The sequence below is a fragment of the Aegilops tauschii genome, chromosome 1 (assembly GCF_002575655.3).
Source record: "Aegilops tauschii subsp. strangulata cultivar AL8/78 chromosome 1, Aet v6.0, whole genome shotgun sequence".
Taxonomy (NCBI): domain Eukaryota; kingdom Viridiplantae; phylum Streptophyta; class Magnoliopsida; order Poales; family Poaceae; genus Aegilops; species Aegilops tauschii.
Genome location: NC_053035.3, coordinates 445,291,091 through 445,362,736, shown reverse-complemented (window position 1 = coordinate 445,362,736; position 71,646 = coordinate 445,291,091). Strand labels below are relative to the sequence as shown.

The 71,646-nt window shown below is 44.4% G+C and overlaps 3 protein-coding genes and 2 non-coding genes across 8 annotated transcripts; 2 read left to right on the top strand and 3 right to left on the bottom strand.

The window, feature by feature from the left end:
• Window positions 1–4,569: 4,569 nt before the first annotated feature.
• On the bottom strand, window positions 4,570–5,391 carry LOC141038102 (uncharacterized). Its single transcript, XM_073506405.1, has one exon. It carries the CDS (start codon window positions 5,389–5,391, stop codon window positions 4,570–4,572), a length of 822 nt encoding a protein of 273 aa, XP_073362506.1.
• Window positions 5,392–25,481: 20,090 nt separating this feature from the next.
• On the top strand, window positions 25,482–33,208 carry LOC109779309 (kinesin-like protein KIN-14K). Its single transcript, XM_020337912.4, has 21 exons — window positions 25,482–25,746; window positions 26,411–26,565; window positions 26,656–26,769; window positions 26,944–27,181; window positions 27,573–27,670; window positions 27,755–27,838; window positions 27,919–27,996; window positions 28,080–28,172; window positions 28,263–28,292; window positions 28,550–29,188; window positions 29,264–29,345; window positions 29,431–29,526; window positions 29,611–29,790; window positions 29,876–29,982; window positions 30,103–30,278; window positions 30,407–30,571; window positions 30,658–30,911; window positions 30,999–31,162; window positions 31,961–32,337; window positions 32,504–32,604; window positions 32,801–33,208. Exons 1-21 carry the CDS (start codon window positions 25,707–25,709, stop codon window positions 32,872–32,874), a joined length of 3,345 nt encoding a protein of 1,114 aa, XP_020193501.1. The 5' UTR covers window positions 25,482–25,706; the 3' UTR covers window positions 32,875–33,208.
• Window positions 33,209–33,546: 338 nt separating this feature from the next.
• TRNAF-GAA (transfer RNA phenylalanine (anticodon GAA)) lies at window positions 33,547–33,619 on the bottom strand. The gene has a single exon. It is a non-coding gene; the product is annotated as a tRNA-Phe (tRNA).
• Window positions 33,620–35,480: 1,861 nt separating this feature from the next.
• On the bottom strand, window positions 35,481–37,919 carry LOC109779308 (E3 ubiquitin-protein ligase APD2). 4 transcript variants are annotated; one of them, XM_020337908.4, is made up of 9 exons: window positions 37,663–37,919; window positions 37,329–37,579; window positions 37,097–37,199; window positions 36,967–37,017; window positions 36,798–36,880; window positions 36,542–36,691; window positions 36,395–36,452; window positions 36,006–36,309; window positions 35,481–35,922 (listed from the first exon to the last, which is right to left on the bottom strand). In XM_020337908.4, exons 1-9 carry the CDS (start codon window positions 37,715–37,717, stop codon window positions 35,844–35,846), a joined length of 1,134 nt encoding a protein of 377 aa, XP_020193497.1. In that variant the 5' UTR covers window positions 37,718–37,919; the 3' UTR covers window positions 35,481–35,843. The 4 variants fall into 4 exon arrangements, with proteins under 4 accessions (XP_020193497.1, XP_020193500.1, XP_020193498.1 ...); XM_020337911.4 differs by having other exon boundaries at window positions 36,395–36,443; XM_020337909.4 differs by having other exon boundaries at window positions 36,967–37,014.
• Window positions 35,654–35,726, top strand: TRNAK-CUU (transfer RNA lysine (anticodon CUU)). The gene has a single exon. It is a non-coding gene; the product is annotated as a tRNA-Lys (tRNA).
• Window positions 37,920–71,646: the final 33,727 nt, after the last annotated feature.

Here is a 71,646-nt window from a genome sequence, read left to right as displayed (position 1 = left end):
TGAATAAGGGGACACGATCTCTGCTTCGACAAGACATGCCTATAGCAACCGCGTCTCGAAACGTGGGATGGCAGAAGAAAAACGGTTCGAAATTATGACCGGACAGATGAGATGTCATGTTGGAAAGAAGCTATCAACGGATTAGATTCGTGCAAATATAATATTCTCTCTGCGGTTGTGTATGGTGTATAACAGGTCCGGATACAATCATCATGTCCGAAGACTATCTTGGAGTTCGGAGAAAGGGAACCCGCCTTGCAATGCCGAAGACAATCTGCGCGCCGGGCTCCTCGTCATTGAAGCCAGGTTCAGGGGCTACTGAGGGAGTCCTGGACTAAGGGGTCCTCGGGCGTCCGACCTGTTATTCATTGGGCCGGACTGATGGGCTGTGAAGACATGAAGACCGAAGACCATACTCGTGTCCGAATTGGACTTTCCTTGGCGTGGAAGGCAAACTAGGCGACCAGCTGTGAAGATTCCTTCTCAGGTAACCGACTCCATGTAACCCTAGACCTCTCCGATGTCTATATAAACCGGAGAGCATAGTCCGAATAGGACACATTCATTACCATATATACATAGGCTAGACTTCTAGGGTTTAGCCATTACGATCTTGTGGTAGATCAACTCTTGTAACACTCATATTAATCAAGATCAATCAAGCAGGAAGTAGGGTATTACCTCCATAGAGAGGGCCCGAACCTGGGTAAACATCGTGTCCCCCGTCTCTTGTTATCATCGATCCTAGACGCACAATTCGGGACCCCCTACCCGAGATCCGCCGGTTTTGACACCGACAGGGGCCGCGCCCCAAACCCCTTGTCAAATTCGGACTGGGCTTGGGAGGGGCGCGCGCCACCTCCTGGCTGCTGCCTTTCCTTCCCACTAAGGCCCATTAAGGCCCAATACTTCTTTCGCGTATTCCCGTAACTCCCCAGTACTCCAAAAAATACCCGAATCACTCGGAACCTTTCCGATGTCCGAATATAGTCGTCCAATATATCGATCTTTACGTCTCGACTATTTCGAGACTCCTCGTCATGTCCCCGATCTCATCCGGGACTCCGAAATACCTTCGGTACATCAAATCACATAAACTCATAATACCGATCGTCACCGAACGTTAAGCGTGCGGACCCTACGGGTTCGAGAACTATGTAGACATGACCAAGACACGTTTCCGGTCAATAAACAATAGCGGAACCTGGATGCTCATATTGGCTCCTACATATTCTACGAAGATCTTTATCAGTCAAACCGCATAACAACATACGTTGTTCTCTTCGTCATCGGTATGTTACTTGCCCGAGATTTGATCGTCGGTATCTCAATACCTAGCTCAATCTCGTTACCGGCAAGTCTCTTTACTCGTTCCGTAATGCATCATCCCGCAACTAACTCATTAGTCACAATGCTTGCAAGGCTTATAGTGATGTGCATTACCGAGAGGGCCCAGAGATACCTCTCCGACAATCGGAGTGACAAATCCTAATCTCGAAATACGCCAACCCAACAAGTACCTTCGGAGACACCTGTAGAGCACCTTTATAATCACCCAGTTACGTTGTGACGTTTGGTAGCACACAAAGTGTTCCTCCGGTGAACGGGAGTTGCATAATCTCATAGTCATAGGAACATGTATAAGTCATGAAGAAAGCAATAGCAACATACTAAACGATCAAGTGCTAAGCTAACGGAATGGGTCAAGTCAATCACATCATTCTCCTAATGATGTGTTCCCGTTAATCAAATGACAACTCATGTCTATGGCTAGGAAAACTTAACCATCTTTGATTCAACGAGCTAGTCAAGTAGAGGCATACTAGTGACACTTTGTTTGTCTATGTATTCACACATGTACTAAGTTTCCGGTTAATACAATTCTAGCATGAATAATAAACATTTATCATGATATAAGGAAATATAAATAACAACTTTATTATTGCCTCTAGGGCATATTTCCTTCAGTCTCCCACTTGCACTAGAGTCAATAATCTAGTTCACATCGTCATGTGATTTAACACCAATAGTTCACATCTTTATGTGATTAGTTCACATCTCCATGTGACTAACACCCAAAGGGTTTACTAGAGTCAATAATCTAGTTCACATCGCTATGTGATTAACACCCAAAGAGTGATCATGTTTTGCTTGTGAGAGAAATTTAGTCAACGGGTCTGCCAAATTCAGATCCGTATGTATTTTGCAAATTTCTATGTCTATAATGCTCTGCATGGAGCTACTTTAGCTTATTGCTCCCACTCTCAATATGTATCCAGATTGAGACTTAGAGTCATCTGGATCAGTGTCAAAACTTGCATCGACGTAACCCTTTACGATGAACCTTTTGTCACCTCCATAATCGAGAAACATATCCTTATTCCACTAAGGATAATTTTGACCATTGTTCAGTGATCTACTCCTAGATCACTATTGTACTCCCTTGCCAAACTCAGTGTAGGGTATACAATAGATCTAGTACACAGCATGGCATACTTTATGGGACCTATGACTGAGGCATAGGGAATGACTTTCATTCTCTTTCTATCTTCTGCCGTGGTCGGGCTTTGAGTCTTACTCAATTTCACACCTTGTAACACAGGCAATAACTCTTTCTTTGACTGTTCCATTTTGAACTACTACAAAATATTGTCAAGGTATGTACTCATTGAAAAAACTTATCAAGCGTCTTGATCTATCTCTATAGATCTTGATACTCAATATGTAAGCAGCTTCACCGAGGTCTTTCTTTGAAGAACTCCTTTCAAATACTCTTTTATGCTTTCCAGAAAATTCTACATCATTTCTGATCAACAATATGTCATTTACATATACTTATCAGAAAGGTTGTAGTGCTCCCACTCACTTTCTTGTAAATACAGGCTTCACCGCAAGTCTGTATAAAACTATATTCTTTAATCAACTCATCAAAGCGTATATTCCAACTCCGAGATGCTTGCACCAGTCCACAGATGGATCGCTGGAGCTTGCACATTTTGTTAGCACCTTTAGGATTGACAAAACCTTCTGGTTGCATCATATACAACTCTTCTTTAATTAATTCCATTAAGGATTGCAGTTTTGTTATCCATTTGCCAAATTTCATAAAATGCGGCAATTGCTAACATGATTCGGACAGACTTTAAGCATTGATACGAGTGAGAAAATCTCATCATAGTCAACACCTTGAACTTTGTCAAAACCATTTTCGACAAGTCTAGCTTTGTAGATAGTAACACTACTATCAGCGTCCGTCTTCCTCTTGAAGATCCATTTATTTTCTATGGCTTGCCGATCATCGGGCAAGTCAACCAAAGTCCACACTTTGTTCTCATACATGCATCCCATCTCAGATTTCATGGCCTCAAGCCATTTCGCGGAATCTGGGCTTATCATCGCTTCCTCATAGTTTGTAGGTTCGTCATGGTCAAGTAACATGACCTCCAGAACAGGATTACCGTACCACTCTGGTGCGGATCTCACTCTGGTTGACCTACGAGGTTCAGTAGTAACTTGATCTGAAGTTACATGATCATCATCATTAGCTTCCTCACTAATTGGTGTAGGAGTCACAGGAACAGATTTCTGTGATGAACTACTTTCCAATAAGGGAGCGGGTATAGTTACCTCATCAAGTTCTACTTTCCTCCCATTCACTTCTTTCGAGAGAAACTCCTTCTCTAGAAAGGATCCATTCTTAGCAACGAATGTCTTGCCTTCGGATCTGTGATAGAAGGTGTACCCAACATTTTCTTTTGGGTAACCTATGAAGACGCACTTCCCCGATTTGGGTTCGAGCTTATCAAGTTGAAACTTTTTCACATAAGCATCGTATCCCCAAACTTTAAGAAACGACAGCTTAGGTTTCTTGCTAAACCATAGCTCATACGGTGTCGTCTCAACGGATTAGACGGTGCCCTATTTAATGTGAATGCAGTTGTCTCTAATGCATAACCCCAGAACGATAGTGGTAAATCGGTAAGAGACATCATAGATTGCACTATATCCAATAAAGTACGGTTATGACATTCGGACACACCATTATGTTGTGGTGTTCGAGGTGGCATGAGTTTGTGAAACTATTCCACATTGTTTTAATTGAAGGCCAAACTTGTAACTCAAATATTCGTCTCCGCGATCAAATCGCAGAAAAACTTTTATTTTCTTGTTACAATGATTCTCCACTTCACTCTGAAATTCTTTGAACTTTTCAAATGTTTCAGACTTATGTTTCATCAAGTAGATATACCCATATTTGCTCAAATCATCCGTGAAGGTCAGAAAACAATGATACCCGCCGTGAGCCTCAACACTCATTGGACCGCATACATCGGTATGTATTATTTCCAACAAGTCAGTGGCTCGCTCCATTGTTCCAGAGAACTGAGTCTTAGTCATCTTGCCCATGAGGCATGGTTCGCAAGCATCAAAATGATTCATAATCAAGTGATTCCAAAAGCCCATCAGCATGGAGTTTCTTCATGCGCTTTACACCAATATGACCTAAACGGCAGTGCCACAAATAAGTTGCACTATCTTTTTTTTGCGGGGGTAAAAGGATTGTATTACTCAAGAGCACACGAATTCATCCCTACACAGACTAGGGACATTAGCAGGTCCAGAGCGGAGCCAGACCACAGTACGGTTCTCCGTTCGACCGAAGTTTGCTAACACATGACTAACATTATTTTGCTCTCTAGAGATGTGAGTAACACAACACTCCCTTGTACCCATAAGACTCTTTACTTCTGAGACCACCATCGCATGCTGGGAACGATCCAGTCCTTTTGCCTTGATCATCTGCACGGCCTGCATACTGTCACACTCCAGGATAATCGGCAACTCCGTCCACTGCAAAGCTAGGCCGAGTCCCTCCGTGCACCCAGCCAACTCAGCGTGCAATGGGTCCGGGCATGACCGAAGCGAACGGCATGCAGAGAAAATGATGGCACCGTCGTGCCCGCGCAAGATCATGCCGGCACCGGCGCTTCCATCCTCGTGTGAGAATGACCCATCCACGTTGAGCTTCGCCCAACCTTCCGGAGGCGGGCTCCACTTGCGCTGAGACTTCCAGCTTACGTCCACATGCGATATTGGCTGCTCCGCTCCCTCTAGTTGAGTGACCATCTTTCCTTTGTCCCAGTCCCCGGCCGGGTATTGTTGGATCCCCAACAGTGAGGTGACGTAGCTTTGAAGGAACCGTCGGGACACCTCCATGGGTGGCGGTGCCTTGTCATGTTGGATCTCGTTACGCACGTGCCAGCATCTCCACATAAGCATGAGGACTCTGAGGCGGTCACCCTCGTCACACTCCGCGATGAGATTCAGGAACCACTCCGGTCCTGTATTGCGGATTGATTTAACATCAGGTATCCGCCAAACTTGCGCCATGGCTTGCCACAGATCAACAGCTCTCGGGCACCTGCAAAACACATGAAACGTGTGCTCGCGCTCGAGACCACAGAGAGGGCACACGTCAGTAAGCTCCATCTGGCGTGCAAATTTATTTGCCCAAGTTGCGAGAGCATTCGTAGCCACACGCCAACCAAAGACACACACCTTTGGAGGAGCAGGGCACCTCCATAAAAATGCCCAGACGGCACGTCGCCCATCCGGTGCCCCGCTCGCCGCGACTGAAGAGGGACGCAACTTGTCCTCGAGTGCCAGCCGGTACGCACTACGTACGGTGAATATACCAGTACGTTCAGCCCCCCATGCAATAAAGTCATAGCCTAGCCGTGGAGAGGCCTTTATATTCATGATATGATGGACGTCAACAGGCAAAAAGTACTGCTGCAGTAAGTCTGACCGCCATGCACCCGTTTCATCAAGTAATTCGCTGACCCTTCGCAGTCTATATCTACCTTGTTGCGATATTGGAGGGCGACCAGTGGGGTGAGGGATCCAAGGGTCCCTCCAAATACGAACCGATCTGCCATTACCAATACGCCAAATCAGGCCTTGTTTCAAAAGCTCCAACCCATGGACGATGGACTGCCAAGTTTGTGATGCATTTGTGGAGAAAACCGTGTCCTCTAGCCGTCCATTGGGATAGTAACGTGCTTTCAAGACTCTTGCACAGAGACTCTCAGGGTTGACCAGCAATCTCCAAGCTTGCCTTGCCAACAAGGCTTGATTGAACATCCTAAAATCCTTGAAACCCATCCCACCAGCAGCTTTTGGCCGCAGCAAGTGATCCCAAGCCTTCCAGTGCGTCTTCCTCTTCCCTCTGTATGCGCCCCACCAGTAGCTATGGATCATGCATGCAAGGTCATCGCATGTGCTTCTTGGGAACTTGAAAATGCTCATAAGGAACGTCGGAAGGGCTTGTGCTACGGCCTTTATAAGGACCTCTCTTCCCGCCTGAGACATGAGCTCCCCCCATTGGATTATTCTCTTGGTAAGTTGCTATTGAACGCTCTTCAATTTCCCTTTAGATAACCGGCCATTTGGAGTAGGAAAACCAAGGTACTTCTCTTCAAAGCTCGCATTGACAACCTCCAAAGTGTGCATCACCTCCTGTTTGTTCACCTCCGAACAGCTTGGCCCAAACATAATGGAACACTTGTTCGGGTTTACAATCTGGCCGGTCGCTGCTGCATACCTCTCAAGAACAGCCCTCACATGAGCACCCACTGCATTAGCTCGGAAGAACAAAAAGTGTGCCGTCCGCGAATAAGAGGTGGGAGATGCCCGGGGCTTGAGGGCAAACACGCAGCGGCGAGATACGGGTAGCTTCAATCTCCTGTTTCAGTAAAGCATCCAAACCATCAGCGACAAAAAGGAATAGGAAAGGCGAGATGGGGTCTCCCTGTCGTAACCCACAGGACGGCGCAAATGAATCCGAGAGGGCTCCATTGATTTTCACATTATATCTCACCGAGGTGACACACTCCATTATCCACGACACCCACCGATGAGAGAAACCCAACTGTTGCATCATTCGCTCCAAGAACACCCAGTCCACTCTGTCATATGCCTTCGATAAGTCCAACTTGTACGCACAAAAACTCCGCTCTGGATCCTTTTCCTGTTTTATTGCATGAAAACACTCAAAGGCAATTAACGCGTTGTCGCTGATTAGCCTCCCTGGTATAAAGGCGCTCTGCACCGGGGATACAAGCTCATCCAGCATAGGTCGTAGCCTGTTCACTAGGCACTTGGCAATGACCTTATAAATCACATTACAGAGGCTAATCGGTCTGAAATCTGTGAGCCGAGTTGGGGTGTCAACCTTAGGGATTAGTACAATGGTGGTGGTGTTCACTCCTTCAGGCATCACCCCTGTATCAAAAAACAACTTAACAGCAGCTGTAATCTCAATCTTGAACACCGCCCAATGTCGCTGAAAAAATCTAGCTGGAAAACCATCGGGTCCGGGCGCTTTCAACGGCCCTATTTGGAACATAGCATTGGAAATCTCCTCGTCCTTGAAATCTCTGCATAGTTTGTCATTCATTGCACTGGATACCTTGGGTTGAATGAGCTGTAACACATCTCCAGGATCAAGCAGAGGGTTAGCTGAAAATAAATTCTGGAAATAAGTATTACCGAGCTGTAGCATCATATGTTGTTCGGTGTGTACCACACCCTGCTCATTTGTTATACTTTTTATTCTATTTTTCCTAGCTCTCCACACTGCCTTACGATGAAACATTTGAGTATTCCGGTCGCCCTCCTTTAGCCACTGAATTCTCGATCTCTGAAGCCACAGCATCTCCTCTCTATATAGTAATTCATTCATTTTATCAATTTCTGCTCTTATCTCCCGCCGGTCGGCGTTCATATGAGTGAGCTCCTCCAGTCGTGACCGTGATTTCTCCAGTTCTCTTGTAACATTGCCGAATGTTTTATTACTCCAAACATGCAAGTCATTCATTACTGATGCGAGGGCCTCCCGAACATCACCTAGGTTCCGTTTCGTACCTTTGCTTGTCCAGGAGTTGGCAATTATGGCTTCCAACGCCGGAGATCTTTCCCACATTAGCTCATATCTCCGACTACTTTTTGGTCTCTGCTCCTCATCCAGATCGCACCTGAGAAGGAGAGGACAGTGGTCCGACGCTGGCACGACAAGGTGTGTCACAGATGCGCGGCCGAACATGTCCCTCCACTCATTCGAGGCAACAGCTCTATCAAGTCGGACCTGGACATTTGCACGTCCACTTCTTCTATTATCGTATGTAAAGGGATGACCTGAAAAACCAAGATCAGTAAGCGCACAAGACTCCAAAGTATCACGAAAATTTAACATCTGGCCGGGTGTTCGAGGTGTCTCTGACTGGTGCTCAAAGTCCCACATGGCTTCGTTGAAATCACCAATAAGGATCCACGACAGTGTATTCTGTGCGTGCAAGCTTCTGATTTTGTTCCACATTAGATGCCGATTCTCCACACGTGGTTCGCCGTACACGAAAGTCGCCCTCCAAAGTGGTGCATCAGGCGAGACACGCAGGTACACATCGATCATTCTTTCTTTTGCTTCCTGAACGTCTACGTACATAGACTCATGCCAAAAGAGAGCTAGACCACCACTACGACCATTACAATTGACTGCTTCAAAACTAGAAAGACCTAGCCTATTTCTTAAATGATACATCTTCTCTTTATTTTGCCTAGTTTCACAAAGAAAAAGGAGACTCGAGGAATGCGTCCTAACAAGCGACGCGAGATTGCGAACTGTCGTGGAGTTCCCCGCCCCCTGACAGTTCCAGCTTATCCAATTCATTGCTCCTGACGGGGCGGCACCGCCTGCCCCGTCAGTCTACCGGTGGCCCCAAGACCGGCTGCCTCCATGCCCTCCATGTTGTGCACAAGGTCCCTTCCATCTTCCTCGAGCTGGTTCTGTTCACTGTCTACAAGCTTCCCTTTTTTCTGAATGTTACCCTCACCCTCCTTGCTATGCAGTATGATCGCACCTCCCTGAGCATCAATAGCCCCCCTAGTGCACGTGACCCTGGAGAGCCTCTTCCCCAACACCGAGTCACACTCTTGCATGTGTCGGTCGGAGTCCTCAGATGAGAATCCGGTGTTGTTACTCAAGTTATTCAAGTTGCGTACGGCCGAAATCATCTGTGAGCTGTGAACATTGCTACTGAAACTTGCGGTGGACGCCGGGGCCCGGACAGCATACGGTATAGGTGCCTCGACCTTGCCTCCCAGGAACACAAAGGATGGAGGTTCAGAAGCTGCACGGGTGGCTCTCCTGTTGCTGGTCTCCCTGGTTTGCTGAGGTTGTTTCATATTCATGGCTAGAACTCGTGATGATAGTTCCGCGTCAACTACCGGTGCACCAGTGCGCTCCCAGTCCTCAAAACCATCTCTCGCATCTACCCGAGCTGGAATATCCCGATCCTGCTGCTGTGGTTGATTACGCCTATTCCGCTGACTGTCCCTTGGCTATCCCAGTACCTCTGATGGAGCATTACTTGAGAAGTTGAGTCCACGGCGCGCAGCCGGCTGTGTACCCGGGGCGACAAAAGTTGATCTGTTTTCATATTTCCTATAAGGAGAGCACCTTAAGCCTTCATCATAAGCACGAGAGGGAACACCCAGCCTCTTCTTCTCGCACTGGTTGTCGTCGTGTCCGATGAATCCACACCAGAAACAGTAGTGAGGAACCCTCTCATACCTTAGTGGATACACCAACTGTTTGGTTGGGGCTCGGCCAATGGTAATTCTCGTCTGTAGATGGCGGCTCAAAGGCAGCTCGACCCTTACTCGCAGAAACTCACGAACTCTGCTTGCATCCACCTCCGCATCTACCTCCAGAACCTTGCCAAGCAAGCCTCCCAGGAAGTTCCCATAATCCACTATCTGTTTATCCCAAGGCACATTGTACACACGCACCCAAACTGGAACTTCATTCAACTCAGCTTCAGAGGGCTGATCGCCTCCCTTAAACTGCAACAAGAAGAGCATTCCCTTTGTATATCCATGGACCCCCACGAGCCACAAAATTGTAGTCTCCTTCAGAGAAAAAAGTCACTGCATACCAATTGTTCTTGATCTGAGCAATGTTCAGGCCCGACCTAACCTTCCAAACGTCGCTGAAGTGCTCTGTCATATCATCAACGCTTGGCCGCCCTTGATTGACGTATCGGCCAAGTAACCTCCAACGCGGCGGCACCGCCCTCGGCTCCACGGCAGGCTCCTCCTCGACCACCACGTCATCATCCAAGTCCACATCGCCGTCCACCCTGACCGCCGGTCCGTCCATCCCCGTGCTTTCTCTCTCGTCCCAATTGCTGGAGTGATCAATCTCCTCGGGTACTGCCAAGAGCTGGTTCCTCTGGTCCTGCACAAACACGATCGCGCCGCCGTCGGACGACTTCGGGTGGGTAGGGCCCTCACCGGTCCCCCCTTGATCACCCCCATCGCCAGCAGACGACATCGACAGAAGCTGCGCTTGGTTCTGAGAGGAACCCGTCGGCTCGAAGATCGGATTGACGTAGGACGAAACCTGATCTGACCTCCTTGGACACGAGGATATGTTTTTAAGGCCGGCCCTGCCGCCCCCTTCCTTGCTGGATGCGTTCATCCTTGAGCCCTCCTTCCTTACGGGATCAAACGTAGACAACTTAGACTCCCTCCTGGATCCGGAGGTTGACATATTGATGTAGACTGAAGGTTGAATCTGCTTAGACTAGGCCGAGATCGGGAAATCGCCCATGGCAGCGCAAAACCCTAACCCTAACGGGGAGTCAAAATTAGAGCTGTTAATCTCGGGTGAGACCAAATTATTACGATGTAGATTAACCCATGTAATTTTTCATGTCTCACGTATCTGTCAAAAAAAAGGGTTGCACTATCATTATTAACTTTGCATCTTTTGGCTTCAATATTATGAATATGTGTATCACTACGATCAAGATCCAACGAACCATTTTCATTGGGTGTATTACCATAGAAGGTCTTATTCATGTAAACAGAACAACAATTATTCTCTAACTTAAATGAATAACCGTATTGCAATAAACATGATCAAATCATATTCATGCTCAACACAAACACCAAATAACACTTATTTAGGTTCAACACTAATCCCGAAAGTACAGGGAGTGTGCGATGATGATCATATCAATCTTGGAACTACTTCCAACACACATCGTCACTTCACCCTTAACTAGTCTCTGTTCATTCTGCAACTCCCATTTTGAGTTACTAATCTTAGCAACTGAACTAGTATCAAATACTAAGGGGTTGCTATAAACACTAGTAAAGTACACATCAATAACATGTATATCAAATATAACTTTGTTCACTATGCCATCCTTCTTATCCGCCAAGTATCTAGGGCAGTTCCACTTCTAGTGACCCGTCCCTTTGCAGTAGAAGCACTTAGTCTCAGGCTTAGGTCCAGACTTGGGCTTCTTCACTTGAGCAGCAACTCGCTGATACGTCTCCAACGTATCTATAATTTTTTATTGCTCCATGCTATATTATATACTGTTTTGGACATTATTGGGCTTTATTATCCACTTTATTATTATTTTTGGGACTAACCTATTAACCGGAGGCCCAGCCCAGAATTGCTGTTTTTTTGCCTATTTCAGAGTTTCGCAGAAAAGGATTATCAAACGGAGTCCAAACGGAATGAAACCTTCGGGAACGTGATTTTTAGGAAGATTATGATCCAGGAGACTTGGACCCTACGTCAAGAAACAAAAGAGGAGGCCACGAGGTAGGGAGGCGCGCCCACCCCCCCAGGGCGCACCCTCCGCCCTCGTGGGCCCCCTGTTGCTCCACCGACGTACTCCTTCCTCCTATATATACCTACGTACCCCCAAACGATCAGATACGGAGCCAAAAACCTAATTCCACCGCCGCAACCTTCTGTACCCACGAGATCCCATCTTGGGGCCTGTTCCGGAGCTTCGCCGGAGGTGGCATCCATCACGGAGGGCTTCTACATCAACACCATAGCCTCTCCGATGAAGTGTGAGTAGTTTACCTCAGACCTTCGGGTCCATAGTTAGTATCTAGATGGCTTCTTCTCTCTTTGTGGATCTTAATACAATGTTCTCCCCCTCTCTCGTGGAGATCTACTCGATGTAATCTTCTTTTTGCGTTGTGTTTGTTGAGACCGATGAATTGTAGGTTTATGATCAAGATTATCTATGAACAATATTTGAATCTTCTCTGAATTCTTTTATGTATGATTGGTTATCTTTGCAAGTCTCTTCGAATTATCAGTTTGGTTTGGCCTACTAGATTGATCTTTCTTGCAATGGGAGAAGTGCTTAGCTTTGGGTTCAATCTTGTGGTGTCCTTTCCCAGTGACAGTAGGGGCAGCAAGGCACGTATTGTATTGTTGCCATCGAGGATAACAAGATGGGGTTTTTATCATATTGCATGAATTTATCCCTCTACATCATGTCATCTTGCTTAAGGCGTTACTCTGTTTTCATGAACTTAATACTCTAGATGCATGCTGGATAGCGGTCGATGAGTGGAGTAATAGTAGTAGATGCAGGCAGGAGTCGGTCTACTTGTCTCGGACGTGATGCCTATATACATGATCATACCTAGATATTCTCATAACTATGCTCAATTCTGTCAATTGCTCAACAGTAATTCGTTCACCCACCGTAAAATATTTATGCTCTTGAGAGAAGCCACTAGTGAAACCTATGGCCCCCGGGTCTATCTTCATCATATTAATCTTCCAACACTTAGTTATTTCCTTTGCTTTTTACTTTGCTTTTTTTTACTTTGCATCTTTATCACAAAAATATCAAAAATATTATCCTATCATATCTATCAGATCTCACTCTCGTAAGTGACCATGAAGGGATTGACAACCCCTTATCGCGTTGGTTGCGAGGAGTTATTTGTTTTGTGTAGATACGAGGGACTCGCGCGTAGCCTCCTACTGGATTGATACCTTGATTCTCAAAAACTAAGGGAAATACTTACGCTACTTTGCTGCATCACCCTTTCCTCTTCAAGGAAAAACCAACGCTGTGCTCAAGAGGTAGCACTCGCTTGCCGTTCTTCTTGAAGTTCCCCTTCTTCCCTTTGCCCTTTTCTTGAAACTAGTGGTCTTGTCAACCATCAACACTTGATGTTTTTCTTGATTTCTACCTTCGTCGATTTCAGCATCACGAAGAGCTTGGGAATCGTTTCCGTTATCCCTTGCATATTATAGTTCATCACAAAGTTCTAGTAACTTGGTGATAGTGACTAGAGAACTCTGCCAATCACTATCTTATCTGGAAGATTAACTCCCACTTGATTCAAGTGATTGTAGTACTCAGACATTCTGAGCACATGCTCACTAGCTGAGCAATTCTCCTCCATGTTGTAGGCAAAGTACTGTCAGAGGTCTCATACCTCTCGACACGGGCATGAGTATGAAATACTAATTTCAACTCTTGGAACATCTCATATGCTCCGTGGAGTTTCAAAAAACGTCTTTGAAGCCCCGATTCTAAGCCGTAAAGCATGGTGTACTAAACTATCAAGTAGTCATCATATCGAGCTTGCCAAACGTTCATAACGTCTGCAGTTGCTCCTGCAATCGGTCTGTCACCTAGTGGTGCATCAAGGACATAATTCTTCTGTGTAGCAATGAGGATAATCCTCAGATCACGGATCCAATCCGTATCATTGCTACTAACATCTTTCAACTTAGTTTTCTCTAGGAACATATCAAAAATAAAACAGGGGAGCTAAACGCGAGCAATTGATCTACAACATAGATAAGCAAAGTACTATCAGGTACTAAGTTCATGATAAATTAAAGTTCAATTAATCATATTACTTAAGAACTCCCACTTAGATAGACATCCCTCTAATCATCTAAGTGATCACGTGATCCAAATCAACTAAACCATGTCCGATCACCACGTGAGATGGAGTAGTTTTCAATGGTGAACTATGTTGATCATATCTACTATATGATTCATGCTCGACCTTTCGGTCTCAGTGTTCCGAGGCCATATTTGCATATGCTAGGCTCTTCAAGTTTAACCTGAGTATTCTGCGTGTGCAAAACTGGCTTGCACCCGTTGTAGATGAACGTAGAGCTTATCACACCCGATCATCATGTGGTGTCTCGGCACGACGAACTTTGGCAATGGTGCATACTCAGGAAGAACACTTTTATCTTGAAATTTAGTGAGAGATCATCTTATAATGCTACCGTCAATCAAAGCAAAATAAGATGCATAAAGGATAAACATCACATGCAATCAATATAAGTGATATGATATGACCATCATCATCTTGTGCTTGTGATCTCCATCTCCGAAGCACCGTCATGATCACCATCATCACCGGCGCGACACCTTGATCTCCATCGTAGCATCGTTGTCGTCTCGCCAACTATTGCTTGTACGACTATCGCTACCGCTTAGTGATAAAGTAAAGCATTACAGGGCGATTGCATTGCATACAATAAAGCGACAACCATATGGCTCCTGCCAGTTCCCGATAACTCGGTTACAAAACATGATCATTTCATACAATAAAATATAGCATCATGCCTTGACCATATCACATCACAACATGCCCTGCAAAAACAAGTTAGACGTCCTCTACTTTGTTGTTGCAAGTTTTACGTGGCTGCTACGGGCTGGGCAAGAACCGTTCTTACCTACACATCAAAACCACAACGATAGTTCGTCAAGTTGGTGCTGTTTTAACCTTCTCAAGGACCGGGCGTAGCCACACTCGGTTATCCTACAGTTGGAGAAACTGACACCCAGTAGCACCTAAAGTATTCTTTTCATGATCTACAAGCATAGAAAATTTACTAATCTCTACATAAGCAAAATTCTTCTCATTCGGAATAGTGGGAGTATCATAAGAGACTCGAATACTATAAATTGTTTCCACATTATAAGAGTAATGTTCTGAAAAAGGGTAATCATAATCATGACAAGTTTTATAAATATAATCATCACTACTCTTTATAGCATAGGTGTCATCACAATAATCATCATAAATAGAATCATAATAAATTTGCTCATCAAAACTTGGGAGACTAAAAATATCATCCTCATTAAACATAGCATCCCCAAGCTTGGGCCTTTTCATATCATAAGCATAATCACTCTCATCGTTAATAGTATGGATAGCACCAATAGTATAGCAATTATCATCATCACAATGAGTAATAGGAGCAACATCATTAGGAAGGGATACCTTTTCACCTTTGCTTCTCCGTATTTTCTTTTTCTTCTTCACATCATGTGTGGGTTTAACCCTCTTTTTTGAGCTCCTTATTGATGAGATTGGTTGAATAGAAGGCTCCTCCTCGTTACCTGATTCATCATAAGAAATAATAGGAGGATATTGGTAAGCCTCTTCCCTTTCATTAGTATTCTCTTCATCCTCTATTTCTTTTCTTTTCTTTATTTAATTGGCAATATAAGGATTTTCAATGCAATTCACCGCACAATACATCAAAATTTCTTCTAGATCAATATCGAGGAATTTCTCAAGGTTATATTCTGGAATATGCTTAGTTGTACGTTTCATTTCTTCATAACCCAAAAGCAAACTAAGTTCATTATGATGTGCAAGGGAAATCAAATCATCACAATTTTTGGACACGACACGATCATGAAACAATTTGCATTGGAGATTTAAATGACCATGTTCATTGCAAAGTTCACAAGTATGGTGAAGAAATTTTAAATTTTCAGCACAAACATCTAGCCTCTCTTGCAACCATTTAGTTTCCAAATACTTATGCCTCTTGCAAAATCTATTTTCCCTAATTGGTGTGTACTTGCAAACTCTGTGCACTCCACAAAAGTTGACATGCTTATAAGAGACATTTTCATCATGACTAGTGCAATCATCATTAGTACTATGGATATTCAAGGAGTTCATACTAACAACATTGCAATCATGCTCATCATTCAGAAATTTAGTGCCAAACATTATAATGCATTCTTCCTCTAGCAATTGAGCACAATTTTCCTTTCCATCATTCTCACGAAAGATATTAAAAAGATGAAGCATATGAGGCAAACTCAATTCCATTTTTTTGTAGTTTTCTTTTATAGACTAAACTAGTGATAAAACAAGAAACTAAAAGATTCAATTGCAAGATCTAAATATATACCTTCAAGCACTCACCTCCCGGGCAACGGCGCCAGAAAAGAGCTAGATGTCTACTACGCAACCTTCTTCTTGTAGACGTTGTTGGGCCTCCAAGTGCAGAGGTTTGTAGGACAGTAGCAAATTTCCCTCAAGTGGATGACCTAAGGTTTATCAATTTATGGGAGGCGTAGGTTGAAGATGGTCTCTCTCAAACAACCCTGCAACCAAATAACAACGAGTCTCTTGTGTCCCCAACACACCCAATACAATGGTAAATTGTATAGGTGCACTAGTTCGGCGAAGAGATGGTGATACAAGTGCAATATGGATGGTAGATATGGGTATTTAAAATCTGAAGAATATAAAAACAGCAAGGTAACTAATGATAAAAGTGAGCACAAACGGTATTGCAATGCGTTGAAACAAGGCCTAGGGTTCATACTTTCACTAGTGCAAGTTCTCTCAACAATAATAACATAATTGGATCATATAACTATCCCTCAACATGCAACAAAGAGTCACTCCAAAGTCAGTAATAGCGGAGAACAAACGAAGAGATTATGGTAGGGTACGAAACCACCTCAAAGTTATCCTTTCGGATCGATCTATTCAAGAGTCCGTAGTAAAATAACACGAAGCTATTCTTTCCGTTCGATCTATCATAGAGTTCGTACTAGAATAACACCTTAAGATACAAATCAACCAAAACCCTAATGTCACCTAGATACTCCAATGTCACCTCAAGTATCCGTGGGTATGATTATACGATATGCATCACACAATCTCAGATTCATCTATTCAACCAACACAAAGAACTTCAAAGAGTGCCCCAAAGTTTCTACCGGAGAGTCAAGACGAAAACGTGTGCCAACCCCTATGCATAAGTTCACGAGGTCACGGAACCCGCAAGTTGATCACCAAAACATACATCAAGTGAATCACGTGATATCCCATTGTCACCACAGATAAGCACATGCAAGACATGTGGGGAACGTAGTAATTTCAAAAAAAATCCTACGCACACACAGGATCATGGTGATGCATAGCAACGAGAGGGGAGAGTGTGTCCACGTACCCTCGTATACCGAAAGCGGAAGCGTTAGCACAACGCGGTTGATGTAGTCGTACGTCTTCACGACCCGACCGATCCGAGTACCGAACGTACGGCACCTCCGAGTTCAGGACACGTTCAGCTCGATGACGTCCCTCGAACTCCGATCCAGCCGAGCTTTGAGGGAGAGTTCAGTTAGCCCGACGGCGTGGTGACGGTGATGATGATGCTACGAACGCAGGGCTTCGCCTAAGCACCGCTACGATATTATCGAGGTGGAATATGGTGGAGGGGGGCACTGCACACGGCTAAGAGATCAAGAGATCAATTGTTGTGTCTTGGGGTGCCCCCCTGCCCCCGTATATAAAGGAGCAAGGGAGGAGGAGGCCGGCCCTAGGAGTTGTGCGCCAAGGGAGTAGGATTCCTACTCCTAGTGGGAGTAGGTTTCCTCCTTTCCTAGTCCAACTAGGAGAAGGGGGGAAAGGGGGGAAGGGGGGAAGGGGAGAAGGAAGGGAGAGGGGGCCGCGCCCCAAACCCCTTGTCCAATTCGGACTGGGCTTGGGAGGGGCGCGCGCCACCTCCTCGCTGCTGCCTCTCCTTCCCACTAAGGCCCATTAAGGCCCAATACTTCTTTCCCGTATTCCCGTAACTCCCCGGTACTCCGAAAAATACCCGAATCACTTGGAACCTTTCCGATGTCCGAATGTAGTCGTCCAATATATCAATTTTTACGTCTCTACCATTTCGAGACTCCTCGTCATGTCCCCGATCTCATCCGGGACTCCGAACTACCTTCGGTACATCAAATTACATAAACTCATAATATTGATCGTCATCGAACGTTAAGCGTGCGGACCCTACGGGTTCGAGAACTATGTAGACATGATCGAGACACGTTTCCGGTCAATAATCAATAGCGGAACCTGGATGCTCATATTGGCTCCTACATATTCTACGAAGATCTTTATCGGTCAAACCGCATAACAACATACGTTGTTCCCTTCGTCATCGGTATGTTACTTGCCCGAGATTCGATCGTCGGTATCTCAATACCTAGCTCAATCTCATTACCGGCAAGTCTCTTTACTCGTTCCGTAATGCATCATCCCGCAACTAACTCATTAGTCACAATGCTTGCAAGGCTTATAGTGATGTGCATTACCGAGAGGGCCCAGAGATACCTCTCCGACAATCGGAGTGACAAATCCTAATCTTGAAATACGCCAACCCAACAAGTACCTTCGGAGACACCTATAGAGCACCTTTATAATCACCCAGTTACGTTGTGACGTTTGGTAGCACACAAAGTGTTCCTCCGGTAAACGGGAGTTGCATAATCTCATAGTCATAGGAACATGTATAAGTCATGAAGAAAGCAATAGCAACATACTAAACGATCAAGTGCTAAGCTAACGGAATGTGTCAAGTCAATCACATCATTCTCCTAATGATGTGATCCCGTTAATCAAATGACAACTCATGTCAATGGCTAGGAAACTTAACCATCTTTGATTCAACGAGCTAGTCAAGTAGAGTCACACTAGTGACACTTTGTTTGTCTATGTGTTCACACATGTACTAAGTTTCCGGTTAATACAATTCTAGCATGAATAGTAAACATTTATCATGATACAAGGAAATATAAATAACAACTTTATTATTGCCTCTAGGGCATATTTCCTTCAAGACATACATAAAGTGTTCTCAAATCCTTAAAGACTCAATCCGATAAGATCACTTCAAAGGGAAAACTCAATCCATTACAAGAGAGTAGAGGGGGAGAAATATCATAAGATCCAACTATAATAGCAAAGCTCGCGATACATCAAGAACATATCACCTCAAGAACACGAGGGAGAGATCAAACACATAGCTACTGGTACATACCCTCAGCCCCGAGGGTGAACTACTTCCTCCTCGTCATGGAGAGCGCCGGGATGATGAAGATGGCCACCGGTGAGGGTTCCCCCCTCCGGCAGGGTGCCAGAATAGGGTCCCGGTTGGTTTTTGGTGGCTACAGAGGCTTGCGGCGGCGGAACTCCCGATCTATTCTGCTCCCCGATGTTTTTAGGGTATATGGATATATAGGCGAAAGAAGTCGGTCAGGGGAGCCACGAGGGGCCCACGAGGGTGGGGGCGCGCCCAGGGGGGCAGGCGCGCCTCCCTGCCTCGCGGCCACCTTGAAGCTTCCCTGACGTCTACTCCAAGTCTCCTGGATTACTTCCGTTCCAAAAATAACTCTCCCGAAGGTTTCATTCCGTTTGGACTCCGTTTGATATTCCTTTTCTTCGAAACACTGAAATAGGCAAGAAAACAACATTTTGGGCTGGGCCTCCGGTTAATAGGTTAGTCCCAAAAATAATATAAAAGTGTATAATAAAGCCCATAAATATCCAAAAGAGATAATATAATAGCATGGAACAATCAAAAATTATAGATGCGTTGGAGACGTATCAAGCGCTTGTAGTCATCGATAGGTGGTCTACGAATCTGGATGCAATTTTTATTATTTTTTATGTTTGTTGTACGGACATGATTAAAGATGTATATATTAGAAGTTTTCGCGAAAAGTACTCCCTCCGTTTCATAATATAGTGTGTATAAATTTTCTAAAAAGTCAAACTCTTCGAACTTTGACCAAGTATATAAATATAACTATTTATATCTACAATATCAAATATATAAAATATGAAACCATATGTATGGTGAATCTAGTGATATATGTTTGACAATGAAGATATGAATGTTTTTCTCCACAAACTTGGTCAAAGTTTGTGCAGTTTGACTTTAATATACTACATTATGAAATGGAACGAGTACTTGCTAACCCATAGGACAAAAATAATCTACTCAAACATATTGAAGATGTGAAAAATCATCATATAATTACTAATATCATCCAATACCATGTTCAAGTAAGGGATTATAATGAGTTTCGGGAGAGTGGACCACTGAATAGAGGGGGAGGAAGGTGATGGAGATGCATGTCGGTGAAGACAGCGAAGTTGCTGAAGACGATCACCGTGATGATGGTTACCCGAGAGGCACTTGGGCACCAATGGGAGAGAGGGGGAGAGAGCCCCCTCTTCCTTCTTCCATGGCCTCTCCCAAGATGGGGAGAGGTTTTCCCTATGGTCCTTGGCCTCCATGGCTCCCAGAGGGGCGAGAAACCCTCCGAGATTGGATCTCTTTTCTCTCTGTTTCTCTCTATTTTCGGTACTGTTTCTGAGGCTGATCACCATTTCTTAAATATCCGGAGATCCGTAACTCCGATCAGACTGAAATTTTAACACGACTTTTTCCATAAATTAGCTTTCTTGTGGCAAAAGAAGGGCCTCAACCGGCCTAGGGATCTCACGTGGGTGGCCCACATAGGTGGGGCCCTGGCCGCGCCAGGTGCCGTATGGGGCCCTCGTAACTCCCCCGACTTCCATCATCTGGCTACGGGTGTCTTTATTTCCAAAACAAATCATAAAAAAATTCAGCTCATTCCGGCTCCATGAATTTTTGACCTATACTCTCAAAAACACTAGAAAACGGGAATTGACCTTTGACACTGGATTAATAAATAAAAATGATATAAATTGTTGCCAAAAATATGTAAAAGTGGTATGATAATAGCATAAAACAATCAAAAATTATATATACGTTTGAGCCGTATCACTCCACCATTCCTAACCTCCAGTTTACTCAATACTCTTGATACCTCCATCAAACACTGCAATACTTTGGGATTTGACATAGCAAGACACTATCTACACTTCCACCAAACCGATTCATGCTACCTGCTTGATTTATACATCAACACTTGTTACTCTTGGAGCTTGGGCTCCTAGGTGGTTAGAGGTACCCTCGGAAGCTTCCTTGCGTGTGGTGTGCTCCGGAGAAGTTTGTATTGGCGTGGTGGTCACCTTCAAGACCACCCCCGAGTGATTCGAGTCTCGCCCGTTGGGGGTGACTCAAGGGAGAATATGTTGAGCCACTTGGTGGTGTTCCGGAGCTTTGGCTTCGGCACCGCTCCAACAGAGATTAGCATTCCCCTAAGAGTGTGAGCTTCGAGATAAAATCCACTTCCCCAACTCACTCGTGGTTAATCCTTTCCCGCACTTTTACTTGCCTTGTATGCTTGTTGGCTTGTTAATTAAATTTTTTCCTAGCATAGATTGTTTTGAGCTTTCTTGATATATAGGTTGTGTTCACCTAGTTGCATATCTAGCGAACCTACTTATCTGCAATTCCCTAAAATTGAAGGATAATCTTAAAATTTAGTCTCCTATCCACCCATAGTCAACTGTGTCGATCCTTTCAACAATGATATTTGTTTACTGGTGGTATTGGTCCTTTTATGCAATGATATGATCTGGATTGATTGCACACATAATTAGAATGCCAGGTAATTGGTGTTGTATTCATTACAATGACACAAGTTGGGTTCACGAGTTGGATCTTACGGTTAGTCTATTAGATTCTTCCTCAGAGCTTTTGTGTCGATGAAGTCATACCATGGGGCTATATGTGATCTTAATCAAGGCAGGACGATATCATCTCTAACCAAGCCATCAGAGTCGTGTCTTCCATGTATCACCCAAGGGTCCTAATCTTGATTTGGTCATGGTTATACTACTACGATTCCACACCATTCCCCCCTCTGTTTCCCCATCACTCGTCTGACCTAGCTTTTTGTGTGCGCCCCATGATTACCTCTCCTATTGCCTCTATTGGCTACATAAGCTAGGGGAGAGAGTCTCGATCCCTCCATATTCTCTACAAATTCGTTTGAGTTTACGCTCTGTGCATTTTTTATTTATGCTTCTGTGTTTTTCTGTCCTGAAAAGATAATTGTGCGTGCGTTGCAACAGAGGCATAAAAATTCTAGTAGTTTAGGTCATGATTTACCTGTCCATATTAGTGTGATTGTGTAAAAATATGATTTATTTGGTAAATATTTATAAAAAAATTATATGATAAGCATTCATTGGCTTACTAGAGAGAACATAATCTTATTTGGTAAGTCAATAAGAGGTGGGGCAGTTGATGCAGTTTTCAGGAAAACTGATGGAAAAAACAAACATGGGAGGGGAAAATCAAAACAGAGAGAGGGAGGAGGAACATGCATAAGGTTGAATGATGGCTGAGAGGATGACAAAACCTTACATTCTTTTAAATATCTTCTCTTATAAACCAGATCTAGGTTCATTCACCCTCCTCCCACTCACAATGGTTGGTACGATGAGGATAGAGTGGTATGGAGACTAGATTTGAGGCCTTATGCTGATATATGGTGAACATTGACCCAGAACCAAAAATGAGCTAGATTTTCGTCCTTGTGACCTGCCCATGGTGGAAGTGGGGATTTGGAGAACACCGTTGAAAATGCATCTTTAGATACCCCTGTTCGATTCTAGCGATTAATAAAAAATTATTAATTGTATGAACACCTAGCTCCTCCCTTTCTTGAACCCATATTCCTAAATGCTTACCTTTGTTTTTTCAAATCATATATCCTTTGTGTGACAGTGTGAGAGAGATGGTATGGGTTATTTAGAGTGATTTGATTGAAGAGTTCATGAAGTGACTTTGCTTTGCTTGTTACTCTTGGAGGGTATGCATCTCCTAGATGGGTAGAAGTCGCTTGAGAGCCTTCAACCACCATATTGTGAAGGAATCGAGAGTTTGTACAAAGCTAAGAGATCGCCTTCTTTGTGAAGATCTACAACAAGTGAGGTTTGACCTTTTAGATACATAATCCATTGTGGAATGGGTAGACTTACGTTTGGTAGGTCCTTTGTGGGTAGCACAACCGAGACCTTTGTGGTTCGATGCCTCCATGAACGAGTAGTGGGATAGCGCCAACTATCCAAACCTCAAGATACAACACCGCCCCATTGTTTACATCCTTCTAAACTCAACTCTCCAGTTACTTCCAAGTTTAGTTGCTCTAAGGACAAACTAGCTTGGGATTAAAACTTGCCAAATCCTAAAATTTGGAGTAGAAGTTCTATTCACCTCACTTTAGTCCATTACACATCGATCCTCGCCCCTTTCAACCATTTTACATTTAGTTTTTTGAGATACTAATCTCCTTTTGATTTCCTCATTGTGCCCTTCGACCTCACATGCTTTCTTCTTCTATGGATCGTCTTGTTGGACATAGTTCACCTTTATCCTCTGTCACAACGAGATATAATTTTTTGGGATGGTTACGTTTTTCCTATCCTTTGCATCTTGGTTATATCTCTATCGGGTGATGTTGCTCTTAGGTGACACATCATGTGTTAAGAGTCCTTGGATGGCATCTTTCCATTTTAGGTAGCAACTTGAGGCCATGGAGCTATGCCCACGAGGAACCGATCCAAGGTGACATGGAGTTTTACTACTCGTGCCTCATTGATGGTGGATGTCGGACCTCCTGTCACAAAATTCGATCAGCAAAAGAGATCTAGTGGCTTCCTCAACTTGCTTGAAGCTTATGGATACAACTATTTCCGAAGACTAGCAACACGTGCTCCCATCTTTGACGGTGGTCCATCTATGTGTCCCATGTGGAGTAATTTGTAAATTTAGTTGTTCTTTTTTAGGAACTTGGGATTACATTTGCGGTTGGGAGTTTTCGACCCAAGTTTGCAAATATGTACCACGATTTGGATTAGCGAAAGTAGGGAGCTCATGCGCTGAAAAAGAAGTCTACCACATGCTCTTCGTGTGGTGCTTGCCATCTAGTGGTGCAGTTATTGCAATTTTTTTCTTGTCCGAGGTTGATTGTGCCTTTTCAACCTAGTGCTTCTAATGTCATCTTCGTCGCCACTTTGATAACTTTCACGTCGGTTTTTTGAACTTCATCTTCCAACAATCGTTTGTGCTGCCAAGTATTAAAAAGGGTAAACTTTCTATATTACATATCTGAAAATCTCCATGTGTTTGATCGAATGCCTAATATAGTTTTGAAAAGGCAAGGATGAAAGTCGTTGTTATTATATACATATTTTTGTAGAGTTCCCTTTATTATGTTTAGATTGCATATTAAATCGTTATCCATGCAATACTTAGTGATAATATTTTGTGAAATATAATTTTTAAAATTGAAAATATAAAGATCCCTACTCCTTATATCTTTCATATTGTACTAGCAAAAAGGCCCGTGCGTTGCAACAGGAGGAAAAATAACCACACACTCTTACTTTACAAAAAAAATGTATAATCTGAGAATTTGTAGCTATTTCTTAAATACATGAAGAGTTGTTAAAAAGATACATAATTTTCTAATCATAAAAAAGATTTTTTTGAAAAAGAACAATTTTGTATGGTCTCCTGTTGACGTAGGTGCTTGCGCCCCTATTTCATCACTATTTCTTGCCATACATGTCAGGTATTGGTCCCTGTGTCATCACTATTTATATCTTATCAAACTTGTTTTTTATTTTATTTTTTGTCATGCATGCCTCCTTTTTACTTGTTTTCATGCACGTCCTCTCTTTTTAATTCTAATATATAGGAGAATAGCGCAACATCACATCTTTATCGGATCTCCTTTGTATTTTCTCTTTTATTTATTTTATAGCGGGCATCCCATCTTTATCGGGTCCTTCTTTATTTCTTGTCATGCATGTCCTTATTATTGTGTCTGTCTCTAGCAAATTTATCTTCAATATCATGTCCAATCCTGATTTTGCCGAGGTGTTCATCCCCAATTTGAATCAGTACCGGTATGGAAAAAATACGGATAATGCATTGTTGATTAACATTGCAGCCCAGATAGTATTTTTTCTAAATTGTTAACAAATAATATATCATCATATTCAGATTCTACGTATTTTTCTAATCAAATTCCATATATAACATGTTAAATTTAGAATTATGGTTTAGAAGATATGAGTATTTTAAAAAACGTTTGATATGTACTGCGGGTTTAATATCAGAAATATCAGGAGGTTTTCTACAAAATAGCATGACGGACTAAGAATACCTATTTCTTTTATTAGTAGGTATAGAGTATAGATTTATTGGATATTGTAGTATTGAGTTATTGACATATGCTATTCAATGAGCTTAGTCAAATAGATTTATGATAAAACTTAAACTTATATACGTATTGCCTCTGTGAAGAAATATAACTTATTTTTTTAGGGTAAGAAATATAACTTATTGATCTAAAAATCTAATATTAGTGATCTAAAAGATCTTATGTTATATAGTGATCTAAAAGATTTTATATTTCTTTAGAGAGTACTGTACGTTTTATATTTTGATTTGAAACGGGGTGGGTAAACATAGTACTCCCGTCCCGAGCCTTCCTCACTCACCCACACTAACTGACGGCGTTAACGGAGGAAACGAGCTGGCGACATCAAAGCAAAACAAAACCAAAAACGCCGCGACATTCGCGAGCGAGGAAAGAGCAAACCAACCAACCCGAAACAAAAGCAGGCGCACCGGCCGGCGCACGGGGAGGAGAGGAGACGGCGGCCGGCAAGCAAAACCCCAGCCCCCCTCGTCGTCCCCCCGAAACCCTCGATTGCCGCCGCCCGTTTTGAGGCCGAATCCGCCGCCGGCGGCCTCGATCTGGGCCGGGACCGCCGCGCGCCGGTTCGGGAGGCGGGGAATGGGGAGCGTGGACGGCGACCGCGAGGGGCTCCAGGCAGGTGAGGCGGCTGAACTCCGATTGCTTACCGTGTTGCGAAATTGGAGCCCGCGAGCTCGATTCCTGGCCGGCGAGCGTGCTCTCCAGATTTTCGGGCGGCGAGTTTGTCAGCTATATGGAACCCGACTATTCTTCAGCTCTAATGTGCTTTCGACTTCAAGCTGATTACCTTTTCCCCCCTACTACTTTGTCGATTTTTTATATTCGAGAATAGGAGCTCAAATTTTCATCGCGATTATTCTCGTGATTTGCGGCGAGTTCATCAGCTATATGCAACCCGGCTTAGTACTTTATCGAGTTGTTATATTCGAGAATAGGTGCTCAAATTTTGGTTAGTGAGATTATGGCACCCAGATTTTCCTGAGCTCAATTATATGCTGTGGAGTTGATTTTTTTTCTGCTTCTCGGTGTTCTATAATTCGATTCCTATTTCGCTGAAGATATTTGTTAGCATCTGTATTAAGTATTAACTCGCTGCTGTTAAGATCCAGTTCGCTATGCCGTCAGAGTTCGATTGTTTTGATTATTATTTTTGTCGTGTGTCTCGTTCTGTTTTCTCAAGGGACCCTCTGAAATGTCAGTTTTCAGCTGTTGTTGATCATGTACATGTGGTTTCTGCATGCTTGCTATATGTGGTTTACATGGTGCTGCGAAAACCTGTGTAGATGCTGGACGTGCAGTGGTGATCAAATGGATCAGTGCCTTAATCCCGGAGTACGGCATTCCACCGGATTCATCTGATGAAGAGCTCCGGGAGCTCCTCAGCGACGGCACAGTCCTGTGCCGCATCCTGAACACACCCATCCCTGGTGTCCTTGAGGTGTGCCTGCTGTGCTTCTGAAACGTTTGGGTTTCGTGATCTGTGGAGATTTTGATGTCAGTGTTTTGATTATGGCTGTTCTTTGTTTAGGGGTCAGGTGCTGGTTATACATCTTCAGAGCAGCGGTCGGACAATGTGAAGAAGTTCCTCTCGGTGGTTGCTGACATGGGGCTGCCAGGCTTCAGTGTGAAGGATCTCGAGGAGGTGAGTTCGTTCTTATCATGTCCAGCAGTTGGTATGCATGCTCGAGCTCTTAATTCCTGTAATTGTTGAAACTAATATTGTGTACTAAGATGGTTAGAAACTTAGAATTGTTGGTCATGGTTTGCATTGCTGGCAGGTTCATTATGCTAACTCCCATGGACTTGATGGTTACAGGGATCAATGTCATCAGTGGTGGATTGCCTTTTGGTTCTGAGGGACAATCTGAATCCTGGAGTGGTTGATGATAATTCACAGGATGTTTCAAAGATTCCTTCGAGAAAAAAATGGAGAGTTCCGGAAACTGACGGGTCTCTAGTTGCTGCTGCACCACAAGGGAAAACACCCTCAGGAGAGAACAGGGGAAATGGGGTTCCATACCCCAAGTCTCAGCAGAAAACTCCTGCCTTCAATGGTACGCACGTATTCTTGTTTGCACACTGCTTTGTATATGAGCTGTAAAAGAAGTCTCTAGAGAGTTAGCCTTCCGCTCTGGAATTATCTAACAATGGTTTTGTTGCCACCTGACCATCATGTTGTCGGATTAGCATATAGGATACATCATATATGTATTCATGTTGTACTTTTAACATGTCTTAAACATAATGACAAAGCATGATCCGATCAGATCGAGTGCCTTAGCGGGGCTTTAACATGCTTCCGACTTCCGATGCTTCATATGCACAATATTGTTTAGTATTTATGCTTTGTTGCAATTCTAGTTGCTGACTACAAATACCATGTATATTTTCGAGATTTCTACTTTATACACTTTAGTACGTATCATCTTGTTATTTACCCTGCAGGAAAAAAGCTTCGTGAGATTTTCCAGCTAAAACGCGGGTCCTATGCTGATCTTCCGGCTGCCAAGATTTCAGAGATGATGCATTCAAACAGTTTAGATGTAACTTCTTATTGCCTAAATTCGTTTAATTGCTATATTTTGTGATTTGATAACCCTTTCCTAATGCAAGTTATATTCTCACAGAATGCATCAACTCAATCTCTGCTTACCGTTATTAATGGCATTCTGGACGAAAGCATTGAGAGAAAAAAGGGAGAAATTCCCCACGTATGTCTTTTTTTTAATCCAAACGATTCTCTTATTTTTATTCCTAAATTCTACATCTGACTTGAATCTCATCACACCAGCGTGTAGTTTATCTATTGAGGAAAGTAGTGCAGGAAATCGAGCGTCGTCTCTGTATTCAAGCAGAGCACATAAGAAATGTAAGAGGAAAGTTTCTTGATATTTATGGTTTTCTTTGTTTTTTAAATACAACATTTGAATCAGACGATCCCTTGTTTTTCAGCAAAATACTATCATCAAGACAAGGGAAGAAAAGTACCTTTCAAAAATTAAAGCACTCCAAGTATTAGTAAATGGCACAAATGAAGAAAATCAGGTACACATTATTTACTCGATGGTCAGGAGAAATCATAAAATTATAGACATTTTTTCTCTGTGCTGATATTATGTACTTTTTGTTGACTAGATGACGGTAAATCTGCTCCAAGTAGTGAAGGTATGACTCGTGTGTGAATATTCTATTTTCCTTTTTTATATCTTTTATGTGTTCCCTTAATCTTCAATTAATACATTTTGTTTGCTTCTATAGTGTTCTATATATGTTATTTTAATGAAATGTAAATATCTGTGTAGAAAAAGCAGAAGAATGAAAATGTATGTTAATTTGGTTTATCATTTGTACTATTAGGAGAAATTATGCTAATAGTTAGCCACAGGATAACATTTCGCACTGTTTGTTTTTGGTTTTTACAGGAAGAGAAGTCACAAATTGAAGAGAGACAAAAACTCAGTGAGCAAAATGTTGTCCGGTTAATAAAAGAAAAGGAGAATGCTGAGAACATGATAGCAAGTCTTAAGGAAGAAATGGAAGTGATGGAAAAAAGGAATAGGCTGCATGAGAAAAATGTTGTTCAGTTAATAGAAGAAAAAGAGAGCGATGAGAACATGATATCAAGCCTTAAGGAAAAGATGGAAGAAATGAATAGCCTGCATGAGCAAAATGTTGGCCGGTTAATAAAAGAAAAAGAGGATGGCCAGAACATGATATCAAGACTTAAGGAAGAAATGGAAGAAATGAATAGGTTGCATGATCAAAATGCTCACCAGTTAATAAAAGAAAAAGAGGATGGCCAGAACATGATATCAAGTCTTAAGGAAGAAATGGAAGAAATGAATAGGCTACATAAGCAACAACTTGATCAGTTTGAAATAAAGACAAAGCAAATGGAAGAAAAATTAGCCACCAAAGTTAAAGAATTTGAGCTTCATGTATTACGATCAAACATGAAAATCGAAGAGGTTGAGACTACCTATCAACAGAAATCACAGTTATGGAACAAAAAGGAAAATATTTTTCATAATTACATGAACAGCCAACAGTTATATGTCAAGGTATGTTAATTTATAAATTATAATTTATTATATCTTTTTGTCTTCTCACTCTTCTGTATCGATTTGCAATGATAGGGCTTAAATATATCATCAAGGTCGATCAAAAGTGACATGTATGCTTTTCAAATGAAGTGGAGAGATGAAATGTCTAATTTAGGTATGCTTTGTTGCATTGATTTCTGATGTATAAAATTATGCGGTCACAATTATGTTTGATATTTTTTCTATTTAAATTTGTGCAGGCTCCAATTTAAAATGTTTGGTTGATGCTGCTGACAACTATCACAAAGTTCTCGCTGAAAACCAGAAGTTGTTTAATGAAGTGCAAGAATTGAGAGGTGCTCCATTGCTCAAATATTCTTTCAACTAAAAAATACAATTTCCATGTTAACATTTTTTATCAACATATGCTCTTTTTCTAGGCAATATAAGAGTGTATTGTCGCGTAAGACCATTTCTTCCTGGCCAAGATAAACAATCAACTACTATTGATTACATTGGTGAAAGTGGCGAGCTTCTGATTTCAAACCCATTGAAACAAGGAAAAGATGGACAACGGATGTTCAAGTTTAACAAAGTGTTTAGCTCATTTGCTTCTCAGGGTACAATTTCATTATAATACTATTTTTATTGTTATGTTTTTTGCTTATTAATAATTCTCTAATTGCCTTTTTTTCCAATTCACAGCCGATGTTTTTTCTGATACTCAGCCGTTGATTCGGTCAGTTCTCGATGGATTCAACGTGTGTATTTTTGCATATGGGCAAACTGGTTCTGGAAAAACTTACACAATGGTACTAACTCTAGTCTTGAGAATCATGGTTAATTTTTTGTCGGACCGTGCTGATAGTGTGGTTGACTATATAATTTTCAGTCTCTTATTCTCTCTTTCTATATATATTTTTACTTTTCAGAGTGGACCTAGTACATCAAAGAAAGATTGGGGTGTCAATTACCGGGCTTTAAATGATCTATTTGATATTTCACTAAATAGGAGAAATATTTTCTCGTATGAGGTGGGAGTACAGATGGTTGAGATATACAATGAACAAGTTCGTGATCTTCTGTCAAACAAAGTTGCGCAGAAACGATATCCTTTTGATAATATTGCATGGATTTTTTCGTTACATTTCTTATAATCATGTTTTTATTCATTTTTTTGTATTCATGTTATTAAAATTGTAAACATAATACTGGTATTCCTTAACATAAATAAACACTTGGGATTTGGAGTACTTCTCAGCCTAATGGACTCGTTTTACCGGATGCGAGCTTATATCCAGTTAAATCAACATCAGATGTTTTAGATTTAATGGAAATTGGACTAGCAAATAGAGCAGTTGGTGCAACAGCTCTAAATGAAAGAAGCAGCCGGTCCCACAGGTTGACTGAACTTTGAACCGAATTTATATTATATTATCTTTATTCTCTATATTATGGATTTGTTAAAAATATATTATTACATGTAGCATTCTAACTGTACATGTTCGAGGGGTGGATGTGAAGACTGGATCCATTTCTAGAGGATGCCTACATCTCGTTGATCTTGCTGGCAGTGAAAGAGTAGAGCGGTCTGAAGCAACGGGAGATAGATTAAAAGAGGCTCAGCATATTAACAAATCTCTATCTGCTTTAGGTGATGTGATTTTTGCTCTAGCACAGAAAAATGCCCATGTGCCCTACAGAAACAGCAAGCTCACACAAGTTCTTCAAAGCTCTTTAGGTAATCGATTGTTTACTTGTTGATAAATCATGCATTTGGAGGCTTGATGTGATCTTTATAATTATTTCTTCAAATATTCTATCGCAGGTGGACAAGCAAAGACACTAATGTTTGTCCAAATAAATCCTGATGTTGAGTCGTATTCAGAAACTATAAGCACTTTAAAGTTTGCTGAAAGAGTTTCTGGAGTAGAGTTAGGCGCTGCAAGAAGTAACAAAGACGGAAAGGATATCAAAGAGCTGCTGGAACAGGTTCTTATACTTTAGTCTTTCTCTAACTTGTCTTGAGCTGGAGTTTGTTTTCCTTTTCTGCACTTAAGAACTGTTTTAGTAGGGAAAGAGTGTGTAAAATAAAAGGATAGACTTACATATAAAGGTGATATTAAATTGTGAACATCATCCTAAAAACTCAAGATAGATATTTCCGTTCTATGGTCACTTCTAATCACAGGTTGGAACCCCATATTTTGACTCAAAGTGATTGTTGTATACCTACAAATACAGTTGGTAAGGTGTTAAACCGTAAACACTACAATTCATAGCCTGTATCAAAACACTGCGGAGAATTAGCAGTAAAATAGCAGGAGTTTATTTACTGCTGGGTTATGTTACTTATTTTTCTACATTCTTGATAGTGTTGTGCTAGTATTGAACAAATAATGGATACAAACCTACAGAAAACTGAGACATGAATAGCTTGGGAACTCCTGCTATTTTTTTCTTGGATTAACTAGATAAAGGCCACTCCAATTATGCCGATTCAGAGAAATGCCACTACTATTTCCCTCTTTGGAAAAATGCACTGCAACTTTTGGAAATTATAGAAAGAAAATAAAAATGTGAATTGTCAACTTTCCATAGGACCATAGATAAAACGAGGGCTTACAATGTCACTGTTAGATACGTATGGTTCAAGTTTTTATGTAACTGATGGCGTAAATTACTAATTGAAACCCCACACTGTACGCTTGCAGTTGATGTTAATTTATTTCCCTGATAAAGATTCTCTCATATTATGGATATAATAAGTTGCTGTTTGTGCGTTATTAGGTTTCGTCCTTGAAAGACACTATTTCACGAAAAGACATGGAAATTGAGCAGCTCCAAGTCACGAAAGACAAAGATAAACCCCCAAGTTCAGCTGTTGACAACCATGGTTCAAGCATGCCAAATAATTTTAGTTCCAATGAGACATCGCTGATCACATTAAACCAAAAGAGACAACTATCAGACCCTCTGAGTTATGCTGAGGTGAATGCAGATGCTGGTCAGACTTCACCCACTAACATCGTGGCTATGGGGTTGGATGAAGCAGATTATGAAGACAATGTATCTGAAGATGGTTCATTAGTAAGAGAAACGGAGTATACTATTGGCAGGAGAAATATTATGAACTCTAACTCAGACATGATCGACGATACCAAAATGTACTCTTTCTTTCCTATTTCATTTCCGCCGAAAATCATCAATTGTTTCTTTCATTACTATGACTATGCATCAGGAGTAACTTCTTTTGTCTATACTTATTGTCATGAGAGTTTTTCATCTTTTGAAAATCAGGCTTACTAATTTGGTAGTGCTCGATAATTTCAGGCATAGAGGTCCATCGCGAACAGCCAGATCAACTCTCACAAAAAGCGCGCAGCCAGCAATCTCCAGATCAAAACCAAGGGACGCTGTTTTGAAGACTCCAAGTAAGCATAGGACTTCTTTTTAGCACCTCAAAGATATTGCTACTAGTGCTCAATAAACTTTCAGAACTTGGAAAATTTAATGTTGAGGTCCATATAATATGTTTATCTAGGCCTGGAAGTATCGTAGATTTTCAAACTAGAGCCAATAGTTAATTTTCCTGATACTAATGAGAATGGGATCATATTGACAAACCAGGTCACACAAGGACCCCATCCAACCAGTTGGCGGGAGGCTCTTCGGCCAGGGCAACCAAAAGATGGCAGAAGTAGAGCACGCTCCAGTTGCTCGGATGTATTTTGTACGCAAACTGTAACTCGACGAGGCGTGAAAGGTGGAAATAGTTGGGGGGTAGCTGTAGGATAAATGTACTGTTGTAATTGGAGAAATGTGAAAAACAAATTGCTGACAAGAGAACAAGGCTATTATGTTCCATTTTTCCATTCTGACGAGGACGGTGCAATGTTGAGAGATTCTGGCATGTTCATAGCTTTGATGACAATTGACTGGGTTTTTAATATTTGGTCTGTGGTGACGAGGGTTTGATATTGTGGCCTCTTGGGTCCACCGATTATCGGTCGAAAATAATGAAAGGATATTGGATTATTGCTACCCCCTGTTACAGTTTCGATGTGCATGATCATGGCAGTTAGTCTGCTCTCTCTTTCAGGCATCAGTCTTTATACAAGAAATTACCACTCTGAGAGCTCATAAAAAAGAAAGGAAATCAATAGTCATCAGAATTTAAGAAAAAAGCCTAAAGACGACTGCTCTGAAATTACTTCTAGAGTATTCAGAGATAAGAACAGAAAGAATTACTTCTAGAGTTTACAGAGATGTAAGAACAGAAAGACTTGCAGAGATTTAAGTTTCTTTTCTTTGTAACTAAAAAGAGAGATGTAGTTTCAAAAAAAAGAAAGAGAAATGTAACATGAAAATTGTATTGCGGTGAGCGTGGATCGAACACGCGACCTTCAGATCTTCAGTCTGACGCTCTCCCAACTGAGCTATCCCCGCTTGCGTATTTTAGGTCATTATATTAAGTAGTAATACTCTAGAATATAGGAACATTGCTGATTAATATGGCAGGCTCTGCTTCCAACCGTGTAATGCATGAATCGCCCCTATCCACTGCTCATTTGTATTTACTAGGATAATACACATGCGTTGCCACCGACAATTAATAATGTTTGATGAAACGAACGAACAACGCGATAACAATCCAATTTTTTATTTATATTTTATTATGTAGAATGGGGCAACCTTAAAATCAAATAAGACGTAGTTATCAATCGAATGTTCCTTTCGTAGAGATCTTCAAAAGTATCAAGTGAAGAATGAAGTCCGGATTTGGCGTACATCGGCATGGGTGTCTTGGTTTAGGCTAGTTTTAGGGAGTCTTTGTGTCTTGGTAGGGGCGGCAAGGCGTCGGTGTTGTCCCAGTTTTGGACCAATGTCCTTCCCATCCTATCCCCATTTCGTCAGTGCACTTAGCACCGATAGAGGGCTTGTAGAGGTGTGTCTCCAACAAATTTTTCTGGATCTGTTCGGGTTTGGTCTCCAGTGGATTCGTTCGAATTCCGATGGCGTTTGTGGTCTTTGGAGTATCTACAGACTCTTGTTGGCGTCTTCTTCTCCGGGGCGGCGATTTTCTACACATATCGCAGTCGCACCTTCTGGTCTACGTTGATGACCTCCCCGGCATTGCTTTTCATAAGGTGCCTTTCCGCAAAAAAAAGACTAAGATATGTTGAGAGGGGTAATAGCCAGTGTGAGGAGCTCATGAGTTTCATTGTCTAGGTTTAGAGGAAACACCCTAGGGAAATTTGAAATCTGATTCATGCAAGGGAACAATCACAAATGAAGAGAGCATCCATCATTGCAAAACATAAAAGTGACCAACAACCACCATATGCACCTCCATCACAGAAAAACCCACACCATAAGCACCTAATAAACTCCTATCACCTAATGGGTTTTGAAGACCGAATCCCGACAATAGAGGCATAACAAAGACAACGTCGATCGAACATTGACATGGTCGCATCCAAGTTTTTTTTGTCGTTGTGGCACAGTGTCATCACCCACGAAGAGTATGGACGGCGACATTAATCTAACCATCCTACACATAAAGCAAAACGTATGTGCATCCTCATCCACAACTAGATCTAACATAGCCGTCGGTGATTCTAGCACTTCCAGCATGCCTCTACTGACCAACAGAATATCATTTCCCTAATAAGGTTCTTGATGTGCATCTCTGCATGTGCTGTTGTGGGTTGCTCTCCAGGTGTCAGCCGCCAGATATTTTGGTTCAGTTTAGCTAAACTTCAGTCAACTGAAAATCTGATTTGGGTCAGTCAATTTTCCCTAGAAGAAATGAGGTGCCAGAGGGAAGGAAGAAACAGTCGCAGCGGGGGGCTCGCCTGGCAGTATCTATCTTAGGGTTTAGGGTGGGGGCAGTGCTGGACGGCGGTGGTGGGACGGTGGTGTGGGGCTTCGCCGGAGAAAAAACTTGGGGGAGGGGGGGGGGGGGGCTAGAGGGATGGCCGGGGGCAGCGGAAGACCAGCGATGGTGGGTGGAGGGCGGGGCGGCGGTTAGGCCGGCGGCTCAGGACAGATTGAGCTCGAGGTTGAAGATGAAGTTCTGGGGGTTCGATCAAGATCGAATGATGGAGATTGAAAGATGAAAATCGACTGACCCCTTAAATTTTTTCAATCGACTGAGGTGTAGCCGCGTCCATTTTGGTTTGGCTTCTTCAGTCAGCGTCCCACTCCGTTTTCTGTCTTTCGTCTCGTGTTTGGCTCTTGTCTTAGGTGTCCACCCTTGTGATTTCTTTTGCAACTATGTGTATTTCTTCTGACTGGAGTCACTCTATTAGTTGGAATATAACACGCGATGCTCATCATAAAAAAAACTGATAACACCATGATGCCAAAGCAACCGCTTACAGGCTGTCAGAGTGGCAGTACAAGGTAGTCAACACCATTCTATGCTCTTCGCATCGGAAACTCACACTAACTAAGCACTAATTATTTACCATTCACCAAGCCCGTCTAGCTCAGTTGGTAGAGCGCAAGGCTCTTAACCTTGTGGTCGTGGGTTCGAGCCCCACGGTGGGCGATTTTATGTAGGTGGGGCACACTCAGCTGCCATCATTTTTTTTGGCCCTCGCAGTCAGAAATGTCCATCCTCGGTTCCTCACAGGACAGCCAGCCTTGGTCAGATCAGAAATGTCGCTCATACGCAGAAGATCCTCCTCACCTTCTTCAGCTTCCTCCGGCAGAACGGGCAGCAGCTGGCATCCCCCTCAACAATCCTGCCACGCATCACCACCATCCATCATCTATCTATATAATCCTTCCATGGCAGAACACGAAAAGCTGCGCGTAAGATACTTACTTGGTGCCGCAGGCGTGGCAGGTGGCGGAGTGGCCGCAGGGCATGAAGAAGCAGTCCCTCCGCGCGTCGCAGCACACCACGCACAGCCGCCGTCCCTCCTCCTCGTCGCCCGCCTCGCCGTCGTGGGACGAGACTGATTCGAAGGACGAGCCCCGGCTCCCGCCCTCCTCTTCCTCCTTGCACTCCAGCAGCGAGGCCGTCGTTGTCGCCGTCGTCGTCCTCTGGTCGGCCACGACGGCGCAGCAGAACCCGAGCAGCACGCTCAGCACCTCGTACAGCAGCAGCAGCGACACCGCCAGGATGGCTGCGTGCGAAGGAAACATTCAGCTGGAGTACATTTCAGCGGCGTGATTTCATGGAGCTGAGCTGAGGTTGCATTCGCGCCGTACCTGAGCCGACGAAGTAGACGATCCAGCGCGGCCCGTAGGAGAGCTCCACCTTCACGCCCTGCCCATCGTCAGAGTCCAGTCTCAGAAGCACAGAACAGTGCATGTACCGTAGCTGAATGTTCAGAGGGTTCAGAGGTTTGTCCACACCTGTTTCAGGCCGGACGACAGGACGGCCACGTTCTCCCCCAGGATCGGCAGCCGGTACGTGCAGCCGGAGCTGCCCGGCGACGGCGAGCACGCGTACTCTGCTCCGCTCGTGTTGTAGAGCACGGCGCTGATCCTGAAATCCAGCGTCACCTGCATGCCAAAACCCAAATCAGTAGTCCTCTCAATTGCTGTTACAGGCCAAGATCGATCACACCGGCCGAACATGGGATGGGATGCCACTCTACAACTTTGTTACCGTCGTGTCTTGGTCGCGCAGGTTGCTGACGGTGACGTAGTAGTCGTCGGAAGAATTGATGCTCTGCCTAACCGCTCCGGTTCCTGTGATTTGGAAAGGCCTGGAACGTTAGGATCTTGTAATGTTACCGCACAGCTGCGGTTCAGAGACTCTGGCAGTGCATGCTTACCGTGTACCGATGGCTCCTCTGACCACTGCGTGAAGCCTACCTTACCTGCTGCTGTGCAAGCTCCAAATCCCAGCACATGAGCACTAGTAGTAGGCTCAAACTAGGAGTGATTATTACTACCCTCTGTTACCTTGAGCAATGGTGATGCGGAGGGGATTGGTTAGCCCAGTTCCAGGCTCGACGCTGCAGTTGACCTCGATCTGACTCCCACTGTTCAGGAAATAGACCCATTCCTGCATGCGCGTGCGCGTTTATACACAAGATGTATGACTCTGGTTCAGAGTACAGACCATTTTTATAGCTTACGCTGAACTTCTGAACCACGCGATACATGACGGGAGCACGAGTGCAGGGCAGTGTACCTTGTGAGAGTTGGCCGGCAGGACGACGCGGCGAGCCTCCGACCACACCGCGGGCACGTCGTCCAGGAGGCCCGGTATCTCGGCGAGCCCGTAGAGCACGAGCCCGCTCGCTCCCGACCCTTCTTCCTCGGCAGCCCTCACCGTGATGTCCTGCACGAAGAGCGGGTTCGCCCGCACGAGCCGCGAGCAGCCCGGCCCGGCGACCAGCTCCGCCCGGCCGTAGTAGTGCCCCGCCATCAGCGCCATGGACACTGCACATGCACGATTAATGCGTCAGGGCGAAACACCGATGTCAGTTAACTGCGACGCCGTAGCAACTGTGTGTGTAGCGGACCGAGAAGGCAGAGCGCGAGGACGACGACGAAGCAGGACGTCGCTGCCGCCGCCATGGCCGGGAGGAGAGGAAGCGTGTGAGAGATTTACTCCTAAACGTATGGACTCGTCGCCTGAGGGTGAGGCCATTGGAAACTACGGCCAGGGTGCTCTGCTCTGCTTTGCTAGCCTGCGAGGCCGCGTGCTCAGCTACAGCTACCTACCGGTCCCGAGGCTCCTAGAGGAACGACCGGTCTGAGCGACCGAGACGGTGAAACGGTTCTTCAGGTTTGTGGTGGATTATTTTTGAGAGCTTTGTTTGTGGATGGGGAGGGGCTGTACCTTTTTTTTGAGAGAGAATGGGAGGGGCTGTACTTTTTTTTTTTTGTCGAGAAAAGCTTGCTAGGCCTTTATTAATTAGCTAAAAGCTTCATAGGGATTACAATTTTTTGTTTTGAGAATCATAGGGATTACAATTGGGTCATGCGGAGTATCCAACCACAAATGCCTCCCGGCGGCGAGAGAAACTCCATATCTAGCTAGCCTATGAGCCTCATAGTTTGATTCTTGAGGTTCAAAGGAAAGATTAGAAGAAGTAAACGAACTACAAGTTTGTAAGATCTCTTTGATGATAATGCCATAGTCTCCTCTGACTCTTTGATGAATATGATGTACTACGTGTTTGTAGTCCGAAGAAATTTGGAGATGATGCATCCCAAGATCTTGTGCCGGTGACAGTCCCTCTCTGCATGCTATCGCCTCAAGTGTAACGCCCCGAGAACGACGCTTCAGTTGCCCTTCCATTTATTTTAGTTGTTGATGTATGTTTAATTCATGTATTGTGTGAAATGGCGATTGTAAGCCAACTCTTTATCCCTTTCTTATTCAGTACATGGGAATGTGTGAAGATGACCCTTCTTGCGACAAAACCACCATGCGGTTATGCCTCTAAATCGTGCCTCAACACGTGGGAGATATAGCCGCATCGTGGGTGTGACAAGTTGGTATCAGAGCCTCGACCGACCCTAGGAGCCCCCTTGTTTGATCGTGTAGTTTGGCCGTTGTTGAGTCTAGAAGAAAACTTTTCGGAGTCTAGTTATATCGGAGAGTAGGACTTATTTTTACTCCTCAGCCCCCTTCGTCGCTCTGGTGAGAAATCTTGACGTAGGTGTTTTGAACTACCCCTCTTCCCCTTCAAATTTTTCTTTAGGATCACGCGGTTAGTTTTTGTTCGTTGTCCATCCTCTTTTCATCCGGTGCTATTCTCGTCGAATTGATTCAAACCTCTTTGTCTTTTGGGAGATCAATCCTCAGCCCTTTTCAATCGATGTTGTTTCCCTGTCCGAAGTTGTCCTTGTTTTTTCCCACCCACCCACCCCTTCTTCTTCTTGGAACCGGAGTCCGAAATCGAGTATCCATCCTACTCGTGCGAAGCCTTTGCATTCTCTCCTCAATCATTTCAACCGGCGCTTCTCTATTCAATTATTCGTCGTTCCAGTTGCCTGTGTTTTTCCCGCCCTCCCACCCTTTTTATTCCCGGAGTCTGAGCCTCTATTCGAGCATCAATTTCATTCGTGCGGAGTATCTTCAGTCTTTCCTCAATTGTCTCAACCGGTGAATTCTCGTCTAGTTAATCATCGTTTTTCTCGTTTTCCTTCCGGAGGTTTCAATTCAAGTATTCGGTGTTGATCATATTCTTTCCCTCAGCTCAAATGTTTCCCCTTGCTTGTTCGCCTCTCGCCATTTAATCGTTCCGGAGTGATGAAGACATCTCAGAAGAATAGTGTTTGCGTTCAATCTTTTCAAGGTTGTCACCTCATTCAAGTCCCTCAGTTGTTCCGGTGCATCATCTCTCTCTCCAACGATCCTTTTCCAACGGTGTTTCTTTTCAATGGGCCCTAACTCACAGGTCTTTTCCCAGGATCTTACCTGACTCTTCTAATTATTCCGGAGTTATTCTCAAGTTCTTTTGTAGTTTGACGTAAGTATGAATTTCATCAGTCAGATTTTTTCCAAGATCAATTTCAATCATTTTCATTGTTGGCTCAACCTCTTCGCTTTTCATTCTCCCGGAGTATCTCAACAATTTTTGGTGGTGTTTCTCGTCGTCATTCTCAACATTTGAAGACCGAAGAAGAATTTCTCTTAAATCTTGTCCGTTCTCCCGGAGATTCGCGGTGCTAGCTCGATGTTATCCTATCAAATTGTTTTCAGTCGTGCAATTCTTTTCTTACCCATCCGGAGTATTTCAGGAGTTGTTTTCCCCTTTCGATTATCCGGAGGCCTCCATTTCAGAAGATTTCTTCGTTCCAAGTTTTCAGCTTCATTCGTTCCCATATTTGTGCCGGTGCTGCGCTCAAGCATTCTTTAATCTATTCGCGATCTCTTCGTTCTCTTGCATCTTGATCCCCTAAAGTATATTTGTTCTTTCAATCCTCACGGTGATTCGTTCTCTTTCTTATTCATTTTCAAATTCTTACGGTGGTTCGTTCAAGATTCCTTTTCGTTCTTATCACATATATTCATTCGTTCTTCCCAATCCTACCGGTGGTTCATGAAGACTCCCTCGTGTTCGCGCTATAACCCCCCTTTTTTTATATTTTTCCAACGTGAATAAGTAGTATGCAAATCCATTGCTTCGCATCAATTTAATTGGTGGAGGATAAGCATAACATAATTCTCATTCTTCTTTCATCAAGTGGATCAATTCCTTCGGAGATTTTTCATGATGAATAATCTCTTGGTTCTAAGTTGTTCATCTTTTCTTTTCTGGAGTTCCAAGCTTTTTCTAGCTTGTCTCGTTGCGAAGCTCCATCTAAATCATCGCAAGGCGTCATCTTATTCCTTTCATCCTTCAATTCTATCTCATCATCCTTTTGTTACCGGAGTTCTTCACGGTGGTTCGCAAGGATTTAATTCATTCCTCAAGTGTTCATCAAGATTCTTGTTGGAGGAGCTCAAGTATCTTTCCCTCTTGCTTCTCGAGGTGCAAATAATTCTCCATGTTCTTTTGAAGTGGAGTTTTGCATTTCTTCATTCTTCTCAGCTATTCAAGCATTTGGTTGTGGCATAATTCCACCTCAAGTTTTGGAGATGTTTTCAATAAGTCCACAACAAGCTTATTCTTTTGTTGTTGAATTTTCAACAACTCCGTTCAATCCTTCCGTGCAAGGATGCTTTTCAAACTCAATTGTGGTAGAAGTTGTCATCTTCTTCTCCGTTCTTTTAATTCCACTCTTTCAATTCTTCCGGAGGCGTTGTGTTGTCCCTCTCGTCAAGTATCGTTCCATCTTGTCAAGCTCATGCCTTATTCCATTCCATGTTCAACCGGGATGCTATCACAACTCTGTCGTTCTTATTCCTTTTCTATCTTCTTCCATCCGCAGTGGTTTCAGAGTCTATCTTGTCCTTGAGCTTGTGATTCTCGTCATATTCCCTGTTCCTCTTATCTACTCGAGTGTTCTCGACTTTCTTAATCTTCTTTCTTGCACTCTTGGTTACTTCATCCTATTTTCTTCCGCCTCGTTCCTAAGATCTCGGGACGAGATCTCTTGTTAGTGGAGGAGAGTTGTAACGCCCCGAGACCGACGCTTCAGTTGCCCTTCCATTTATTTTAGTTGTTGACGTGTGTTTATTATGTTTGTTGCATTATCATAATTGTTTTGCATATTTCATTCATATATGTTTATGCCATGATCATGATGATGTCTTTGTCATATCTTTGCTTCTTGCACCATGCTCATCTCACTTGTTATGTTGCATTGTGCCCTTGTCATTTTGCATTTCATCATGCTCATCATGTGCATTGTGAGATCCATCTTATCATTTTACTTGCTCTATGTGTGTGTTGATATTCCACAACTTGTTTCCTCTCTCAACCTATCAATGCACCATCGTCTCCTCCTTCCTTCTTCTTCCTTCCATTTTTGCAAGTGTCATTATTCCCTCATTCATTAATGTTCATTTATTTCCTGATGATCATACTCCTTGCCTTATGCCTCTCTGTCAAATTTCATCTCTATTAAAGTTGTTTTGGTTGGGCTAATAATTTACTCAAGTTTGAATCAAATTCAAACTTGTTTAAATTTTCTGTCTCTAAAATTTCCCAAAGCAATTTTATCAAATAGTGCATAATCCCAGGACTCCAGGGATATATTTTTATCTCCGGGATTCCTTCCCTAAGCCCGTGTTATTTTTCTCCAAATCATGTTTATTTTGTAAACAGGAGAATAAAGCAACACAGGGAAAAAAACCTTACCTGAAGCCCAGCCGACCCGGAGCCCAGCCCACCGGGACCTCTCGCTCTCTCTCCCCTGGTAAATCCCGCACATGCACCGGGTCGGGGCAAATTTGACAAATTTGACCTATAGACGAAATCAAATCATAGAATGAACTGTCCGTGAAACTATTTCACGCGGCTGACCCGTGGCGCCTAGCTCTCAGGCGCTGCACTAGTGCAACACCTGGGAGCTAGGCGCTGCACTAGTGCAACGCCTAGGAGCTAGGCGCTACACTGTATAGTGTGGCGCCTAGCTCTCAGGCGCTGCACACTGACTTAGTAATTTTCTGATCACACGGGTGTGACGCTGGCCGTGTAGCGCCTATCAGTGAGGCGTTGCACAGTGTAGTGTGGCGCCTTCGTGTCGGGCGTCACACAAAAAGGTCAGCCGCGTGAAATAGTTTCACGAATAGTTCATTCTGTGATTTGATTTTGTCTATAGGTCAAATTTATCAAATTTGCCCCGGGCCGGCCGCGCATGTCATCCTCTCCCTCTCCTTTTTTCTTCCACCTTGGCAGCACCCCCTCTCACAGTAACTCGCACAGCCGAGCGAGGCACATGGCCAACGCGGCTGAGCTCGCATTGCGCCCCTCCTATAAAGCCGCAGCCCCGCGCCCTAGGGTTTCCTCTCCCCCCTCTCGCCGCCGCCACCCCTTTCCTTCCCTCTGTTTCTCCTTCTTCCCCAAGAAACAGAGGAGCAGAGAACCACCGAGCGCGCTCCACCGTCGTTTGTGAGGCCCCCTCGTCGTCTTCTTCGACTTCAAGCAAGGCCAGGATCCAGAAGGGCCCAAGGGCGCCGTGATCTTCTTCCTTTTCATCGCCGCGGAACGCCAAGTTCCTCGACGCCATCTTCGTCATCTTCCTCTGCTTCACGGACCCGAGCGCCTCCGTCGATCATCGCGTCCTCCCGCCGTCTCCGGTCACCCGCGACCGTGTTCGACTCCAGCAGCATCCCCACGGTGAAGCCCCGCTCCTCCCCAACTCTCTCTCCAGTTCAATTCTGTCGCCGTAGTCAGCTTCCCGAGCCCGCCTATTCCATATCCGCCATGGACGGCCTCGAGTTCGTGCTTGTGTTCATGCCGTTGCTCTGCTCGTTGATTCACACACGCCACCCGCCGCGCCGCAGCACCGCAGCCTCCCCATACCCACCTAGCGCCTGTCGCCGTCTCTCGCCATGGCCGCGCCCGAGTCGAGCACTCGAGCGGGAGCTCGTGCTCGAGTCTTTGCATGCACACGGCCGCCCCTTGCTGCACCCACACATGCGCACATCCCACCACGGCCACTGCAAGCCTTTTTCGCACCCCCGCCGGCGCTTGGTAGCCGCAGTAGTCGCCGCTGCTTGTTCCTGTCGCCGAAGAGAAGCAGTCGTCCGCCATGTAGAAGAAAGCCCCGTCCTTATGCAGTTCATCTAAGTCTGAATCCCTCTTCGAATACCAGAATTGCCGCAGCGTAGTGGTTAGCGCACCTCGGACATAAACAGGGGATCGGGGTTACCTTTTTCTTTGTTTTGTTTTTGAACTGCTGTTCTTTCCCCGGTCACACGAGAGCTGCCGATCCCCTCTGTAGCACAAACACAATGCTAGGGCAGTGGCTAGCTGTCTCGGTTTTCAACGGAGAGGTTGTGGGTTCTAAATACCCATGCAACCAAAGGAAACATGTCATATATGTAAAATGTTTAGAATTTTGTCTAGTTTCATAATATGCAACTTTCATCCATGCTTAAAATGTTTAAATTGCTGTTTGCTCTTAATTTGCTAAATGACATGCTAAAATGGTTTAATTCATATCTAGATAACCGTAGCTCCGTTTTAAATAAACTTTATATGTAAATGGGGTAGAAAAATGCATAGATTGACATGGTGCACTTTATTTTGCTCTTTAACAACTTTAAAATTGTGTATAGGGCAGAGCAGTACCAAATTCGAAATATGCTTATGGGGATTTTTCGGAATTGTTGTTTGTTGTTCCGGCCTCATTTAAACTTGCTTCACCTCTTGCCATGTTAACCAACATTTAATCTTGACATGCATCATACTTGGTTGTGCATCATGCCATGTTTATGTGATGGTTGTTTACTATGTTGTTTGCTTCTTTTCGGTTGTGCTTCATCTCGTTAGTTCCGGTAACGTTGCGATTGTGAGGATCCGTTCCACTACGTTAGTGCATCTACTTCATGGATTCGGTCTTCTTCCTAGGGGGATTTCAGGCAAGATGACCATACCCTCGATATCACTTCTATCTTTGCTTGCTAGTTGTTCACTCTATTGCTATGCCGCGCTACCTACCACTTGCTATATCATGCCTCCCATATTGCCGTGTCAAGCCTCTAACCCACCTTTCCTAGCAAACCGTTGTTTGGCTATGTTACCGCTTTTGCTCAACCCCTCTTATAGCGTTGCTAGTTGCAGGCGAAGATGAAGATTGTTCCATGTTGGAACATGGATATGTTGGGATGTCACAATATCTCTTATCTTAATTAATGCATCTATATACTTGGTAAAGGGTGGAAGGCTCGGCCTTATGCCTGGTGTTTTGTTCCACTCTTGCCGCCCTAGTTTCCGTCATACCGGTCTTATGTTCCTTGATTTTGCGTTCCTTACGTGGTTGGGTGTTATGGGAACCCCTTGACAGTTCGCTTTGAATAAAACTCCTCCAGCAAGGCCCAACCTTGGTTTTAACATTTGCCACCTAAGCCTTTTTCCCTTGGGTTCTGCAGACTCAAGGGTCATCTTTATTTTAACCCCTCGGGCCAGTGCTCCTCTGAGTGTTGGTCCAAACTAGAGCCCTTTACATCGCCACCTCGGGGAAACTTGAGGCCTGGTTTTAGTTGTACGGACTGCTCATCCGGTGTGCCCTGAGAACGAGATATGTGCAGCTCCTATCGGGATTTGTCGGCACATTCGGGTGGTCTTGCTGGACTTGTTTTACCATTGTTGAAATGTCTTGTAACCGGGATTCCGAGTTTGATCAGGTCTTCCTGGGAGAAGGAATATCCTTCGTTGACCGTGAGAGCCTGTGATGGGCTAAGTTGGGACACCCCTGCAGGGTATAAACTTTCGAGAGCCGTGCCCGCGGTTATGTGGCAGATGGGAATTTGTTAATGTCCGGTTGTAGAGAACTTGACCCTTGACTTAATTAAAATGCATCAACTGCGTGTGTAGCCGTGATGGTCTCTTTTCGGCGGAGTCTGGGAAGTGAACACGGTTCTTGTGTTATGCTTGAACGTAAGTAGTTTCAGGATCACTTCTTGATCACTTCTAGTTCACGACCGCTGCGTTGCTTCTCTTCTCGCTCTTGTATTCGTAAGTTAGCCACCATACATGCTGAGTCGCTGCTGCAACCTCACCACTTTACCCCTTCCTTACCCATTAAGCTTTGCTAGTCTTGATACCCATGGTAATGGGATTGCTGAGTCCTCGTGGCTCACAGATTACTACACCAACAGTTACAGGTACAGGTTATGCGATGATCATGACGCAAGAGCGATGTTTATTTGTGTTGGAGTTCTTCTTCTTCTTCGTCGATCTTGGGTTAGGTTCCTGGTCGGCAGCCTGGGCTAGCAGGGTGGATATTGTTTGAGTTTCTGTTTGTGTTTCATCCGTAGTCGGATGTTGATCTCTTGTATGATGTTGATGTATTCTTGGGGCGTTTATGCCTTTTGTATGTATCCCCAACTATTATGTAATGGTACGATGTAATGATATCCACCTTGCAAAAGCGTCTTCAAGATGCGCTTCTATCTTTGGTGGGACCTTCGAGTTCCTTTAGGATAGGGTCGCATCTTGGGCGTGACATCAAGCGTCAAAGGGCCAGTCATGCCCTGAATGACCATCATGGATGAGCCCAGAAAAGCTCCATCACGGTCTCGACAAACAGCAGCTGTCGTGCCCACATTCCGTTATGATGATACTCCAGTGTCAACATTGTTTTTTATGAAGCCTTCTGTTGGTGGGATCCACTTGAAATTTTGTTCGAAATTGTTGTGGGGTTGTCCTCATTTGTGGCTCTAGCGGCGATGAAAGTTGGTCTAGCTCAGCTATGAAGTTGGGAACAAACTTGTGTGTATCATATGGACTTTGGTGTATTCCTTCATGAATTAATTGTCGCCGAGCATACCAAAATTGCCCACATAGTAACCGTCAACCTTGTCAACTCCTCATTGTTCAATACTTCCATCATGGAAAACAACCAGGCTCGTGCTATGGGTTCTGATGTTGCTATCATGTCATCGAGTAGGTCACGATCGACTAGAGACCAAACACAACGTGCCATGTTGCACTCGAGAAGGTTGTGTCTCCACGAATCTTGAGCTCCATAAGCAAAACATTCTTCATGGTGTGACATCTTTCTATTCTATTGTACATCTTCTATAGGTAATGAGTTCTTTGCCAAATGCCACAAGAAGTTTTTCAGCTTCGCCGGAGCTGGCACTTTCCACAAAGTTCCCCAAGAGCGCTCATTATTGTTTGAGGATCCTGCTCTTTCCTCCAACCAATCCTCACGTCTCCTTTTCGCTGCCATGATCATCCTATAAGTAGATCAAATGGAAAAAAATCCATTCTTCTCAAAACCCCATGACCTGAAGTCAACCATGTTTCAGGTACACACTAGAATCCTCAAGATAGGTGCTGCATCATATGGTAAGAATACTTACTCAATCAGTGTTGTGTTCCAACGTGCACTCTCATGGTCAATTAGTTCCGAGACTACTTGGGTTGGATCCGCAACTAAGGCGACAATGGGCCTCATATTTTCCTTCTGGGGTAATCAATTCATGTTCCAAATATTCGTCGTGTTTCCATTGCCTATTCACCTTATCAATCCAAGTTTCATAGTGTCTCGGCCCTCTATCGTTCCCCTCCAAATTTGAGAAAGGTGCCCACCAAGCTCTGCTGACAAGAACTCACCCTCCGGAAAATACACCGCTTCCAATATTCTGGCACTAAGAGAGCTAGGGTTTTCAAGAACCCTCCACGCCCGTCTAGCTAGTATAGCCAAATTGAAAATTTCAAAATCTCGGAAACCCAAACCTCTTGTGTATTTTGGCATGCTCCTAGAATCCCATGACACCAAGTAGGGCTTCCTCTGGACTTGCTTACCACCCCACCAGAAAGATTTTATAATTTATGTAAGTTGTTGGCACAACCCTCTAGGAAGTTTAAAATAAGACATGAAGTACACCGGGATCACTTGAGCTACTGATTTTATTAGTACCTCCTTACCAGCTACTGAGAGAATTTTCTCCATCCACCCTTTTAACTTATTCCACAATCTGTCCTTTAGATATTTGAAGGCCTCATCTTTGATTTCCCTACATCGGATGTCATGCCAAGGTATTTTCCATTCAATTGCTCATTAGGGACTTGCAGGATGTTTTTAATAGCACTCCTGACCTCCTCGGGGCATCCCTTCCTGAAAAAGAGTGAAGACTTGTTCTTGTTTATTCTTTGACCAGAGGCTCTTGCATATGTCTCCAACAAATGAGAAACTTCCTCGGCTCCCTCTTTATTTGCTTTAAAAAATAGCAGGTTGTCATCTGCAAACAACAAATGGTTCACCGATGGAGCTGATGAAGCTACTTGTATACCACCAAGATTAGATGACAGAACTCTAGTTTCAAGAGGCAGGAAGGACCCTCCGCTGCGAGGCTATTCCTCACTCCACACGAGTTCGATGGTAGGCATGGCGTGAGGTGATCGTCATACTGGGTCGTCCAGGCGCACGTGAGTCCTCTGCCTCGTTTGTTTTAGTTTTTTCCGCATTTTTTCGTTTTTGATTCCTTTTTTTTTACTTTTTTTAATAATTTCAAATATTCTAAAGATATATATTTAAAAAAATTCTTTGAATATATTTTTGAAATAAATGTTAAGCATGATTTGAAAAATGTTAAATGGGTATAGAGAAAATGTTTTCGATGTATACAGAAAATGTAAAATGAGTATGGAAAAATATAAACATTAAAAAGTAAGCTTACAAAATGTTAATCATTTATTTGGAAAATGTGAAACATGTATATAAAAAATGTTTCCGATGTATACACAAAATGTATAATATGTATGGAAAAGTGTAAACATCCAAAATATATGCTTTAAAAAAAATGTTAAACGTCTACAAAAAATATCCTTGATGTATACCAAGAGTGTAGAACATGTATTAAAAAATTGAACACTAAAATTTAAATTTCCAAAAATGTTGATTGTGTATAAAAAATGTTAATCACTTATTTTTAAAATATTAAAGGTGCATAAAAAATGTCCTGATGTATACCGAAAATGTACAATGTGTACAAAAAGGAAGTCATCAAACACAAATATTGGAAAAAAATATTAATCATCTATTTAAAAAATGTGAAACGTCTACAAATAAATATTTCTGATGTATACGAAAAATCTAGAACTTGTATTATAAAAACTGAACATAGATACATATATTTTTTAAATTGTTTAATGCGTATAGAAAAAATGTTAATATATAGTTGGAAAATGTTCCTAATATATACCGAAAATGAACAATGTCTATAAGAAAAGTAGTCATCAAACAATTTTTTGTTAAAAAAGGGTTTTTAAATGTTAATCATGTATTAAAAAAGGTTAAGCTTTTGCGATTTTTTTTGCTGGTGTGTACATAAATGTACTAGTGTGTATGAAAAATGCAGACATGTGTTAAAGAAAAAAAAAGAAAAATGGTAAAGAAACAAAGAAAAACCAAACAAAACAAAGAAAACCAAAGAAACCGATGCAAAACAATGGAAGGGAGTGAAAATAAGAGAAAACTGTTGAAACTGGCTAAAAACCAAGAAATAAACAAAAAAGAAAAGGAAAAGAAAAAACCCCAAAGAAACCAGCTAAAAGAAAAAAACATACACACAAAGAATGTAGAGAAAAAAGCGTGCTAAAGAACCGTACATTGATCACGAATTGGGTCGGCCCAGCTATACAAAAATCCTTCTAGGCGAGCGGAGCTTTTATCTTGATATAAGTGAGATATAGCTCCCGCAGTTGTACCTCGCTTGCAGCAAGGTGAATGATACGCTCACCTAGTCACCTCAGGCTCCTCCTAGATGGGTCGGCCCAATGTGGGAGTGGCAAGAGTATTACTTTTACTTATAATTACTTGGAAAATATTTTTCTTAAAATTTTAAAACTTTTATCATATGCACGGAGGATGTTTTAAAAATGTATGCGCCATTTTAAATTTTTTTATTGAGCGAACAATCGAAACAGTTGTTTAGGTATGTTCGAAACGAACTTGTGCCTATACCTTTATCAGGTATTATCAACGTGGGAAGGGCGGGAGTATTACTATTACTTATAATTACGGTGAAATGGTTGTTTAGGTGTGTTGGAAACAAACTTGTGCTTTTTGTAGGTTCTTTTCTCGTGTCGTTGGTTTTGGACAGTTTCTATTGGTTGTTTGTAGTTTCTCTCCTTTAATATAATACATGCAGCTCTCCTGCATGGTTTATTAAAACGGATTTAAAATCCACATGGATTAGAAAGTTCCCAAACTGGAAGTCTTATTCTGTGATGTGGAAGTTCTAAAAGGACATGGTTGTCGGCGGTGAGTCTAGAGCGGCCAGAAAGTGTTTGGGCCAGTCAGAGGAAGCACATGGTAGCATAATTAAACATTTTTTTTGCAAGTCAACAATTGATACATGCATTTGGCATCATGTTTTCTTACTCTTATTTATGATGTTTTTATCCATAATAATGCTTTTTGGAGTAATTCTAATGCCTTTCTCTCATAATTTGCAAGGTACACACCAAGAGGAAGAATTCCGGCAGCTGGAAATCTGGACCTGGAAAAGCTACGTCAGGCTACCTATTCTACACAACTCCAAACAAGCTGAAACTTCACGAAGATTTTTTATGGAATATTTAAGAATTATTGGAGCAAATAACTACCAGAGGGGGCCCACAAGGTGGGCACAACCCACCTGGGCGCGCCAGGGAGCCCAGGCGCGCCCTGGTGGGTTGTGTCCTCCTCGGCCCACCTCCGGTGCCCATCTTCTGGTATATAGGTCATTGTGACCTAGAAAAAAAGGAGAGGACTTTCGGGACAGAGCGTCGCCATCTCGAGGCGGAACTTGGGCAGGAGCACTTTTGCCCTCCGGCGGAGCGATTCCGCCGGGGGAACTTCCCTCCCGGAGGGGGAAATCATCGTCATCAACATCACCAACGACTCTCCCATCTTGGGGAGGGCAATCTCCATAAACATCTTCAACAACACCATCTCATCTCAAACCCTAGTTCATCTCTTGTGTTCAATCTTGTTACTGGAACTATAGATTGATGCTTGTGGGTGATTAGTAGTGTTGATTACATCTTGTGGTTGATTACTATATGGTTTATTTGGTGGAAGATTATATGTTCAGATCCAATATGCTATTTAATATTCCTCTGATCATGAGTATGTTTATCATTTGTGAGTAGTTACTTTTGTTCTTGAGGTCACGGGAGAAATCATGTTGCATGTAATCATGTGAATTTGATATGTGTTCGATATTTTGATAGTATGTATGTTGTTATTCCCTTAGTGGTGTCATGTGAACGTCGACTACATGACACTTCACCATATTTGGGCCTAAGGGAATGCATTGTGGAGTAGCAACTAGATGATGGGTTGCGAGAGTGACAGAAGTTTAAACCCCAGTTTATGCGCTATTCCGTAAGGGACCGATTGGATCCAAAAGTTTAATGCTATGGTTAGAATTTATTCTTAATACTTTTCTCATAGTTGCGGATGCTTGCGGGAGGGTTAATCATAAGTAGTAGGTTTGTTCAAGTAAGAACATCACCTAAGCACCGGTCCACCCACATATCAAATTATCAAAGTAGCGAACACGAATTAAACCAACATGATGAAAGTGACCAGATGAAATTCCCGTGTACCCTCAAGAACGCTTTTCTTATCATAAGAGACCGTTTTGGCCTGCCCTTTGCCTCAAAAGGATTGGGCTACCTTGCTGCACTTTTGTTACTACTATCGTTACTTACTCGTTACAAATTATCTTGCTATCAAACTACCCACTACTTACAATTGCAGCACTTGCAGACATTACCTTATTGAAAACTACTTGTCATTTCCTTCTGCTCCTCGTTGGGTTCGACACTCTTACTTATCGAAAAGAGCTACAATTTATCCCCTATATTTGTGGGTCATCAAGGCTATTTTCTGGTGCCGTTGCCGGGGAGTGAAGCGCCTTTGGTAAGGAAACATTTATATAGTGTGCTGAAATTTATTGTCACTTGTCACTATGGAAAATAATCCTTTGAGGGGTTTGTTCGGGGTATCTTCACCTCGTCCGGAACCACAATTAGCTACCCCTCAATCTACTGCACCTACTAAAAATGTTGAATATGAAATTCCTTCGGGTATGATAGAACAATTGCTAGCTAATCCTTATGCAGGAGATGGAACCGAACATCATGATATGCACTAGATATATGTAGAACAAATTTGTGGATTGTTCAAGCTTGCAGGTTTACCCGGAGATGAAGTTATGAAAAAGGTTTTCCCTTTATCTTTGAAGGGAAAATCATTGGCATGGTATAGGCTATGCGATGATATTGGATCATGGAATTGGAATCGATTAAAATTGGAGTTTCATCAAAAAAATCCTATGCATCTAGTTCATCGTGATCGGAATTATATATATAATTTTTGGCCTCGTGATGGAGAAAGTATCGCTCTAGCTTGGGGGAGGCTTAAGTCAATGTTATATTCATGCCCCAATCATGAGCTCTCAAGAGAAATAATTATCCAGAACTTTTATGCTCGGCTTTCTCGTAATGATCAAACAATGCTTGATACTTCTTGTGCTGGTTCTTTTATGAAGAAGACTATTGAATTCCGGTGGGATATTTTGGAAAGAATTAAACGCAACTCTGAAGATTGGAACTCGACGAAGGTAAAGAGTCAGGTATTAAACTTAAGTATGGTTGTGTTAAATCTTTTATGAATACCGATGTTTTTCAAAAGTTTAGCATGAACTCTGAGATAGTAGCCTCCTTTTGTGAATTATTTGCTACTCATGTTGAACTCCCTAAAGAGAAGTGGTTTAAGTATCACCCACCTATTAAAGAAGAAATTAAATAACCGGTACCCGTTAAAGAAGAAACTATAATATGTAGTGTTGATCCAGTTCTCCCTTCTGCTTATATTGAGAAACCACCTTTTCCTGTTAGGATAAAGGAACATGGTAAAGTTTCAACTGTGGCTAACAAAATCTATACTAGAACACCTAAACCTGATGAACAAATTAAAGTAGAACCTAGCATTGCTATGGTTAAGGATCTCTTGGAAGAAGAAATAGGTGGGCATGTTATTTATTTCTGTGAAGAAGCTGCTAGAATTTCTAAACCCGATAAAAGGGATAAACATAGACCTGTTGTGGGCATGCCTGTCATCTCAGTTAAAATTGGAGATCACTGTTATCATGGTTTATGTGACATAGGTGCTAGTGTGAGTGCTATTCCTTACACTTTATATCAAGAAATTATGAAAGACATAGCACCTGCTGAGTTAGAAGAAATAGATGTTACTATTAAACTTGCTAATAGAGACACCATATCACCATTTGGGATTGTTAGAGATGTTGAAGTCTTGTGTGGGAAAATAAAATACCCTACTGATTTTCTTGTTCTTGGTTCCCCACAAGATGACTTCTGTCCCATTATCTTTGGTAGGCCTTTCTTGAACACAGTTAATGCTAAGATAGATTGTAAGAAACAAACTTTTGGTGTTAGTTTTGGTGATGAGTCTCATGAGTTTAATTTTTCAAAGTTTAGTAGAAATCTTTATGAAAAAGAGTTGCCTAGTAAGGATGAATTAATTGGTCTTGCTTCTATTCATGTGCCTCCTACTGATCCACTAGAACAATATTTGCTAGACCATGAAAATGATTTACATATGCATGAAAGAAATGAAATAGATAAGATTTTCTTTGAACAACGTCCTCTGCTTAAACACAATTTGCCTATTGAAACTCTAGGAGGTCCTCCTGCACCTAAAGGCGATCCTGTGTTTGAATTAAAACAATTGCCAGACACTTTGAAATATGCTTATCTTGATGAAAAGAAGATATATCCTATTATTATTAGTGCTATCCTTTCAGAACATGAACAAGAAAGATTATTGAAAGTTCTAAGGAAGCACCGAGCCGCTATTGGATATACTCTTGATGATTTAAAGGGCTTAGTCCCACTCTATGTCAGCACAAAATTAATATGGAACATGATGCTAAACCCGTTGTTGATCACCAACGTCGGTTAAATCCGAAGATGAAAGAAGTGGTAAGAACGGAAATTATTAAAACTTCTGGAAGCATGTATAATCTATCCCACAGCTGATAGTAGATGGGTAAGTCCTGTTCACTATGTCCCTAAGAAAGGAGGTATAACTGTTGTTCCTAATGATACGAATGAACTTATTCCACAAAGAATTGTTACAGGCTATAGAATGGTAATTGATTTTAGAAAACTAAACAAAGCAACTAGAAAAGTGATACGTCTCCAACGTATCTATAATTTTTGATGTATTCATGCCATGCTTACAATATTTTTACATGATTTTGGTATGATTTGATTAGAACTAACCCGGGCTGACGCTGTTTTCAGCAGAACTACCGTGGTATTGTTTTTGTGCAGAAATAGAAGTTCTCGGAATGCGCTGAAAATCAACGGAGATTTTTTCTGGAAAATATAAAAAATACTGGAACGAAGAGTTACCGGAGGGGAGTCCCGTGGGCCCCACGAGGGTGGAGGGTATATCTGGCCATGGGCCGGGCCTAAAAAAGCCCACGGCAGAAAACTGAGGCCCAGGCCCTCCTAGGCCCTTTCATCGGGCCTACTTTTCAAGCCCAAGCCTGGCCCATCTGGTAAAAAGCCCTGAAAAGCCTTAGGGCTTAGGGCCCTGGGCCGGGCATCTTCCTTAAAATGCCAATATGCCAAGCCCAAGCCCGTCCAGGCCCTGCTAATGGGCTCAAAACTCAGGCCCAAGCCCGGCCCACGGGCAAGCCCATCGGGCCTAGGCCCTGGATTTTAGGGCCGGGCCTGGGTGGGCCGACAGGGCCGGGCCTGAGATGGCCAGGACTAGTGGAGGGCGCGCCCCTGTGCCTCGTGGACTCTCTGTGGGGCCCCCTGACTTGTTCCCGACGCCAACTTCTACTATAAATCCCCTAAACCTCCAGAAAATAATCTAGATCGGGAGTTCCGCCGCCGCAAGCCTCTGTAGCCACTAAAAACCAATTGGGACCCTGTTCGAGCACCCTGCCGGAGGGGGAATCATCACCGGTGGCCATCTTCATCATCCCGGCGCTCTCCATGACGAGGAGAGAGTAGTTCACCCTCGGGGCTGAGGGTATGTACCAGTAGCTATGTGTTTGATCCTCTCACCTTCCCCCCATTGCTAGCCTCTCTAGTATCGCGCAACTTTCGCCGGTACCATACACCCACCATTACCTTCCTCAAAACAGCCACCATACCTACCTATTATGGCATTTCCATAGCCATTCCGTGATATATTGCCATGCAACTTTCCGCCATTCCGTTTATTATGACACGCTTCATCATTGTCATATTGCTTTGCATGATCATGTAGTTGACATCGTATTTGTGGCAAAGCCACCTTCATAATTCTTTCATACATGTCACTCTTGATTCATTGCACATCCCGGTACATCGCCGGAGGCATTCATATAGAGTCATATTTTGTTCTAAGTATCGACTTGTAATTCTTGAGTTGTAAGTGAATAAAAGTGTGATGATTTTCATTATTAGAGCATTGTCCTAGTGAGGAAAGGATTATGGAGACTATGATTCCCGCACAAGTCGGGATGAGACTCCGGACGAAAAAAAGAGGCCAAAAAATGAGAAAGGCCCAAATAAAAAAATAAAAAAATGAGAGAAAAAGACAGAAGGGGCAATTCTACTATCCTTTTTCCACACCTGTGCTTCAAAGTAGCACCATGATCTTCATGATAGAGAGAGTCTCCTATGTTGTCACTTTCATATACTAGTGGGAATTTTTCATTATAGAACTTGGCTTGTATATTCCAATGATGGGCTTCCTCAGAGTGCCCTAGGTCTTCATGAGCAAGCAAGTTGGATGCACACCCACTTAGTTTCTTTTTGAGATTTCATACACTTATAGCTCTAGTGCATCCGTCTCATGGCAATCCCTACTCACTCACATTGATATCTATTGATGGGCATCTCCATAGCCCATTGATACGCCTAGTTGATGTGAGACTATCTTCTCCTTTTTGTCTTCTCCACAACCCCATATTCTATTCCACCTATAGTGCTATGTCCATGGCTCACCCTCATGTATTGCATGAAGGTTGAAAAAGTTTGAGAATACTAAAGTATGAAACAATTGCTTGGCTGAAACCGGGGTTGTGCATGATTTAAATATTTTGTGTGATGAAGATAGAGCATAGCCAGACTATATGATTTTGTAGGGATAACTTTCTTTGGCCATGTTATTTTGAGAAGACATGATTGCTTTGTTAGTATGCTTGAAGTATTATAGTTTTCATGTCAATATTAAACTTTTGTTTTGAATCTTATGGATCTGAATATTCTTGCCACAGTAGAGAAGATTACATTGATAAATATGTTAGGTAGCATTCCACATCAAAAATTCTGTTTTTATCATTTACCTACTCGAGGACGAGTAGGAATTAAGTTTGGGGATGCTTGATACGTCTCCAACATATCTATAATTTTTGATGTATTCATGCCATGTTTACAATATTTTTACAATATTTTGGTATGATTTGATTAGAACTAAACCAGACTGACATTGTTTTCAGCAGAACTACCGTGGTGTTGTTTTTGTGCAGAAATAAAAGTTCTCGGAATGCGCTGAAAATCAACGGAGATTCTTTCTGGAAAATATAAAAAATACTGGAACGAAGAGTTATCGGAGGGGAGTCCCGTGGGCCCCATGAGGGTGGAGGGCGCGCCCCTGTGCCTCGTGGACTCTCCATGGGCCCCCCCTGACTTGCTCTCGACGCCAACCTCTCCTATAAATCCCCAAACCTCCAGAAAATAACCTAGATTGGGTTCCGCCGCCGCAAGCCTCTGTAGCCACTAAAAATCAATCAGGACCCTATTCCGGCACCCTGCCGGAGGGGGAATCATCACCGGTGGCCATCTTCATCATCCCGGCGCTCTCCATGACGAGGAGGGAGTAGTTCACCCTCGGGGCTGAGGGTATGTATCAGTAGCTATGTGTTTGATCTCTCTCTCTCTCTCTCTCTCTCTCTCTCTCGTGTTCTTGATTTGGCACGATCTTGATGTACCGCGAGCTTTGCTATTATAGTTGGATCTTATGATGTTTCTCCCCCTCTACTCTCTTGTAATGGATTGAGTTTTCCCTTTGAAGTTATCTTATCGGATTGAGTCTTTAAGGACTTGAGAACACTTGATGTATGTCTTGCGTGGGATACCCGTGGTGACAATGGGGTATTCTATTGATTCACGTGATGTATGTTTTGGTGATCAACTTGCGGGTTCCGTGACTATGACGCCCCCGATTCAATCGTACAATAATCATACACGCAAATGTGTACGATCAAGATCAGGGACTCACGGGAAGATATCACAACACAACTATAGACACAAATTAAAATAATACAAGCCTTATATTACAAGCCAGGGGCCTCGAGGGCTCGAATACATCAGCTCGAAAACACAAGAGTCAGCGGAAGCAACAATATCTGAGTACAAACATAAGTTAGACAAGATTGCCTTAAGAAGGCTAGCACAAAAGCAACATCGATCAAAAAGGCAAGGCCTCCTGCCTGGGAGCCTCCTAACTACTCCTGGTCGTCGGCGGCCTCCACGTAGTAGTAGGCATCGATGGTGGCATCTGGCTCCTGGGCTCCGACATCTGGTTGCATCAACCGGAAAGAAGAAGAAAGCGGGAAAAGGGGGAGCAAAGCAACCGTGAGTACTCATCCAAAGTACTCGCAAGCAAGGATCTACACTACATATGCATCGGTAGCAATGAAATGGGTTGTATCTGTGGACTGGACTGGAGAATGCCAGAAGAGAAGGGGAAAGCCTAGCCTATCGAAGACTAGCATCTTCAAGCAGCTCCAAGCATCTTGCAGCATTCAGAAGAGTACAAAATAGCATAAAGTAAAGTAGTAGTAGTGTTATCAACCTCGGCCAGAGATCCTTTCTCGACTCCCTGCGAGAAAGCAATCCCAGAGCCATACTATCCAGTTATCACCTCAAGTATCCCGTTCTAGTTGTATCGATCGGGATACAACTCCGAGTGTCCGTTACCGTAGGACAGGCTATCGATAGATGTTTTCTTCCCTGCAGGGGCGCACCAACTTACCTACCACGCTCGATTAACTCCGGCCGGACACACTTTCCTGGGTCATGCCCGGCCTCGGCCAAACAATACGCCGCAACCCGACCTAGGCTTAATAGAGAGGTCAGCACGCCGGACTAAACCTATGCTCCCAGGGGTCTTGGGCCATCATCCCGGGAACTCCTGCATGTTGCGAGGGCGGCCGGTGAGCTGACGTCTATTAAGCTTCAGCTAATGCATACGACGCAAAACGCCCATACTATGCCCACGTGATGGTTAGTGCTATCAGGCCAGAGGCCCCTCAGATCAAATATCCAAACCGTTAGTGTGTTGGTAGTGCGGTCACGAGCAGAGACTCACGAAAGATGTGACCCCGTCGCCCCGTCTTGAGAACTTGCGGCAAGGGCTAAGAATGCCCGGCCACACCTCATATTCAACTCTCGGGTACCCTCCAGGTCAACCCGTCTCCACATCACTCGCGGGTACCCCTCAGGGTTGACCCGCCTTTCCAAGTAACAGTTGTAAAGTCCAAGTATCCGTGTGTCCAAACACCAAGGGGAAACTCCGAGGAACCACCCTCAGTGTATTCCACTCGATGTAATCATCAAGGTGAACGTAAGAGGATCCACCCTCGAGGTTCACACTTGAGGGGTTGCACCACAGAGTCGTATCGGAAGTGGTTAAGGCGGAATCACCCTCGATGACCACGACCGAATAACTGCAATACAGGGTTAACATCAGAAGTGTTGATGAGGCCTCACCCTCGGCACTTGATAGTAACTCTGAAGAGTCGTACAACTAAGGGGGGGTGATGTGCGGTGCCGGGGCCTGGTCTTCGATCCCGTTGATCGGGTCTTCGAACATAAAGCGGGGCAACTGGGACAAGGTGGGGGTCACTGATGGATCACTAACCAACCTATACTAAGTAGTTAGAATAAGCAGGTAAGGTATGAAAGCAGGTACAAAAGCAGGCTATGCATCGGAATAGGAGCAATCAATTACAGTAACTAAATCTAATGCAAGCATGAGAGAATGGAATGGGCGATATCGAGATGATCAAAGAGGGGGCTTGCCTGGAAGCTCCGCTGAAAGGCAAGAAGGGTCGTCGTCGACGTAGTCAATCACAGCAGCATCAACAACGGTCTCGAGGTCTACCGGAGAAGAAGAGGGGGAAGAAACAGTAAATACAAAGCACATAGAGCATCACAAGGCATAACATGGCAATACGCGGTGTTAGAGGTGAACTAACGCAGTGCTAGACGTTGCCGACGGAGAGGGAAAACATCCGGAGGGGTTTTTCCGGCGTCTGATATTTCCGGACATATGAAAAGAGAGGGGACGGTTCCATGTTCAGCATGCTAGGGGCATGTGACAGATAGATGGACCGCGTATCCGGATTCTTTGGATTTTTATGAGCACCTTTCATATATAAAACTTTTTCATCCGAGTTACGGATTATTTTATATTAATTTTCTAAGTTGTAGACATTTTTGAAAAGTCCTGGAATTATTTTTTTATCTCGAAATTCTCCAGAAAAGGCTGGGTGCACTCGGTGCAATGCACCAAGAGTGCACCAGAGGGGCTGACAGTGGGGCCAGTCAACTGCTAACTCAACAATTGACTGGTCAGCGGGTCCGGTGGGACCCACATGTCATTGACTCAGGGCCAGTTAACCGAATTTATTAAAAAATAATAGATTTAGTTAGAGGCCCTGGGCCCGCTGTCAGTGGTGGGTTAGGGGTTAAATAAGTGGGGGTTAGCACCTAAATTAACTAGCCGGGACCACCCGCTGGTTTAACCAGCGCGCGCCGGCGGTGGCGTACAGAGGCGACGGGGATCGTCGGACGTGCGGCTCCAGCGACCATTTGGTCAGCCAAGAGCGGCTACGGGGAGAGGGCGACGGCACGCGTCGAGGAGAGGCCGCCTTGGGTGCGGGCATGGCTGGAGGTGGTCTATGGCGGCGCCGACATCGAGGCCAGAGGCGCGATGAGCTAAGCAGGGCGCGGGGATAGGGGACGTGGCTGGCGCAGCCTGGCTCGGTGGAGCACGAGGCTGGGGCGCAGCGGTGCGCGCGGCAGGGGAGCCAGGGGGCATGGCCGCGAGCAGGTGAGGCCAGGGCGGAGGTGACCGCGGGCGGCAGCGGCGCAAGCGGGCGACGCGAGCGGCAGCAGTAGAAATAGCAGTAGGCAGCGGCAGAAGCAGAGGAGCGGCAGCGGCAGCTACGAGCAGAGCACAGCATAGCAAGCAACGCAGCAGTAGCAAAGGCTCAGCAAAAGCAGCGGCTAAGCAGCGGCATCGGAGCAGTACAGCACGCACGTATGCACGTAAGCATTCGCGGGAGCTCGAACGAGCATGGTGACGGCGGTCTACCACGACGGGAGGGGTAAAATAGGGGGGATACGGAGGAGGGGGAGCCTCACTGAAGCCCTGAAGATGTGCAAAAGCAAGCTCGAGGAGGGCTCGACGGCAACGGTTTCCGGCGATGGCAACGTCGGTTGAGAGAAGGGAGACCGCTCGATCCGGTCGTTGTGGAGGTGTAGAGCTCGGAGTGGTGGTCGAAGACGACGAGGCGGACGACGGTGAAGCGGACGGACACGCTCCTAGGCGGCGGAGGCGACGCTGAGCGCGGGGACAGAGGGATCCATGGCGATGGCGGCGCGGTTGTGTGCAGAGACGTTGAGGGGGAGAGCGAGAGGGGGGAGGAGTGGAGCTAGGGTTCCAGGGGACGAGGGGGGAACTGTTGGAAATATGAGCAATTTACCGAATAATTTTACTGACGAAAATATTAGATAAGACATGATTAAAATATCAGCGATAAAGCAAGTCATGCAATCTGACGGAGAGAAAGTAAATAGCATATGCATATATGAACTTGAACTGAACACATTTAGGACAGACACTAGATGAAGCTGCATATATGAAGTAGAACCTAACATATGTAGGGCAAACACTAGAGCAAATAACTGTGGCAGGACTTCTAACAGAAATAGGAAGAACACGTACGGGACAGCAGTAGCAGAAGCACTGGACTTGGGATCAACATCCTCGCCAGCCATGTCGTTGATGAGGTTGTCGACGTCAGGGAAGAAGTCGTCGTCGGAGTCCGTGATGAAGAGGTCAGTAGTCGCGCGCAGCGCTCCCCAAAAACCTTATCACCCTTCTCCCGTACAGGACTCAAAGAGGTGCGGTTTCGGAGGCCTACTGTCCCGACCTGCGGTGCATGCCGCAAGCCGGGATGGGGAAGATCGTAGCAGTAGCTCAGTGGTCAGGAACTTGGAGGCGAGAGGGTTGTGTTGTTCTGGTGTGTCTCTCTAGGAGGAGCGACCTCCCTTTTATAGGCACATGAGAGGGATGCGAACAGACTGCGACGGGAGGTGAAGCAACGTAGGGAGACGAAGCGAACAGGCAGCGGCCGAAGAGGCGCGCCGTTCGAATTCAGTGTCCACTACAGAAAATGTTTCAGCTCCCGCGTGACCTTTCGCATACCCGTCGTGCGTGGCAAAAATTTAGACATCGGCTCGGCTCATTCCTGCAACCCGCGGCGTAGCGTGTCGTGGCGAGGCGTGGCGTGGCGTGGCGAGGCGGGCGGCGGAGGAGGAGCGCGCGTGGATGTCCCTCTTGTTCTCATGCCCATACAAGTGGGGAAAGAACCTCCCTTATAAGGAGGTCCAACTCCCACTAAACTAGCAATGTGGGACTAAACTTTAGTTCCACCTCTTGCCTTGCACGAATGGGCTGCGTGGGCCTCTAGGATTTATTAGGAATTTCTGAAACTGCTATTGGGCTAGGCCCAAAATAGACAAAATTCCAGCAATCCCCCACAAGATCCCAGAGGCACACAAAATTTGCCTTTGGTTCCAAAACACTGTTTTATATACCGGTACTACAGTGGAGACTGTTAAGTTGAACTTCCACCTATAACTCTATGCTACACTAGTAAGCAACTCGGACAGTGGACTGGGCCTTGAACTGCAAGTTTTCTGCGAATCTAGCTTCACATAAAGCCTTGACCGATACGTGGCTACCATGGGTCTTCCCCGCGGGTGGATCTTATGCGTCATACTCCGAGACCTTTCATGAGTTTACTAGAGAGAACCCTACTCTCATAGATTGCGACGTTTAACAATCAGACTCATATAGGTGCGTTCTTTAAAAGATGTTCTGCAGGACGACATCTCTGCTTCAATGAGCCACTTAGAACACATTAAGATATACATCAACCTGCCATGCAGATTAGGAGAGTATTGCATCTTCATGGAGTGGTATTAATAGTAAGGATACTCTCCTCTCAGTTGACCAACAGCTTGTCTTCCACATCTAATTCACGGGATCTCCGATCACATAGACTAGGTTACCACTGTGAACAACTCATATTGTGGGTCTCATACCCATCTCCCTCGATGCATTATCTATCACATTACGTGATAGACCCTTAGTGAAAGGATCTGCCAGATTTTTAGACGTTTGGATATAATCCAATGCAATAACTCTGGAGTTTCTCATTTTCCTGACAGACTTTAACCTTCTCTGAACGTGTCTTGATGACTTCATGTTATCCTTTGAGCTGCTCACTTTTGTGATCACAGTTTGATTGTCGCAGTTCATAAGGATACCCGGTACAGGTTTCTCAACAACCGGCAAGTCATTCAAGAGCCGACGAAGTCAATCTGCTTCGACCGTAGCTGTATCTAGTGCTGTGAGTTCTGCTTCCATTGTTGACCTCGTTAAGATGGTCTGCTTGCAAGACTTCCAAGAAACAGCTCCACCTCCATGAGTGAGTACATAACTGCTCGTGGCCTTTATCTCATCAGCATCTGAGATCCAGTTTGAGTCACTATACCCTTCAAGCACCTTTGGGTGCCCGGTGTAGTGAATTCCATAATTCGCAGTGCCTTTCAAATAACGCAAAACTCTCTCTAGAGCTTTCCAATGCACATCTCCTGGTTTTGAGACAAACCGGCTCAGTTTGCTAACAGCAAAAGAGATGTCATGTCTTGTAGCACTGGCTAAGTACATAAGCGAACCAATAATCTGAGAATATTTCAATTGATCTCTAGCAATTCTACGATTCTTTCGAAGCAGCACGCTAGCATCATATGGTGTTGGAGAGGGCTTGCAGTCACTATAGCCAAAGCGACTCAAGATCTTTTCCACATAGTGAGATTGAAGCAATGTAATCCCACCATCATCGTCTCTCAACAACTTGATGTTCAGAATGACATCAGCCACTCCTAAATCCTTCATCTCAAAACAGCGAGATAGGAAATCCTTGACCTCCTTAATAACATTCAGATTTGTTCCGAAAATCAGTATGTCATCAACATACAAGCAAAGGATAACTCCCTCGCCCCCACCATGGCGATAGTACACACATTTGTCAGCTTCGTTCACAACAAAGCCTGCAGCTGTTAAAGTTCTTTCAAACTTCTCATGCCACTGTTTAGGTGCTTGCTTGAGTCCATATAAAGACTTCAGCAACTTGCACACTTTTCCTTCCTGACCATCTAGTACAAACCCATCTGGTTGTTCCATATAAATTTCCTCGTCCAACTCTCCATTTAGGAAAGCAGTCTTAACATCCATTTTTTTTGAATATTTACTGTGAGGCAAAGCCCCACAGCCCTTTATTATATAAAGAACCACTGTACAAGTAAAACAGACTATACAAAGAAGGAAAACAAAAGGGGAAAGAGTCTACCTATTTGCTAACTAACTGTACTTGCTTTACAACAAAGAAGCAATCCAAGCCAAAAGCTTTGGCTTGTTACAGTCCTTCACCCTGTGAGCAAGCAAAGAAATATCATGGATGAAATTACACTTCCAAGCACTGAAAGTAGCTCTCTCAGCTCTGAAAATTCTGCCATTTCGCCTAATCCAAATATTCCATGCTGCTGTTAGTATAACTTCAACGAAGAAAGGGTGTGTGAAGTTAGACCTGGCGTGCAGGAGACATTGCAGGATATCTGAACCTCCAGACCAATCAATACCCAAATAGTTCCAGATTCTACAACTGAAGGTGCAGTTAAAAAATAGATGTATCCTATTCTCATACGCCAACTCACTGCAGGTGAGGCAAAGATTGTCATCCTGATTTGAGCGCCAATGTCTCCTAACCAGCATATCCTTGGTGTTAAGTCTATCAAAGAACAAAAGCCAGCCAAACACCTTGATCTTCATGGTGCATTTACTCTGCCAAAGCCAATTATAGGGTTGTATTGTAGGCAAGTGGGAGTGCATGATCCTGTAAAAACTTTTTGCAGTATACCCTCCTGATTGACCAGGCCATATCCAAACATCAGGTATGGTGGGGTCTCTGTCTAACTACAGGATCCAATTTTCCAATATGTGCAACTCAGCAGCAGCTTCCTGAGAAAGAGGCAAATAAAACATGGAAAAGAGATCCTGGGATTGGAGAAATTCCCTCACAGAGATCCTGTCATTATTGACAAAAGAAAACAACCTTGGCAATCTCCAACAGAGGGGTCTAGCAGAGCCCCCAATGTGCCAGGAATTAGTCCAGAAAAGAGCAGAATCACCCATGTTGATGTGAACTGAAGCAATAGCAGTGTAAGCTTCATGCAGCTTCAGAATATCTCTCCACCAGAAAGATCCAGCAGTAGCTGTTGCCTGTGGGACCCCATGATCATAGTAACTATTCCATATCAGGGTCACCCAAGGAACATCAACCTTGTTATAGAATTTGTGTAGATGCTTGAGAAGCAGTCCTTTGTTTTGGATGTTCAGATTAATAATGCCCAAACCACCCTTATCTCTTGGCCTGCAAACGAGCTCCCAAGCAGCCAGGGACTATTTTGGAACATCACTATTACCCCTCCAAAGGCATTGCCTGAAGATCCTGTCCAGTTGCTTAATGATCCCGGCTGGGATATTGAGGCTACACAGAAAGTATATTGGCAGAGAGGTCAGGACAGAGGTGAGAAGTTGTAATCGAGAACCTTGATTCAGCATAGAAGAGCTTGCAGTTAATCTCCTTTCAAGACTGTCAACTAAGGGCATGAGGTCAATGATCCTTGGCCTCGTAGTTCCCAAAGGCAATCCAAGATAAGTAAATGGAAGCTGGCCAATTTTACAACCGAGAATAGCAGCCAGTCTGTCAGCCTCCTCGGTAGTCATATTGAGTGGGATCATTGAGGATTTAGCAAAGTTAACCTTTAAACCAGTGGATTGTTGAAATGTAACCAGCATATTCTTGAGGGCAACAAGCTCATCATCCTTAGCCGCAAGAAATAGGATCGTGTCATCTGCATATTGAATGAGGGGAAAATCCCTGTCATGTGTCTGAAGAGGCAAAGAGAGTGTGCCAGACGCTAGCATTTGATTGACCACAGATTGTAACAGGTCGGCTGCGATGACGAACAACAGAGGACAGAGTGGATCACCCTGCCTGACACCACACTTACACAAGAATTGCTTTCCAGGAATGCCATTTAATAGCACAGACGAAGAACCTGTAGACAACAGCTGTTTAACCCAAAGAACCCATTTGGCATCAAATCCTTTACGCTGCAACATCTGAAGAATAACCTCATGCTCAACTGTGTCAAAGGCCTTAGCAAAGTCCAACTTAAGGATTACAATTGGACGCTTGGATTGCTTACATTGATGAATATACTCAAAGCTCCAGGCCAGACAATCCTGAGTCGACCGACCCTTGAGGAACCCATACTGATTTTTGTGGATGCACTTAAGGATCACCCGCTGCAATCTGTTGGCCAGTAATTTTGTGAGGAATTTAAGACATGTGTTGGTTAGGGAAATTGGCCAGAAATCATCCGGCCCTTCTGGTGACATGATTTTGGGTATGAGCGTAATGAGGGAGGAGTTGATATTTTCCAACGAAAGCTTCCCCTCATAAAAAGCCCGAATCATCCTCAAGAAATCCCCCTCAATTATAGGCCAACAACGCTTGACGAACATCCCATTAAAGCCATCTGGGCCAGGTGCCCGATCCACCGGCAAATCCTTCAAAACTTTGTGAATTTCTTCATCAGAAAAAGGCAAGGATAACTCCTCCAGCCCCGGGATGGGTTGGATTAAATGATTCAAATCAAAGCCCATAGAGATCCCTTGGGCCCGGCCCATCCTAGATTTGAAAGAGGCCCAAAGGATTCCCGCCATCTGAGCATGATCAGTCACTGGATTAAGCATGGAGCTGGTTTTGAGACTGGAGATGGAGTTTCTCCTCATACGCTCGGAGGCCATGGCATGAATTTTTTTTGAATTCTCCTCACCAACCTTGATGTACCTAATAGTGCACCGCTGCTTCCAATATATATAGTGAAGTTTTAACTGATGTTCATAGTGAAACTTCACGAGTTACCGGAAGTTGAATTCCGTCCGTGTTAAAGGTCGCACTTCCTCCAGCTGATCAAAGTGCAGAATTACCTTTGAACAATCAACAGTAAGCTTTTTGATGTACGGCAATTTTTTGCTCCAAATTTTCAAATCGTACCGCAGTCGCTTAAATTTCCTTGTGATAACCGCGGAAGTAGAAAGATCAGAGAAAACAGGTGCATTCCAGGACTTGGAGACACAATCCATGAACCCCGACATATCCAACCAGAAATTTTCAAACCAAAAAATCTTGGCCGCAGGAATGGTAGTGTCAATGGACACCACACAAGGCACGTGGTCAGAGGAAGTTCTGGCTAGTGGTGTAACCACGGTGTTTGGGTAGTGTGAAATCCAATTAGCAGTAGTGAAGAACCAATCGAGTTGCTCAAGCAGGGGGTTCTGCTGCATATTAGACCAGGTAAAGCTCCGGCCCTTCAAGGGCAGCTCAAAAAGACCCAGGTGACCAATTATTTCATTGAATAGAAAGATATCATTGGTATCACCACACGGAAGGTTTCGGTTCTCCAAAGATCTGATGAAATTAAAGTCCCCCAACAAGAGCCAATTTTCATCCGGGGGGATTTGTAGGTGATAAAGCCAACTAACAAAATCATCCCTAGGCTGGCCCTCACATGGCCCATAGACAGAGGTTAGGGTCCATTTTTCAGAATTCTGCAACGACTGGAAAGAGACGATAACACCAAACCTCTGAATATCCACAAGCTGACCATGAAAGATCGAGGAGGTCCAAACAATGAGGATCCCGCCAGAGGCTCCAACAGAAGGGGAGAACGCAAATTGATCAAACCGCCTAGGGCAGAAGGATCTAATCGTACAGATATCAAAGCTCTCACATTTAGTTTCTTGCAGACAAATAACAGAACATCTGCTCTCCTCAATCTTGGCACGTAGATCACGCTGTCGAGCCTCAGAATTGAGCCCTCGCACATTCCAACAGAGCACATTCCAGTTGCGAAAATAGCAATTATCCATAAAAAAACAACGCAGGGGTATAGTTGCAGATCCAGCTGCTTAACAACATGGACATAAACAGAACATAAGTGGCAATAACAGTAACCAAGTGTTGCAGACAGTCACTGAAAACAAAAAATGGGCACAAAAGCAAAAGCGCCCAACTCGCCAGGAATCTTCGTGGGCCGTCAAGCATAATGTGAACCATCACCTTCTTCAGCAGGATTGGGAGAAGCCATAAGCTTCTCCACTAATAACTCAGCTGGATCGATGCCCAAAGCCACTCCAATGGCCCGCAGCGTCGGAATAGGCGTCGGAGGTGGGAGAGGGAGCATGCTGGGCTCATCCTCAAGTCGAAGCTTCTTGGCCTTCGGGCGACGCTGGGGGGCAGACCTCGGAGGAATGGCAGAGACGGGCTTCATGCCTGTCCTCTTGGCAGCACTGCGCGTCATGCGTCTAGTGGAGAAGTCGAAAACTGGCTCCACAAGCGTGATAGAGCGCCTTGAGCGTGCAGACTAACGTGGTCGCTTGCCCAGCGGAGAAGGTGTAACCGAAGAAAACTGAAAGTCCTCTTGAGAGACCTGGTAAGTGGAGCATGAGTGATCTTCAGGTGCCAACTCCTCAATGACCACCGAGGACCTGGGTCCAGGAACGGAGACATCAGGCGGAGCAGAAAAAAGCTGATACTTCGCTTGCAGATCGGTAGACCCAAATTTGATTTGTAGCAACAACGCAGAAGAACTAGGGAGGCAAGCTGGTATATCCTTGATGAAGAATTCAGGTAACAAAGTCTTGAAAGACCTCTCCCAGATCATGGCCGGCGGCAGAACTGGCCCATAAAAAACCCGGACCAGGCCAAGATGAATCGGCTCCAGCTGCACAATTGGTGGGGCTTGTAGAGGCTGCTGGACCTCAGCCATATCCTCATCGTCAGAAGAATCCGCAGATGGGTTCAGAATCATAGAATCCTGGTCTTGGACAGGTTGGACCTCTGGATGCTGCTGCTGATGGTCAGGCTGAATCTGCTCCTCCCATGGGCCCCATCCTGCTCCTTGCGGCACATGTCAGCCTAGCCCGCCCCCTCATTCTGCCCTTGAGGAGGGCCCGGAGGAACAACGTTCCATCCCAAAGCAGGGTATGGAGGCATTGCCCAAAATGGCTGCGGCACTTGAACTCCAGGCAACGGGTGGGGATTCCCATTTAGAGGCATTGGGTCCTCATCCGCTGGGATCATGGCACCAGCGAATTCCCCTGACAGGATATAGCAACCAGCAGACCAAGAAACCATGACGTCGCCCCAATTGGCAAATTCCCGAAAGGTGACTGTACGAGGAACTAGCGCATTGTCGGGGAACGAGGCACGGACCAAAGCTCGAACCTTGCGCCGGTCAGTACTATTCCAGTAATGGAACTGCCCAAAAGAGCCAACCATATCAGCAATGCACTGCGTATTCCTGTAGTCTAAAGGGATGCCGATGAACATCAACCACCCCGTCCGCTGACCATGAATATCACGAAAACCTTCACCCTGATTATGCGGAATAAAACGGACAAAAAACTCGTTGCCATCATCATCAATCCCTAAGGGAAACGGTGGATGCAGAGTAAAAGAGCCCCGGACAACTGGATCTTCCATCTCGAACAGACCAACTCCTTGATACCAAGTCTGAGCAGAAAGAACTGGAACATGCATCACTTGAACTAGAAAATCAAGAACCTGCTGACGACGGACCCCAACTAGCTCTGGAGGCGGGATCGGCTCCACAATGGCCACCATGTACTGCTCATGCACTCGGGGCGGCGGGACGGCCGGCGTGTAGAAGGTGCGAGGTAGACGATCTGCTCCGCCATCTTCAATGTCGAAGCCCGCAGGGATAAAGCGATGCGGGTCAATCTCAAACACCGCCATTGAAGGCTGTAGAGCAGGAGCCGGACCAGAGCTGGGGGAAGCGTGGGCGTGCTCGTGAGGGTGGTCCGGCGGCGATGGTGGTGGCGGGGAAGCAGATGGGGTTTTCTCCGGAGGCGTTTGGTCTCGGGAAACTGGAGAGGCAGGGGGAGAATCCTCTGTTCGGTCCCGCTTCCCAAAACCCGGCGATGGGACTTTAGGCACCCAGAAGGATAAGTCAGGCGGCTTGCCGGTGCAATTTTTTTTAACGTGTCCCGAACGAAAACAATTACGGCACCGGACCGGATTCGTGCATGTCTCTGATGTGTGGCGCATAGCCAAGCAATGCTGACAGTCCCAATAGCTCGCAGCCATATCTTCAATCATAACATCAAAACTTTGCAGGTCTCGGATAATATCCTCAGGGGACGAAGCCCTAGAGGCCATAGGTGATGGGCTGCCACTCTCATCATCTGACAGGCATATGGGCTGCACCCTGGAGCCCAACTGAGGAACATGGCCTGGTAGAGGCGGTTGAGCGGGTACAGTGGAATCCAAACCTTCCAATGTGAAAACTAAACGGCCAACCGAGGTTCCAGGGTTTAAACGGGCAGGAGATAAACCCTCCGGGGAAGGCAGGATTGTTCCAAATTGAATCGCTAGCCTTGCCGGCGGTGGGGTGGTCGCCGGAGAAAGATCATCCGCATCCTCATGAGACGAGACACGGTAGCCCGCTGCTCGGACCGTGGCCACCTCATCGGTAGACGGGCCATAGCTATAGCCCTTACGCGCTGGGTACTGCATGAACGTTGCAAACGTAGCATGTTTCTTAGGAAGAGATCTTGCCGCGCGAGCACGGAGAGAAGATTTGGCCGGAGGAAATTTCATGGCCTCTAAACCAATGCGAGCTCTCCTCTTAGAGGGGCTGACTAAAACCCATTCCTCTTGGCATTCAGATTGCCAAAGACGAAATTCCTTCTGCCAATCCGGGCCACCATGACCCCAGAGGTGGAAAAAACACTTGAACTGATCGCAGACAAAACTCCGCTGGTGCAGAATGAAAAAACCCACCTCCTTGCAAGAAACGTTGAAAGAGTAGACGCCATGGTGAAGAAAAGATACCTTGAGGTGGGAGCAATAACCTCCGATGGCCGCCTCAAGAGCGAACCCCACAGTTTCCTCATCAAGCCGGAAGGTGTGTCGTGCAAAAGAGACGACCATAATGAAATGGCCCGTGTCTTCTGTTGGGTGCACCGATCTGTTGAAGGTGCGTTGGATCTCAGACGCCAACTTCATCCCCGGGGAGAAATCCAATCCCAAGGAGAGCGCAGCGTGAACCGCCATGAGGAAGAAGACAACCAGAGGCGAGAGGAAGAGACGCCGGGAAAGATGAGCCGATCAGATGCCAAAACCCACGGAGGGATGTGGGGATCGCCGGCGATGTGGGGTGGCTAGGGTTAGGGTGGCGGTGGAGAGGTGGGAGTCGCCATCCCCCCGCAGAATTGCGTCCCTCTTAACATCCATTTGATGAACGAGAAGACCATGTGAGGCAACTAGTGAAAGTAGAACTCGAATAGTGGTCAGTCGAGCCACATGTGAGTAAGTATCAAAGAAGTCTTCACCTTCCTTTTGGGTATAACCCTTAGCCACGAGCCGAGCCTTGTACTTTTTAATAGTACCATCAGGCCTAAGCTTCTTCTTGAATACCCATTTGCATCCTATAGGTTCTCACCCATAAGGACGATCAGTTATCTCCCAAGTTTCATTCGCCAAGATGGAATCCATCTCACTACGAACCGCTTCCTTCCAATAGTCAGCATCTTCAGATGCATAGGCCTCTGAAATGGAACTGGGAGTGTCATCTATGAGATACACAAGAAAATCATCACCAAAGGACTTTGCAGTCCTCTGTCTCTTGCTCCTAGTAGGAACTTCATTGTTCTCCTCCAGAGGACTTTCAAAGTGTTCCATCAAAATGGCAGGTTCGGTAATTGTAACTGGTGCCTGATTCGATGAACTAGGCATCTCCTGATTAGATGAGGTAGCCATATCCTTCATGGGAAAGATATCTTCAAAGAAAGTCGCATCATTCGACTCCATGATCGTACCGACATGCATGTCAGGTACCTCAGATTTTACAACCAAGAATATATAACCAATGCTATGAAAAGCATATCCCAGGAAAACACAATCCACAGTTTTTGGTCCAAGCTTGCGCTTCTTTGGAATTGGCACATTGACTTTCGCCAAACAACCCCAGGTTTGTAGATAAGAGAGCTTTAATCTTTTCTTCTCCCATTCCTCGAATGGAGTTATCACTTTGTTCTTTGTGGGAACTCAGTTTAAGACATGACATGCTGTGAATATCGCCTCCCCCCACCATGCCTTGGAGAGACCCGATGTGTCTAACATGGTGTTAACCAAATCAGTTAGAGTACGGTTCTTTCTTTCGGCCACCCCATTTGACTGTGGTGAGTGTTGGGGAACGTAGTAATTTCAAAAAATTTCATACGCACATGCAAGATCATGGTGATGCATAGCAACGAGTGGGGAGAGTGTGTCCACGTACCCTCGTAGACCGAAAGCGGAAGCGTTAGCACAACGCGGTTGATGTAGTCGTACGTCTTCACGATCCGACCGATCAAGTACCGAACGAACGGCACCTCCGAGTTCTGCACACGTTCAACTCGATGACGTCCCTCGAACTCCGATCCAGCCGAGCTTTGAGGGAGAGTTACGTTAGCACGACAGCGTGGTGACGATGATGATGTTCTACCGACGCAGGGCTTCGCCTAAGCACTACTACGATATGACCGAGGTGGATTATGGTGGAGGGGGGCACCGCACACGGCTAAGAGATCAAGAGATCAATTGTTGTGCCTTTGTGGTGCCCCCTGCCCCCGTATATAAAGGAGCAAGGGGGAGGCGGCCGACCTAGGAGGAGGGCACGCAAAGGGGGGAGTCCTACTCCCACTGGGAGTAGGACTCCTCCTTTCCTTGTTGGAGTATGAGAAGGGAAGGGAGAAGGAGAAGGAAGGAAGGGGGCGCCCCCCTCCCTAGTCCAATTCGGACTAGTCCATGGGGAGGGGTGCGGCCACCCTTTGGGGCCTTTCTCTCCTTTCCGTATGGCCCATTAAGGCCCAATACGAATTCCCGTAACTCTCCGGTACTCCAAAAAATACCC

Excerpts from the sequence above, each read along its gene's own strand:
- LOC109779309 (XM_020337912.4), top strand. The coding sequence starts at position 25,707 with ATGGGGAGCGTGGACGGCGACCGCGAGGGGCTCCAGGCAG. Across the intron at positions 25,747-26,410 it reads CCGCGAGGGGCTCCAGGCAG|ATGCTGGACGTGCAGTGGTG; the intron begins GTGAGGCGGCTG and ends AAACCTGTGTAG. Across the intron at positions 32,338-32,503 it reads ATGATCGACGATACCAAAAT|GCATAGAGGTCCATCGCGAA; the intron begins GTACTCTTTCTT and ends CGATAATTTCAG.
- LOC109779308 (XM_020337908.4), bottom strand. The coding sequence starts at position 37,717 with ATGGCGGCGGCAGCGACGTCCTGCTTCGTCGTCGTCCTCGCGCTCTGC. Across the intron at positions 37,200-37,328 it reads TGCCGGCCAACTCTCACAAG|GAATGGGTCTATTTCCTGAA; the intron begins GTACACTGCCCT and ends ACGCGCATGCAG. Across the intron at positions 36,310-36,394 it reads CGTCTACTTCGTCGGCTCAG|CCATCCTGGCGGTGTCGCTG; the intron begins GTACGGCGCGAA and ends CTTCGCACGCAG.
- LOC141038102 (XM_073506405.1), bottom strand. The coding sequence starts at position 5,391 with ATGGCGCAAGTTTGGCGGATACCTGATGTTAAATCAATCCGCAATACA.